Source organism: Oncorhynchus nerka, linkage group LG11 (assembly GCF_034236695.1).
Source record: "Oncorhynchus nerka isolate Pitt River linkage group LG11, Oner_Uvic_2.0, whole genome shotgun sequence".
Lineage (NCBI taxonomy): Eukaryota > Metazoa > Chordata > Actinopteri > Salmoniformes > Salmonidae > Oncorhynchus > Oncorhynchus nerka.
In genome coordinates this window covers 567275-639363 of record NC_088406.1, presented here as the reverse complement: position 1 = coordinate 639363, position 72089 = coordinate 567275, and the positions used below count along the sequence as shown (strand labels likewise).

Here is a 72089-nt window from a genome sequence, read left to right as displayed (position 1 = left end):
AGGAGGCCATCCTATCCCATCTGACCACCAAGGCAGCAGCAGGAGGCCATCCTATCCCATCTGACCACCAAGGCAGCAGCAGGAGGCCATCCTATCCCATCTGACCACCAAGGCAGCAGCAGGAGGCCATCCTATCCCATCTGACCACCAAGGCAGCAGCAGGAGGCCATCCTATCCCATCTGACCACCAAGGCAGCAGCAGGAGGCCATCCTATCCCATCTGACCACAAGGCAGCAGCAGGAGGCCATCCTATCCCATCTGACCACCAAGGCAGCAGCAGGAGGCCATCCCCTGTCCCATCTGACCACCAAGGCAGCAGCAGGAGGCCATCCTATCCCATCTGACCACCAAGGCAGCAGCAGGAGGCCATCCTATCCCATCTGACCACCAAGGCAGCAGCAGGAGGCCATCCTATCCCATCTGACCACCAAGGCAGCAGCAGGAGGCCATCCTATCCCATCTGACCACCAAGGCAGCAGCAGGAGGCCATCCTATCCCATCTGACCAAGGCAGCAGCAGGAGGCCATCCTATCCCATCTGACCACCAAGGCAGCAGCAGGAGGCCATCCTATCCCATCTGACCACCAAGGCAGCAGCAGGAGGCCATCCTATCCCATCTGACCACCAAGGCAGCAGCAGGAGGCCATCCTATCCCATCTGACCACCAAGGCAGCAGCAGGAGGCCATCCTATCCCATCTGACCACCAAGGCAGCAGCAGGAGGCCATCCTATCCCATCTGACCATCAAGGCAACAGCAGGAGGCCATCCTATCCCATCTGACCATCAAGGCAGCAGCAGGAGGCCATCCTATCCCATCTGACCATCAAGGCAGCAGCAGGAGGCCATCCTATCCCATCTGACCACCAAGGCAGCAGCAGGAGGCCATCCTATCCCATCTGACCACCAAGGCAGCAGCAGGAGGCCATCCTATCCCATCTGACCACCAAGGCAGCAGCAGGAGGCCATCCTATCCCATCTGACCACCAAGGCAGCAGCAGGAGGCCATCCTATCCCATCTGACCACCAAGGCAGCAGGGAGGCCATCCTATCCCATCTGACCATCAAGGCAGCAGCAGGAGGCCATCCTATCCCATCTGACCACAAGGCAGCAGCAGGAGGCCATCCTATCCCATCTGACCACCAAGGCAGCAGCAGGAGGCCATCCTATCCCATCTGACCACCAAGGCAGCAGCAGGAGGCCATCCTATCCCATCTGACCATCAAGGCAGCAGCAGGAGGCCATCCTATCCCATCTGACCACCAAGGCAGCAGCAGGAGGCCATCCTCCCATCTGACCACAAGGCAGCAGCAGGAGGCCATCCTATCCCATCTGACCATCAAGGCAGCAGCAGGAGGCCATCCTATCCCATCTGACCACCAAGGCAGCAGCAGGAGGCCATCCTATCCCATCTGACCACCAAGGCAGCAGCAGGAGGCCATCCTATCCCATCTGACCACCAAGGCAGCAGCAGGAGGCCATCCTATCCCATCTGACCACCAAGGCAGCAGCAGGAGGCCATCCTATCCCATCTGACCACCAAGGCAGCAGCAGGAGGCCATCCTATCCCATCTGACCACCAAGGCAACAGCAGGAGGCCATATCCCATCTGACCACCAAGGCAGCAGCAGGAGGCCATCCTATCCCATCTGACCACCAAGGCAGCAGCAGGAGGCCATCCTATCCCATCTGACCACCAAGGCAGCAGCAGGAGGCCATCCTATCCCATCTGACCACCAAGGCAGCAGCAGGAGGCCATCCTATCCCATCTGACCACCAAGGCAGCAGCAGGAGGCCATCCTATCCCATCTGACCACCAAGGCAGCAGCAGGAGGCCATCCTATCCCATCTGACCACCAAGGCAGCAGCAGGAGGCCATCCTATCCCATCTGACCACCAAGGCAGCAGCAGGAGGCCATCCTATCCCATCTGACCACCAAGGCAGCAGCAGGAGGCCATCCTATCCCATCTGACCACCAAGGCAGCAGCAGGAGGCCATGCTATCCCATCTGACCACCAAGGCAGCAGCAGGAGGCCATCCTATCCCATCTGACCACCAAGGCAGCAGCAGGAGACCATGCTATCCCATCTGACCATCAAGGCAGCAGCAGGAGACCGTGCTATCCCATCTGACCACCAAGGCAACAGCAGGAGGCCATCCTATCCCATCTGACCACCAAGGCAGCAGCAGGAGGCCATCCTATCCCATCTGACCACCAAGGCAGCAGCAGGAGGCCATCCTATCCCATCTGACCACCAAGGCAGCAGCAGGAGGCCATCCTATCCCATCTGACCACCAAGGCAGCAGCAGGAGGCCATCCTATCCCATCTGACCACCAAGGCAGCAGCAGGAGACCATCCTATCCCATCTGACCACCAAGGCAGCAGCAGGAGACCATCCTATCCCATCTGACCACCAAGGCAGCAGCAGGAGGCCATCCTATCCCATCTGACCACCAAGGCAGCAGCAGGCCATCCTATCCCATCTGACCACCAAGGCAGCAGCAGGAGGCCATCCTATCCCATCTGACCACCAAGGCAGCAGCAGGAGGCCATCCTATCCCATCTGACCACCAAGGCAGCAGCAGGAGGCCATCCTATCCCATCTGACCACCAAGGCAGCAGCAGGAGGCCATGCTATCCCATCTGACCACCAAGGCAGCAGCAGGAGGCCATCCTATCCCATCTGACCACCAAGGCAGCAGCAGGAGGCCATCCTATCCCATCTGACCACCAAGGCAGCAGCAGGAGGCCATCCTATCCCATCTGACCACCAAGGCAGCAGCAGGAGGCCATCCTATCCCATCTGACCACCAAGGCAGCAGCAGGAGGCCATCCTATCCCATCTGACCACCAAGGCAGCAGCAGGAGAGGCTATCCCATCTGACCATCTGGCAGCCATCAAGGCAGCAGCAGGAGGCCATCCTATCCCATCTGACCATCAAGGCAGCAGCAGGAGGCCATCCTATCCCATCTGACCACCAAGGCAGCAGCAGGAGGCCATCCTATCCCATCTGACCACCAAGGCAGCAGCAGGAGGCCATCCTATCCCATCTGACCACCAAGGCAGCAGCAGGAGGCCATCCTATCCCATCTGACCACCAAGGCAGCAGCAGGAGGCCATCCTATCCCATCTGACCACCAAGGCAGCAGCAGGAGGCCATCCTATCCCATCTGACCACCAAGGCAGCAGCAGGAGGCCATCCTATCCCATCTGACCACCAAGGCAGCAGCAGGAGGCCATCCTATCCCATCTGACCACCAAGGCAGCAGCAGGAGGCCATCCTATCCCATCTGACCACCAAGGCAGCAGCAGGAGGCCATCCTATCCCATCTGACCACCAAGGCAGCAGCAGGAGGCCATCCTATCCCATCTGACCACCAAGGCAGCAGCAGGAGGCCATCCTATCCCATCTGACCACCAAGGCAGCAGCAGGAGGCCATCCTATCCCATCTGACCACCAAGGCAGCAGCAGGAGGCCATCCTATCCCATCTGACCACCAAGGCAGCAGCAGGAGGCCATCCTATCCCATCTGACCACCAAGGCAGCAGCAGGAGGCCATCCTATCCCATCTGACCACCAAGGCAGCAGCAGGAGGCCATCCTATCCCATCTGACCATCAAGGCAGCAGCAGGAGGCCATCTATCCATCTGACCACAAGGCAGCAGCAGGAGGCCATCCTATCCCATCTGACCATCAAGGCAGCAGCAGGAGGCCATCCTATCCCATCTTACCACTAAAGCAGCAGCACCATCCCATCTTACCACTAAGGCAGCAGCAGGAGGCCATCCTATCCCATCTGACCACCAAGGCAGCAGCAGGAGGCCATCCTATCCCATCTGACCACCAAGGCAGCAGCAGGAGGCCATCCTATCCCATCTGACCACAAGGCAGCAGCAGGAGGCCATCCTATCCCATCTGACCACCAAGGCAGCAGCAGGAGGCCATCCTATCCCATCTGACCACCAAGGCAGCAGCAGGAGGCCATCCTATCCCATCTGACCACCAAGGCAGCAGCAGGAGGCCATCCTATCCCATCTGACCACCAAGGCAGCAGCAGGAGGCCATCCTATCCCATCTGACCACCAAGGCAGCAGCAGGAGGCCATCCTATCCCATCTGACCACCAAGGCAGCAGCAGGAGGCCATCCTATCCCATCTGACCACCAAGGCAGCAGCAGGAGGCCATCCTATCCCATCTGACCACCAAGGCAGCAGCAGGAGGCCATCCTATCCCATCTGACCACCAAGGCAGCAGCAGGAGGCCATCCTATCCCATCTGACCACCAAGGCAGCAGCAGGAGGCCATCCTATCCCATCTGACCACCAAGGCAGCAGCAGGAGGCCATCCTATCCCATCTGACCACCAAGGCAGCAGCAGGAGGCCATCCTATCCCATCTGACCACCAAGGCAGCAGCAGGAGGCCATCCTATCCCATCTGACCACCAAGGCAGCAGCAGGAGGCCATCCTATCCCATCTGACCACCAAGACAGCAGCAGGAGGCCATCCTATCCCATCTGACCACCAAGGCAGCAGCAGGAGGCCATCCTATCCCATCTGACCACCAAGGCAGCAGCAGGAGGCCATCCTATCCCATCTGACCACCAAGGCAGCAGCAGGAGGCCATCCTATCCCATCTGACCACCAAGGCAGCAGCAGGAGGCCATCCTATCCCATCTGACCACAAGGCAGCAGCAGGAGGCCATCCTATCCCATCTGACCACCAAGGCAGGCAGCAGGAGGCCATCCTACCCCAAGGCAGCAGCAGGAGGCCATCCTATCCCATCTGACCACCAAGGCAGCAGCAGGAGGCCATCCTATCCCATCTGACCAAAGGCAGCAGCAGGAGGCCATCCTATCCCATCTGACCACTAAGGCAGCAGCAGGAGGCCATCCTATCCCATCCATCCTACCACCAAGGCAGCAGCAGGAGGCCATCCTATCCCATCCCACCAAGGCAGCAGCAGGAGGCCATCCTATCCCATCTGACCACCAGGCAGCAGCAGGAGGCCATCCTATCCCATCTGACCACCAAGGCAGCAGCAGGAGGCCATCCTATCCCATCTGACCACCAAGGCAGCAGCAGGAGGCCATCCTATCCCATCTTACCACCAAGGCAGCAGCAGGAGGCCATCCTATCCCATCTGACCACCAAGGCAGCAGCAGGAGGCCATCCTATCCCATCTGACCACCAAGGCAGCAGCAGGAGGCCATCCTATCCCATCTGACCACCAAGGCAGCAGCAGGAGGCCATCCTATCCCATCTGACCACCAAGGCAGCAGCAGGAGGCCATCCTATCCCATCTGACCACCAAGGCACCATCCTATCCCATCTGACCACCAAGGCAGCAGCAGGAGGCCATCCTATCCCATCTGACCACCAAGGCAGCAGCAGGAGGCCATCCTATCCCATCTGACCACCAAGGCAGCAGCAGGAGGCCATCCTATCCCATCTTACCACTAAGGCAGCAGCAGGAGGCCATCCTATCCCATCTGACCACCAAGGCAGCAGCAGGAGGCCATCCTATCCCATCTGACCACCAAGACAGCAGCAGGAGGCCATCCTATCCCATCTGACCACCAAGGCTGCAGCAGGAGGCCATCCTATCCCATCTGACCAGGCAGCAGCAGGAGGCCATCCTATCCCATCTGACCACCAAGGCAGCAGCAGGAGGCCATCCTATCCCATCTGACCACCAAGGCAGCAGCAGGAGGCCATCCTATCCCATCTGACCACCAAGGCAGCAGCAGGAGGCCATCCATCCCATCTGACCACTAAGGCAGCAGCAGGAGGCCATCCTATCCCACCAAGGCAGCAGCAGGAGGCCATCCTATCCCATCTGACCACCAAGACAGCAGCAGGAGGCCATCCTATCCCATCTGGCACCACCAAGGCCATCAAGCAGCAGGAGGCCATCCTATCCCATCTGACCACTAAGGCAGCAGCAGGAGGCCATCCTATCCCATCTGACCAACAAGGCAGCAGCAGGAGGCCATCCTATCCCACCACCAAGGCAGCAGCAGGGAGGCCATCCTATCCCACCAAGGCAGCAGCAGGAGGCCATCCTATCTGACCACCAAGGCAGCAGCAGGAGGCCATCCTATCCCATCTGACCACCAAGGCAGCAGCAGGAGGCCATCCTATCCCACAAGGCAGCAGCAGGAGGCCATCCTATCCCACCAAGGCAGCAGCAGGAGGCCATCCTATCCCATCTGACCACCAAGGCAGCAGCAGGAGGCCATCCTATCTCATCTGACCACCAAGGCAGCAGCAGGAGGCCATCCTATCCCATCTGACCACCAAGGCAGCAGCAGGAGGCCATCCTATCCCATCTGACCACTAAGGCAGCAGCAGGAGGCCATCCTATCCCACCAAGGCAGCAGCAGGAGGCCATCCTATCCCACCAAGGCAGCAGCAGGAGGCCATCCTATCCCACCAAGGCAGCAGCAGGAGGCCATCCTATCCCACCAAGGCAGCAGCAGGAGGCCATCCTATCCCACCAAGGCAGCAGGCAGGCAGGCCATCCTATCCCATCTGACCATCAAGGCAGCAGCAGGAGGCCATCCTATCCCATCTGACCACCAAGGCAGCAGCAGGAGGCCATCCTATCCCATCTGACCATCAAGGCAGCAGCAGGAGGCCATCCTATCCCATCTTACCACTAAGGCAGCAGCAGGAGGCCATCCTATCCCATCTGACCACCAAGGCAGCAGCAGGAGGCCATCCTATCCCATCTTACCACCAAGGCAGCAGCAGGAGGCCATCCTGTCCCATCTGACCACCAAGGCAGCAGCAGGAGGCCATCCTATCCCATCTAACCATCAAGGCAGCAGCAGGAGGCCATCCTATCCCATCTTACCACTAAAGCAGCAGCAGGAGGCCATCCTATCCCATCTGACCACCAAGGCAGCAGCAGGAGGCCATCATATCCCATCTGACCACCAAGACAGCAGCAGGAGGCCATCCTATCCCATCTTACCACCAAGGCTGCAGCAGGAGGCCATCCTATCCCATCTGACCACCAAGGCAGCAGCAGGAGGCCATCCTATCCCATCTGACCAACAAGACAGCAGCAGGAGGCCATCCTATCCCATCTGACCACCAAGGCAGCAGCAGGAGGCCATCCTATCCCATCTGACCACCAAGGCAGCAGCAGGAGGCCATCCTATCCCATCTGACCACTAAGGCAGCAGCAGGAGGCCATCCTATCCCACCAAGGCAGCAGCAGGAGGCCATCCTATCCCATCTGACCACCAAGACAGCAGCAGGAGGCCATCCTATCCCATCTTACCACCAAGGCTGCAGCAGGAGGCCATCCTATCCCATCTGACCACCAAGGCAGCAGCAGGAGGCCATCCTATCCCATCTGACCAACAAGACAGCAGCAGGAGGCCATCCTATCCCATCTGACCACCAAGGCAGCAGCAGGAGGCCATCCTATCCCATCTGACCACCAAGGCAGCAGCAGGAGGCCATCCTATCCCATCTGACCACTAAGGCAGCAGCAGGAGGCCATCCTATCCCACCAAGGCAGCAGCAGGAGGCCATCCTATCCCACCAAGGCAGCAGCAGGAGGCCATCCTATCCCACCAAGGCAGCAGCAGGAGGCCATCCTATCCCACCAAGGCAGCAGCAGGAGGCCATCCTATCCCACCAAGGCAGCAGCAGGAGGCCATCCTATCCCATCTGACCATCAAGGCAGCAGCAGGAGGCCATCCTATCCCATCTGACCACCAAGGCAGCAGCAGGAGGCCATCCTATCCCATCTGACCACTAAGGCAGCAGCAGGAGGCCATCCTATCCCACCAAGGCAGCAGCAGGAGGCCATCCTATCCCACCAAGGCAGCAGCAGGAGGCCATCCTATCCCACCAAGGCAGCAGCAGGAGGCCATCCTATCCCACCAAGGCAGCAGCAGGAGGCCATCCTATCCCACCAAGGCAGCAGCAGGAGGCCATCCTATCCCATCTGACCATCAAGGCAGCAGCAGGAGGCCATCCTATCCCATCTGACCACCAAGGCAGCAGCAGGAGGCCATCCTATCCCATCTGACCATCAAGGCAGCAGCAGGAGGCCATCCTATCCCATCTTACCACTAAGGCAGCAGCAGGAGGCCATCCTATCCCATCTGACCACCAAGGCAGCAGCAGGAGGCCATCCTATCCCATCTTACCACCAAGGCAGCAGCAGGAGGCCATCCTGTCCCATCTTACCACCAAGGCAGCAGCAGGAGGCCATCCTATCCCATCTTACCACCAAGGCAGCAGCAGGAGGCCATCCTATCCCATCTGACCACCAAGGCAGCAGCAGGAGGCCATCCTATCCCATCTTACCACCAAGGCAGCAGCAGGAGGCCATCCTGTCCCATCTTACCACCAAGGCAGCAGCAGGAGGCCATCCTATCCCATCTTACCACCAAGGCAGCAGCAGGAGGCCATCCTATCCCATCTGACCACCAAGGCATCAGCAGGAGGCCATCCTATCCCATCTGACCACCAAGACAGCAGCAGGAGGCCATCCTATCCCATCTGACCACCAAGGCAGCAGCAGGAGGACATCCTATCCCATCTGACCACCAAGGCAGCAGCAGGAGGCCATCCTATCCCATCTGACCACTAAGGCAGCAGCAGGAGGCCATCCTATCCCACCAAGGCAGCAGCAGGAGGCCATCCTATCCCACCAAGGCAGCAGCAGGACGCCATCCTATCCCACCAAGGCAGCAGCAGGAGGCCATCCTATCCCACCAAGGCAGCAGCAGGAGGCCATCCTATCCCATCTGACCACCAAGACAGCAGCAGGAGGCCATCCTATCCCATCTTACCACCAAGGCTGCAGCAGGAGGCCATCCTATCCCATCTGACCACCAAGGCAGCAGCAGGAGGCCATCCTATCCCATCTGACCAACAAGACAGCAGCAGGAGGCCATCCTATCCCATCTGACCACCAAGGCAGCAGCAGGAGGCCATCCTATCCCATCTGACCACCAAGGCAGCAGCAGGAGGCCATCCTATCCCATCTGACCACTAAGGCAGCAGCAGGAGGCCATCCTATCCCAAGGCAGCAGCAGGAGGCCATCCTATCCCACCAAGCAGCAGGAGGCCATCCTATCCCACCAAGGCAGCAGCAGGAGGCCATCCTATCCCACCAAGGCAGCAGCAGGAGGCCATCCTATCCCACCAAGGCAGCAGCAGGAGGCCATCCTATCCCATCTGACCATCAAGGCAGCAGCAGGAGGCCATCCTATCCCATCTGACCACCAAGGCAGCAGCAGGAGGCTATCCTATCCCATCTGACCATCAAGCCAGCAGCAGGAGGCCATCCTATCCCATCTTACCACTAAGGCAGCAGCAGGAGGCCATCCTATCCCATCTGACCACCAAGGCAGCAGCAGGAGGCCATCCTATCCCATCTTACCACCAAGGCAGCAGCAGGAGGCCATCCTGTCCCATCTTACCACCAAGGCAGCAGCAGGAGGCCATCCTATCCCATCTTACCACCAAGGCAGCAGCAGGAGGCCATCCTATCCCATCTGACCACCAAGGCATCAGCAGGAGGCCATCCTATCCCATCTGACCACCAAGACAGCAGCAGGAGGCCATCCTATCCCATCTGACCACCAAGGCAGCAGCAGGAGGACATCCTATCCCATCTGACCACCAAGGCAGCAGCAGGAGGCCATCCTATCCCATCTGACCACTAAGGCAGCAGCAGGAGGCCATCCTATCCCACCAAGGCAGCAGCAGGAGGCCATCCTATCCCACCAAGGCAGCAGCAGGACGCCATCCTATCCCACCAAGGCAGCAGCAGGAGGACATCCTATCCCACCAAGGCAGCAGCAGGAGGCCATCCTATCCCATCTGACCACCAAGGCAGCAACAGGAGGCCATCCTATCCCATCTGACCATCAAGGCAGCAGCAGGAGGCCATCCTATCCCATCTTACCACTAAAGCAGCAGCAGGAGGCCATCCTTTCCCATCTTACCACCAAGGCAGCAGCAGGAGGCCATCCTATCCCATCTTACCACTAAAGCAGCAGCAGGAGGCCATCCTATCCCATCTGACCACCAAGGCAGCAGCAGGAGGCCATCCTATCCCATCTGACCACCAAGGCAGCAGCAGGAGACCGTGCTATCCCATCTGACCACCAAGGCAGCAGCAGGAGACCGTGCTATCCCATCTGACCACCAAGGCAGCAGCAGGAGGCCATCCTATCCCATCTGACCACCAAGGCAGCAGCAGGAGGCCATCCTATCCCATCTGACCACCAAGGCAGCAGCAGGAGGCCATCCTATCCCATCTGACCACCAAGGCAGCAGCAGGAGACCGTGCTATCCCATCTGACCACCAAGGCAGCAGCAGGAGACCGTGCTATCCCATCTGACCATCAAGGCAACAGCAGGAGACCGTGCTATCCCATCTGACCATCAAGGCAACAGCAGGAGGCCATCCTATCCCATCTGACCACCAAGGCAGCAGGAGGAGGCCATCCTATCCTATCTGACCATCAAGGCAACAGCAGGAGACCGTGCTATCCCATCTGACCATCAAGGCAACAGCAGGAGGCCATCCTATCCCATCTGACCACCAAGGCAGCAGCAGCAGGCCATCCTATCCCATCTGACCATCAAGGCAACAGCAGGAGGCCATCCTATCCCATCTGACCAACAAGGCAGCAGCAGGAGGCCATCCTATCCCATCTGACCACCAAGGCAGCAGCAGGAGGCCATCCTATCCCATCTGACCACCAAGACAGCAGCAGGAGGCCATCCTATCCCATCTGACCATCAAGGCAGCAGCAGGAGGCCATCCTATCCCATCTTACCACTAAAGCAGCAGCAGGAGGCCATCCTATCCCATCTTACCACCAAGGCAGCAGCAGGAGGCCATCCTATCCCATCTGACCACCAAGGCAGCAGCAGGAGGCCATCCTATCTCATCTGACCACCAAGGCAGCAGCAGGAGGCCATCCTATCCCATCTGACCACCAAGGCAGCAGCAGGAGGCCATCCTATCCCATCTGACCACCAAGACAGCAGCAGGAGGCAATCCTATCCCATCTGACCACCAAGGCAGCAGCAGGAGGCCATCCTATCCCATCTGACCATCAAGGCAGCAGCAGGAGGCCATCCTATCCCATCTTACCACTAAAGCAGCAGCAGGAGGCCATCCTATCCCATCTGACCACCAAGACAGCAGCAGGAGGCCATCCTATCCCATCTTACCACCAAGGCTGCAGCAGGAGGCCATCCTATCCCATCTGACCACCAAGGCAGCAGCAGGAGGCCATCCTATCCCATCTGACCACCAAGACAGCAGCAGGAGGCCATCCTATCCCATCTGACCACCAAGGCAGCAGCAGGAGGCCATCCTATCCCATCTGACCACCAAGGCAGCAGCAGGAGGCCATCCTATCCCATCTGACCACTAAGGCAGCAGCAGGAGGCCATCCTATCCCACCAAGGCAGCAGCAGGAGGCCATCCTATCCCACCAAGGCAGCAGCAGGAGGCCATCCTATCCCACCAAGGCAGCAGCAGGAGGCCATCCTATCCCATCTGACCATCAAGGCAGCGGCAGGAGGCCATCCTATCCCATCTGACCACCAAGGCAGCAGCAGGAGGCCATCCTATCCCATCTGACCATCAAGGCAGCAGCAGGAGGCCGTCCTATCCCATCTTACCACTAAGGCAGCAGCAGGAGGCCATCCTATCCCATCTGACCACCAAGGCAGCAGCAGGAGGCCATCCTATCCCATCTTACCACCAAGGCAGCAGCAGGAGGCCATCCTATCCCATCTTACCACCAAGGCAGCAGCAGGAGGCCATCCTATCCCATCTTACCACCAAGGCAGCAGCAGGAGGCCATCCTATCCCATCTGACCACCAAGGCATCAGCAGGAGGCCATCCTATCCCATCTGACCACCAAGACAGCAGCAGGAGGCCATCCTATCCCATCTGACCACCAAGGCAGCAGCAGGAGGCCATCCTATCCCACCAAGGCAGCAGCAGGAGGCCATCCTATCCCACCAAGGCAGCAGCAGGAGGCCATCCTATCCCACCAAGGCAGCAGCAGGAGGCCATCCTATCCCACCAAGGCAGCAGCAGGAGGCCATCCTATCCCACCAAGGCAGCAGCAGGAGGCCATCCTATCCCACCAAGGCAGCAGCAGGAGGCCATCCTATCCCACCAAGGCAGCAGCAGGAGGCCATCCTATCCCATTCCACATGTGATATCGACACCATAGTCGATCAACCAAAGGTCTGGTTGGTCTGTTAGTATATACTAGAAGTTGTATGAGAGTTTATTTAACTAGATAAGTTAAGAACAATTCCTTATTTACAATGATGGCCTTCCCCGGCCAAACCCAGACGATTCTGGGCCAATCGTACGCCTCCCTATGGGACTCCCGATCACGGTCGTTTGTGATGCAGCCTGGACCCGAAGCAGTGTCTGCAGTGACGCCTCTAGTACTGAGACGCAGTGTCTTAGACCCCTGCTCCACTCTGGAGCCCCCCACATAGTACTGAGATGCAATGTCTTAGACCCCTGCTCCACTCTGGAGCCCCCCATATATGCAGTGTCTTAGACCCCTGCTCCACTCTGGAGCCCCCCACATAGTACTGAGATGCAGTGTGTTAGACCCCTGCTCCACGCTGGAGCCCCCACCCATATAGCACTGAGATGCAGTGTCTTAGACCCCTGGTCCACTCTGGAGCCCCCCCATATAGCACTGAGATGCAGTGTCTTAGACCCCTGCTCCACTCTGGAGCCCCCCCCATATAGCACTGAGATGCAGTGTCTTATACCCCTGCTCCACTCTGGAGCCCCCACCCATATAGCACTGAGATGCAGTGTCTTAGACCCCTGCTCCACTCTGGAGCCCCCATATAATACTGAGATGCAGTGTCTTAGACCCCTGATCCACTCTGGAGCCCCCATAGTACTGAGATGCAGTACTGAGATGCAATGTCTTAGACCCCTGCTCCACTCTGGAGCCCCCACATAGTACTGAGATGCAGTGACTTAGACCCTGATCCACTCTGGAGCCCCCTCCCCCCATATAGCACTGAGATGCAGTGTCTTAGACCCCTGATCCACTCTGGAGCCCCACATAGTACTGAGATGCAATGTCTTAGATGCTCCACTCTGGAGCCCCCCCCCCATAGCACTGAGATGCAGTGACCCCTGATAGACCCTGAGATGCAGTGATCCACTCTGGAGCCCCCATATAGCAATCCTCTGCTCAGGAGTTGAATTAATGATCTGAAGGAATTCAATTTTCAAAGGTTTAAAATGTGTGAGATGGAGTCGTTTCTAAGCCAGATCCAAAAGCATCCCCATTGAGATACATTAGCAGATATTATCACAGCATTATATCACCATGGTGACGAGCCATAAGCAGACATTATCACAGCATTATATCACCATGGTGACGAGCCATAAGCAGACATTATCACAGCATTATATCACCATGGTGACGAGCCATAAGCAGACATTATCACAGCATTATATCACCATGGTGACGAGCCATAAGCAGACATTATCACAGCATTATATCACCATGGTGACGAGCCATAAGCAGACATTATCACAGCATTATATCACCATGGTGACACAGCATTATATCACCATGGTGACGAGCCATAAGCAGACATTATCACAGCATTATATCACCATGGTGACGAGCCATAAGCAGACATTATAACAGCATTATTTCACCATGGTTACGAGCCATAAGCAGACATTGTCACAGCATTATTTCACCATGGTTACGAGCCACGAGCAGACATCATCACAGCATTATTTCACCATGGTGACGAGCCATAAGCAGACATTGTTTCACCATGGTTACGAGCCATGAGCAGACATTACTTCACCATGGTGACGAGCCATGAGCAGACATTACTTCACCATGGTGACGAGCCATGAGCAGACATTATTTCACCATGGTGACGAGCCATTAGCAGACATTATTTCACCATGGTGACGAGCCATAAGCAGACATTACTTCACCATGGCGACGAGCCATGAGCAGATATTACCTCAGCATTATTTCACCATGGTGATGAGCCATAAGCAGACATTATTTCACCATGGCGACGAGCCATAAGCAGACATTACTTCACCATGGCGACGAGCCATGAGCAGATATTACCTCAGCATTATTTCACCATGGTGATGAGCCATAAGCAGACATTATTTCACCATGGCGACGAGCCATAAGCAGACATTACTTCACCATGATGACGAGCCATGAGCAGACATTATTTCACCATGGTGACGAGCCATGAGCAGACATTATTTCACCATGGTGACGAGCCATGAGCAGACATTATTTCACCATGGTGACGAGCCATGAGCAGACATTATTTCACCATGGTGACGAGCCATGAGCAGACATTATGTCACCATGGTGACGAGCCATGAGCAGATATTACCTCAGCATTATTTCACCATGGTGATGAGCCATGAGCAGACATTATTTCTCCATGGTGACGAGCCATGAGCAGATATTATTTCACCATGGTGACGAGCCATGAGCAGACATTATTTCACCATGGTGACGAGCCATGAGCAGACATTATTTCACCATGGTGACGAGCCATGAGCAGACATTATTTCACCATGGTGATGAGCCATGAGCAGATATTACCTCAGCATTATTTCACCATGGTGATGAGCCATGAGCAGACATTATTTCACCATGGTGACGAGCCATGAGCAGATATTACCTCAGCATTATTTCTCCATGGTGATGAGCCATGAGCAGACATTATCACAACATTATTTCACCATGGTGATGAGCCATGAGCAGACATTATCACAACATTATTTCACCATGGTGATGAGCCATGAGCAGACATTATTTCACCATGGTGATGAGCCATGAGCAGACATTATGTCACCATGGTGATGAGCCATGAGCAGATATTACCTCAGCATTATTTCTCCATGGTGATGAGCCATGAGCAGACATTATTTCTCCATGGTGACGAGCCAAGTGCAGACATTATTTCACCATGGTGATGAGCCATGAGCAGACATTATTTCACCATGGTGACGAGCCAAGTGCAGACATTATTTCCTCGACTTCGACGATGTCATTTACAAAATTGCTTCCAATACTCTACTCAGCAAACTGGATGCAGTCTATCACAGTGCCATCCGTTTTGTCACCAAAGAACAAATTCTTATTTACAATGACAGCCAACAGGGGAACAGTGGTGTCACGTAGAGTAGGCCAGAAGGCTCTACTGGAAAACCTAACCTCTATCACGTAGAGTAGGCCAGAAGGCCAGACTCCCTCACGACGCCAGGACAGCGGAGTCAATCACCACCTTCCGGAGACACCTGAAACCCCACCTCTTTAAGGAATACCTAGGATAGGATAAAGTAATCCTTCTCCCCCCCCCCCCCCCCCTTAAAAGACCTAGATGCACTATTGTAAAGTGGCTGTTCCACTGGATGTCATAAGGTGAAAGCACCAATTTGTAAGTCGCTCTGGATAAGAGCGTCTGCTAAATGACTTAAATGTAAATGTAAATGTAAGGCTCTACTGGAAAACCTAACCTCTATCACGTAGAGTAGGCCAGAAGGCTCTACTGGAAAACCTAACCTCTATCACGTAGAGTAGGCCAGAAGGCTCTACTGGAAAACCTAACCTCTATCATGTAGAGTAGGCCAGAAGGATGTACTGGAGAACCTAACCTCTATCATGTAGAGTAGGCCATTCACAGTACTGCCATCTAACATATACCTTATGGGACAGCTAAACACAATGCTGCCCCATTCACAGCTCAATCAAAAATGGCTTCTCCATGAACTGAAAGAGAGGCTCCTTTTATAGGGCTAGCCCCTCCACTCAGAACAATTAACACTCATTAATAAAGCAATTACCTCGTCAAACCTACATTTTCCATTTAACTAAACATACTAAAGTATATACATTGCAACATGTCTATTAAACAATATCACCACAACATTTACAAAATTACATCACTAGTGACAGTGTCTTTCGATATGGCCATTTACATTAATGAGCCATTTGGGACAGGCACTACAAAGTCAGCCTGATTCCCTTAGCTCAGGTCCTTATCCAACATACCTGGAAGCTACAGAGATGGAGAGAGAGAGAGAGGAACAGAACGCACGCACGCACTCACGCACGCACTCATCCACAACATAGATATGTATTATACATATTGCTTATATTACAAATGAACAATGACAAGTGTGAAATGTATGTACTAAGACAGAGAAGTTGTGTGTCGACCCACATTGCTACCTTACCTTATAACGGAGCAGGGAGGTGTGATGAATGCGTGCGTTAAAGTACCAAATGCTGCCCGCGGCCAGTGACTGACTTCTATGTCACAAGTAGGTTAACTGGTCTAGGAACAGTGGGTTAACTAGCCTAGGAACAGTAGGTTAACTAGCCTAGGAACAGTGGGTTAACTAGCCTAGGAACAGTGGGTTAACTAGCCTAGGAACAGTGGGTTAACTAGCCTAGGAACAGTGGGTTAACTAGCCTAGGAACAGTGGGTTAACTAGCCTAGGAACAGTGGGTTAACTAGCCTAGGAACAGTGGGTTAACTAGCCTAGGAACAGTGGGTTAACTAGCCTAGGAACAGTAGGTTAACTAGCCTAGGAACAGTGGGTTAACTGGTCTAGGAACAGTGGGTTAACTGGTCTAGGAACAGTGGGTTAACTAGCCTAGGAACAGTAGGTTAACTGGTCTAGGAACAGTGGGTTAACTGGTCTAGGAACAGTGGGTTAACTAGCCTAGGAACAGTGGGTTAACTAGCCTTGGAACAGTGGGTTAACTAGCCTAGGAACAGTAGGTTAACTGGTCTAGGAACAGTGGGTTAACTGGTCTAGGAACAGTGGGTTAACTGGTCTATGAACAGTGGGTTAACTAGCCTAGGAACAGTAGGTTAACTGGTCTAGGAACAGTGGGTTAACTAGCCTAGGAACAGTAGGTTAACTGGTCTAGGAACAGTGGGTTAACTAGCCTAGGAACAGTGGGTTAACTAGCCTAGGAACAGTGGGTTAACTAGCCTAGGAACAGTAGGTTAACTGGTCTAGGAACAGTGGGTTAACTGGTCTAGGAACAGTGGGTTAACTGGTCTAGGAACAGTGGGTTAACTAGCCTAGGAACAGTAGGTTAACTGGTCTAGGAACAGTGGGTTAACTAGCCTAGGAACAGTGGGTTAACTGGTCTAGGAACAGTGGGTTAACTAGCCTAGGAACAGTAGGTTAACTGGTCTAGGAACAGTAGGTTAACTGGTCTAGGAACAGTAGGTTAACTGCCTTGTTCAGGGGCAGAACAACTGATTTTTACCTTGTCAGCTCAGGGATCCGATACAGCAACCTTTCGGTTACTGGTCTAACCACTAAGCTACCTGCCTCCCCAGACCTCTGTCAGTACCTACCTCAATGTGCCTAATAATTCCCATACAGCAACCTTTCAGTTACTGGTCTAACCACTAAGCTACCTGCCTCCCCAGACCTTGTGAGGGAACTGGTTCCAATTGGAAACAGCATCTACTTATTTTTTTCAGATTGAAACACCTCTCAATGCACTAATTTACAACTTGATAAGAGCTCGGTAAACTAGTCATCTGTTTTGAATTGTTACCTTTATAAATCAGACAAATGTGAAACCAGTCGTATGGCAGCAAACTGAAGCCGAAAAGGTGATTAAATGCTGTGCCATTATGAGTCATCTTTTTATCTTTCAGGTATGGGCACTCTGGGATGTCATAATGATAGGCTACCCTGAATTTCTCTATTACCTATTTCTATCATGTTAAATATGAGTCACTGTCAGTAATGACCGTCTGGTTGCTGGTTTTTACATTTCTAACAGGAGTCAATAACCCCTAAAAGAGCAATGTTTTGGTTTTTATGACTATGATGGAAATTGTAAACCAATTCATCAGTGGTAATTCTTTCCCTCCCTTAAGCTCTCCCCTCCCCCATAACCGGAAACATTCCCTTTAAAGTGAGACTTTCGTCCCTTGGTCTGTCCCTCCACACAGCTCTAAGCATCAACGTCTCCTTCCTTCTTTCCCTCCCTTAAGCGCTCTCCCCTCCCCCATAACCAGAAACATTCCCTTTAAGTGACAGTTGTTTTTTGAACCGTTCCTCTCCCTTGCCGAACGGTTTGTCCTGTCTGAACTAGTTTAATTTGGCTTGCCTTATAATATGCTCATGTTCAAATGCAAATGTACTGCTAGTACCGTTCATTTGTTACGATCTACATTATCATTACATTGAACCTTTTATTCCAGTGGACTAAATCAGGGTCAGAGTGTTTCTTGGTAGTCTTAAACAAATCTAATTTTGAAACAATAGTATACACCTCACACAAATGGTTATGGGCTTTAAAGAAAGAAGACACCTGTACCATGTCAGATACAGAGTTGAAATGTATTCCATTTGGAGTTTACGTCCAAATATTACACTTTAAATACATCACAGAAGACTGAAAATATAACAAAACTGTTTGACATAGAAACAACAGATTTTCAGCATTTAAAACAAAAAAAGTTAATTCATTATGAAATTGTGAAAAATATGAAAAACATTCCACCCATGAGACCACTAGGTCATTTGACTGCATGAATTTGGGTCCATTTCGTTTACCTTCATTAGCTTCCTCTGTAAACGCAGTCACGGCCGTGTGGTTGTTGCTGAGGATCATTAGTAACAGTTGATAATATATATTTTTTAAATGACATGAAGGCAAAAAAAATGGTTATGTCGCAGAGAACAGTCCATAACAGATTGAATCTGACTGTAATGTGGACACTGGGAGTCGGGAAGCAAGTGGTTAGTGCAGCCAATAGAGGATGGTATAGCTAGCCTGCTGTTGTACACTATTCTCCATATTATAATTCTATGTATGCTACTCTTCTACCATTACCATGAGTTCAAGAACTGAATGTAAAAATGTTCTGAATGAATCAAGCCACTGTTTTCTTTCTTTCGTGTGTAAAGTCTCTCAATTATTTTTTTACGATCCAGAAATATAAGTAATCTACAAGACCTGAGTATCTTTACATCTACCATTTGGTGCTGAAACAGAGACAAACATGTATATATGTAGATGGCTTTAATGAATTGATCTCTAATATTCTGAACCACTTCCCTCAATGTATTCTAGAGAGTCTGACAACATTGTAATTAGAAGGTACAGCGTATTTAAGAGGGATGGCAGATAAATGTACTGAAAACTTTTACTGCTAACCTACAAAGCATTACATGGGCTTGCTCCTACCTATCTCTCTGATTTGGTCCTGCCTTACATACCTACACGTACGCTACGGTCACAAGACGCAGGCCTCCTAATAGTCCCTAGAATTTCTAAGCAAACAGCTGGAGGCAGGGCTTTCTCCTATAGAGCTTCATTTTTATGGAACGGTCTGAGATGTCAGAGACGCAAACTCGGTCTCAACCTTTAAGTCTTTACTGAAGACTCATCTCTTCAGTGGGTCATATGATTGAGTGTAGTCTGGCCCAAGAGTGGGAAGGTGAACGGAAAGGCTCTGGAGCAACGAACCGCCCTTGCTGTCTCTGCCTGGCCGGTTCCCCTCTTTCCACTGGGATTCTCTGCCTCTAACCCTTTTACAGGGGCTGAGTCACTGGCTTACTGGGGCTCTCTCATGCCGTCCCTGGAAGGGGTGCGTCACCTGAGTAGGTTGATTCACTGTTGTGGTCATCCTGTCTGGGTTGGCGCCCCCCCCTTGGGTTGTGCCGTGGCGGAGATCTTTGTGGGCTATACTCAGCCTTGTCTCAGGATGGTAAGTTGGTGGTTGAAGATATCCCTCTAGTGGTCTGGGGGCTGTGCTTTTGGCAAAGTGGGTGGGGTTATATCCTTCCTGTTTGGCCCTGTCCGGGGGTGTCCTCGGATGGGGCCACAGTGTCTCCTGACCCCTCCTGTCTCAGCCTCCAGTATTTATGCTGCAGTAGTTTATGTGTCAGGGGGGCTAGGGTCAGTTCGTTATATCTGGAGTACTTCTCCTGTCCTATTCGGTGTCCTGTGTGAATCTAAGTGTGCGTTCTCTAATTCTCTCCTTCTCTCTTTCTTTCTCTCTCTCGGAGGACCTGAGCCCTAGGACCATGCCCCAGGACAACCCGACATGATGACTCCTTGCTGTCCCCAGTCCACCTGGCCATGCTGCTGCTCCAGTTTCAACTGTTCTGCCTTACTATTATTCGACCATGCTGGTCATTTATGAACATTTGAACATCTTGGCCATGTTCTGTTATAATCTCCACCCGGCACAGCCAGAAGAGGACTGGCCACCCCACATAGCCTGGTTCCTCTCTAGGTTTCTTCCTAGGTTTTGGCCTTTCTATGGAATTTTTCCTAGCCACCGTGCTTCTACACCTGCATTGCTTGCTGTTTGGGGTTTTAGGCTGGGTTTCTGTACAGCACTTTGAGATATCAGCTGATGTACGAAGGGCTATATAAATACATTTGATTTGATTTGATTTACTGAATCAGCAAGTTAATGTGTTCAGTTTTTTGTTGTTGTGATCAATATTGTAGATGATGTCCCGATTACAGTCGTGGGTGAACAGGGAGTATGTGGAGGGGACTAAGCACGCACCCCTGAGCTAATGTAGTCCACTTGTCATTCCAATCTCCTTTGCATTAGCGTAGCCTCTTCTCTAGCCTGTCAACTATGTGTCTGTCTATCCCTGTTCTCTCCTCTCTGCACAGACCATACAAACGCTCCACACCGCGTGGCCGCGGCCACCCTAATCTGGTGGTCCCAGCGCGCACGACCCACGTGGAGTTCCAGGTCTCCGGTAGCCTCTGGAACTGCTGATCTGCGGCCAACAAGGCAGAGTTCATCTCAGCCTATGCCTCCCTCCAGTCCCTCGACTTCTTGGCACTGACGGAAACATGGATCACCACAGACAACACCGCTACTCCTACTGCTCTCTCTTCGTCCGCCCACGTGTTCTCGCACACCCCGAGAGCTTCTGGTCAGCGGGGTGGTGGCACCGGGATCCTCATCTCTCCCAAGTGGTCATTCTCTCTTTCTCCCCTTACCCATCTGTCTATCGCCTCCTTTGAATTCCATGCTGTCACAGTTACCAGCCCTTTCAAGCTTAACATCCTTATCATTTATCGCCCTCCAGGTTCCTCGGAGAGTTCATCAATGAGCTTGATGCCTTGATAAGCTCCTTTCCTGAGGACGGCTCACCTCTCACAGTTCTGGGCGACTTTAACCTCCCCACGTCTACCTTTGACTCATTCCTCTCTGCCTCCTTCTTTCCACTCCTCTCCTCTTTTGACCTCACCCTCTCACCTTCCCCCCTACTCACAAGGCAGGCAATACGCTCGACCTCATCTTTACTAGATGCTGTTCTTCCACTAACCTCATTGCAACTCCCTCCAAGTCTCCGACCACTACCTTGTATCCTTTTCCCTCTCGCTCTCATCCAACACTTCCCACACTGCCCCTACTCGGATGGTATCGCGCCGTCCCAACCTTCACTCTCTCTCCCCCGCTACTCTCTCCTCTTCCATCCTATCATCTCTTCCCTCTGCTCAAACCTTCTCCAACCTATCTCCTGATTCTGCCTCCTCAGCCCTCCTCTCCTCCCTTTCTGCATCCTTTGACTCTCTATGTCCCCTATCCTCCAGGCCGGCTCGGTCCTCCCCTCCCGCTCCGTGGCTCGGGACGACTCATTGCGAGCTCACAGAACAGGGCTCCGGGCAGCCGAGCGGAAATGGAGGAAAACTCGCCTCCCTGCGGACCTGGCATCCTTTCACTCCCTCCTCTCTACATTTTCCTCCTCTGTCTCTGCTGCTAAAGCCACTTTCTACCACTCTAAATTCCAAGCATCTGCCTCTAACCCTAGGAAGCTCTTTGCCACCTTCTTCTCCCTCCTGAATCCTCCTCCCCCTCCCCCTCCTCCCTCTCTGCAGATGACTTCGTCAACCATTTTGAAAAGAAGGTCGACGACATCCGATCCTCGTTTGCTAAGTCAAACGACACCGCTGGTTCTGCTCACACTGCCCTACCCTGTGCTCTGACCTCTTTCTCCCCTCTCTCTCAGATGACATCTCTCGTCTTGTGACGGCCGGCCGCCCAACAACCTGCCCGCTTGACCCTATCCCCTCCTCTCTTCTCCAGACCATTTCCGGTGACCTTCTCCCTTACCTCACCTCGCTCATCAACTCATCCCTGACCGCTGGCTACGTCCCTCCCGTCTTCAAGAGAGTGAGAGTTGCACCCCTTCTGAAAAAACCTACACTCGATCCCTCCGATGTCAACAACTACAGACCAGTATCCCTTCTTTCTTTTCTCTCCAAAACTCTTGAACGTGCCGTCCTTGGCCAGCTCTCACGCTATCTCTCTCAGAATGACCTTCTTGATCCAAATCAGTCAGGTTTCAAGACTAGTCATTCAACTGAGACTGCTCTTCTCTGTATCACGGAGGCACTCCGCACTGCTAAAGCTAACTCTCTCTCCTCTGCTCTCATCCTTCTAGACCTATCGGCTGCCTTCGATACTGTGAACTTGGCTCTGTCATAACCTCACATGGTCTCTCCTATCATTGCTATGCAGACGACACACAATTAATCTTCTCCTTTCCCCCCTCTGATGACCAGGTGGCGAATCGCATCTCTGCATGTCTGGCAGACATATCAGTGTGGATGACGGATCACCACCTCAAGCTGAACCTTGGTAAGACGGAGCTGCTCTTCCTCCCGGGGAAGGACTGCCCGTTCCATGATCTCGCCATCACGGTTGACAACTCCATCGTGTCCTCCTCCCAGAGCGCTAAGAACCTTGGCGTGATCCTGGACAACACCCTGTCGTTCTCAACTAACATCAAGGCGGTGGCCCGTTCCTGTAGGTTCATGCTCTACAACATCCGCAGAGTACGACCCTGCCTCACACAGGAAGCGGCGCAGGTCCTAATCCAGGCACTTGTCATCTCCCGTCTGGATTACTGCAACTCCCTGTTGGCTGGGCTCCCTGCCTGTGCCATTAAACCCCTACAACTCATCCAGAACGCCGCAGCCCGTCTGGTGTTCAACCTTCCCAAGTTCTCTCACGTCACCCCGCTCCTCCGCTCTCTCCACTGGCTTCCAGTTGAAGCTCGCATCCGCTACAAGAACATGGTGCTTGCCTACGGAGCTGTGAGGGGAACGGCACCTCAGTACCTCCAGGCTCTGATCAGGCCCTACACCCAAACAAGGGCACTGCGTTCATCCACCTCTGGCCTGCTCGCCTCCCTACCACTGAGGAAGTACAGTTCCCGCTCAGCCCAGTCAAAACTGTTCGCTGCTCTGGCCCCCCAATGGTGGAACAAACTCCCTCACGACGCCAGGACAGCGGAGTCAATCACCACCTTCCGGAGACACCTGAAACCCCACCTCTTTAAGGAATACCTAGGATAGGATAAAGTAATCCTTCTCACCCCCCCCCCCCCCTTAAAAGACTTAGATGCACTATGGTAAAGTGGCTGTTCCACTGGATGTCATAAGGTGAAAGCACCAATTTGTAAGTCGCTCTGGATAAGAGCGTCTGCTAAATGACTTAAATGTAATGTAATGTAAATGTCTAATCCTTAGCTTAGTGATGAGTTTTCCACTATGGTGTTGAACACTGAGCTGTAGTCAATTAATGGTGTGGCATTCAGTTAAAATTCATGTTGTGACAACAAATATGTGAGCCGTCAAACACAATCTTTGAATTTTCTTTGCGTAGGGATTTCTATGTGCATGGCAAGTCAACCCTGATTTCCTTAGTCAACCCTGATTTCCTTAGTCAACACTGATACCCTTAGTCAACACTGGTTTCATTAGTCAACACTGGTTTCCTTAGTCAACACTGGTACCCTTAGTCAACCCTGATTTCCTTAGTCAACCCTGATTTCCTTAGTCAACACTGATACCCTTAGTCAACACTGGTTTCCTTAGTCAACACTGGTTTCATTAGTCAACACTGATACCCTTAGTCAACACTGGTTTCATTAGTCAACACTGATACCATTAGTCAACACTGGTTTCATTAGTCAACACTGGTACCCTTAGTCAACACTGGTTTCATTAGTCAACACTGGTTTCATTAGTCAACACTGGTACCATTAGTCAACACTGGTTTCATTAGTCAACACTGGTACCCTTAGTCAACACTGGTACCCTTAGTCAACACTGATACCCTTAGTCAACACTGGTTTCATTAGTCAACACTGGTACCCTTAGTCAACACTGGTACCCTTAGTCAACACTGGTTTCATTAGTCAACACTGATACCCTTAGTCAACACTGATACCCTTAGTCAACACTGATACCCTTAGTCAACACTGATACCCTTAGTCAACACTGATACCATTAGTCAACACTGATACCCTTAGTCAACACTGGTACCCTTAGTCAACACTGATACCCTTAGTCAACACTGGTTTCCTTAGTCAACACTGGTACCCTTAGTCAACACTGGTTTCATTAGTCAACACTGGTACCCTTAATCAACACTGATACCCTTAGTCAACACTGATACCCTTAGTCAACACTGGTACCATTAGTCAACACTGATACCCTTAGTCAACACTGATACCCTTAGTCAACACTGATACCCTTAGTCAACACTGATACCATTAGTCAACACTGATACCCTTAGTCAACACTGGTTTCATTAGTCAACACTGATACCCTTAGTCAACACTGGTTTCATTAGTCAACACTGATACCCTTAGTCAACACTGGTTTCATTAGTCAACACTGGTTTCCTTAGTCAACACTGGTTTCATTAGTCAACACTGATACCCTTAGTCAACACTGGTTTCATTAGTCAACACTGGTTTCATTAGTCAACACTGGTACCCTTAGTCAACACTGATACCATTAGTCAACACTGATACCATTAGTCAACACTGGTTTCATTAGTCAACACTGATACCCTTAGTCAACACTGGTTTCATTAGTCAACACTGATACCCTTAGTCAACACTGGTTTCATTAGTCAACACTGGTTTCCTTAGTCAACACTGGTTTCATTAGTCAACACTGATACCCTTAGTCAACACTGGTTTCATTAGTCAACACTGATACCCTTAGTCAACACTGGTTTCATTAGTCAACACTGGTTTCCTTAGTCAACACTGGTTTCATTAGTCAACACTGGTTTCATTAGTCAACACTGATACCATTAGTCAACACTGATACCCTTAGTCAACACTGATACCCTTAGTCAACACTGATACCATTAGTCAACACTGATACCCTTAGTCAACACTGATACCCTTAGTCAACACTGATACCATTAGTCAACACTGGTTTCATTAGTCAACACTGATACCCTTAATCAACACTGATACCCTTAGTCATCACTGATACCCTTAGTCAACACTGATACCCTTAGTCAACACTGATACCCTTAGTCAACACTGATACCCTTAGTCAACACTGATACCCTTAGTCAACACTGATACCCTTAGTCAACACTGGTTTCATTAGTCAACACTGATACCATTAGTCAACACTGGTTTCCTTAGTCAACACTGGTTTCCTTAGTCAACACTGATACCCTTAGTCAACACTGATACCCTTAGTCAACACTGATACCATTAGTCAACACTGGTTTCATTAGTCAACACTGATACCCTTAGTCAACACTGATACCCTTAGTCAACACTGATACCCTTAGTCAACACTGGTACCCTTAGTCAACACTGATACCCTTAGTCAACACTGGTTTCATTAGTCAACACTGATACCCTTAGTCAACACTGATACCCTTAGTCAACACTGATACCATTAGTCAACACTGGTACCCTTAGTCAACACTGGTTTCCTTAGTCAACACTGGTTTCATTAGTCAACACTGATACCCTTAGTCAACACTGGTTTCATTAGTCAACACTGGTACCCTTAGTCAACACTGGTTTCATTAGTCAACACTGATACCATTAGTCAACACTGATACCCTTAGTCAACACTGATACCATTAGTCAACACTGATACCATTAGTCAACACTGATACCCTTAGTCAACACTGATACCCTTAGTCAACACTGATACCCTTAGTCAACACTGGTACCCTTAGTCAACACTGATACCATTAGTCAACACTGATACCATTAGTCAACACTGATACCCTTAGTCAACACTGATACCCTTAGTCAACACTGATACCCTTAGTCAACACTGATACCCTTAGTCAACACTGATACCCTTAGTCAACACTGATACCCTTAGTCAACACTGATACCATTAGTCAACACTGATACCCTTAGTCAACACTGATACCCTTAGTCAACACTGGTTTCCTTAGTCAACACTGGTTTCATTAGTCAACACTGATACCCTTAGTCAACACTGGTTTCCTTAGTCAACACTGATACCCTTAGTCAACACTGGTACCCTTAGTCAACACTGGTTTCCTTAATCAACACTGATACCCTTAGTCAACACTGGTACCATTAGTCAACACTGATACCATTAGTCAACACTGGTTTCCTTAATCAACACTGATACCATTAGTCAACACTGATACCCTTAGTCAACACTGGTACCCTTAGTCAACACTGGTACCCTTAGTCAACACTGATACCCTTAGTCAACACTGATACCATTAGTCAACACTGGTTTCCTTAATCAACACTGGTACCCTTAGTCAACACTGGTACCCTTAGTCAACACTGGTACCCTTAGTCAACACTGGTACCCTTAGTCAACACTGGTTTCATTAGTCAACACTGGTTTCATTAGTCAACACTGGTTTCCTTAGTCAACACTGATACCATTAGTCAACACTGGTTTCCTTAATCAACACTGATACCATTAGTCAACACTGATACCCTTAGTCAACACTGGTACCATTAGTCAACACTGATACCATTAGTCAACACTGGTTTCCTTAGTCAACACTGGTACCATTAGTCAACACTGATACCATTAGTCAACACTGGTTTCCTTAGTCAACACTGGTACCATTAGTCAACACTGATACCATTAGTCAACACTGGTTTCCTTAGTCAACACTGGTACCATTAGTCAACACTGATACCATTAGTCAACACTGGTTTCCTTAATCAACACTGATACCATTAGTCAACACTGGTTTCCTTAGTCAACACTGATACCCTTAGTCAACACTGATACCATTAGTCAACACTGGTTTCCTTAATCAACACTGATACCCTTAGTCAACACTGGTACCCTTAGTCAACACTGGTACCCTTAGTCAACACTGGTTTCATTAGTCAACACTGGTTTCATTAGTCAACACTGATACCATTAGTCAACACTGATACCCTTAGTCAACACTGGTACCCTTAGTCAACACTGATACCATTAGTCAACACCGATACCATTAGTCAACACTGATACCCTTAGTCAACACTGATACCCTTAATCAACACTGATACCATTAGTCAACCCTGATACCCTTAGTCAACACTGGTACCCTTAGTCAACACTGATACCATTAGTCAACACTGATACCCTTAGTCAACACCGATACCCTTAGTCAACACTGGTACCCTTAGTCAACACTGGTTTCCTTAGTCAACACTGGTACCCTTAGTCAACACTGGTACCCTTAGTCAACACTGGTACCCTTAGTCAACACTGGTACCCTTAGTCAACACTGGTACCCTTAGTCAACACTGGTACCCTTAGTCAACACTGGTACCCTTAGTCAACACTGGTACCCTTAGTCAACACTGGTACCCTTAGTCAACCCTGGTTTCCTTAGTCAACCCTGGTTTCCTTAGTCAACCCTGGTTTCCTTAGTCAACCCTGGTTTCCTTAGTCAACACCGATACCCTTAGTCAACACTGGTTTCCTTAATGAAGTTACAGAGAACATTGTCCCTGTCTGATACTGAATGGAGGATGGTTATTCTGATGTAACGCCAACCTCTATATGTTCTGCATGTTCAACCAGACAGTAATGTCTATATGTTCAACCAGACAGTAATGTCTATATGTTCAACCAGACAGTAATGTCTACATGTTCAACCAGACAGTAATGTCTATATGTTCAACCAGACAGTAATGTCTATATGTTCAACCAGACAGTAATGTCTACATGTTCAACCAGACAGTAATGTCTACATGTTCAACCAGACAGTAATGTCTACATGTTCAACCAGACAGTAATGTCTACATCTTCAACCAGACAGTAATGTCTACATGTTCAACCAGACAGTAATGTCTACATGTTCAACCAGACAGTAATGTCTATATGTTCAACCAGACAGTAATGTCTATATGTTCAACCAGACAGTAATGTCTATATGTTCAACCAGACAGTAATGTCTATATGTTCAACCAGACAGTAATGTCTATATGTCCAACCAGACAGTAATGTCTATATGTTCAACCAGACAGTAATGTCTATATGTTCAACCAGACAGTAATGTCTATATGTTCAACCAGACAGTAATGTCTATATGTTCAACCAGACAGTAATGTCTACATGTTCAACCAGACAGTAATGTCTACATGTTCAACCAGACAGTAATGTCTATATGTTCAACCAGACAGTAATGTCTATATGTTCAACCAGACAGTAATGTCTATATGTTCAACCAGACAGTAATGTATATATGTTCAACCAGACAGTAATGTCTACATGTTCAACCAGACAGTAATGTCTATATGTTCAACCAGACAGTAATGTCTATATGTTCAACCAGACAGTAATGTCTATATGTTCAACCAGACAGTAATGTCTATATGTTCAACCAGACAGTAATGTCTATATGTTCAACCAGACAGTAATGTCTATATGTTCAACCAGACAGTAATGTCTATATGTTCTGCATGTCAACCAGACAGTAATGTCTATATGTTCAACCAGACAGTAATGTCTATATGTTCAACCAGACAGTAATGTCTATATGTTCAACCAGACAGTAATGTCTATATGTTCAACCAGACAGTAATGTCTATATGTTCAACCAGACAGTAATGTCTATATGTTCAACCAGACAGTAATGTCTATATGTTCAACTAGACAGTAATGTCTATATGTTCTGCATGTTCAACCAGACAGTAATGTCTATATGTTCAACCAGACAGTAATGTCTATATGTTCAACCAGACAGTAATGTCTACATGTTCAACCAGACAGTAATGTCTACATGTTCAACCAGACAGTAATGTCTATATGTTCAACCAGACAGTAATGTCTACATGTTCAACCAGACAGTAATGTCAACCAGACAGTAATGTCAACCAGACAGTAATGTCTATATGTTCAACCAGACAGTAATGTCTATATGTTCAACCAGAAAGTAATGTCTATATGTTCAACCAGACAGTAATGTCTATATGTTCAACCAGACAGTAATGTCTATATGTTCAACTAGACAGTAATGTCTATATGTTCTGCATGTTCAACCAGACAGTAATGTCTATATGTTCAACCAGACAGTAATGTCTATATGTTCAACCAGACAGTAATGTCTATATGTTCAACCAGACAGTAATGTCTATATGTTCAACCAGACAGTAATGTCTATATGTTCAACCAGACAGTAATGTCTATATGTTCTGCATGTCAACCAGACAGTAATGTCTATATGTTCAACCAGACAGTAATGTCTATATGTTCAACCAGACAGTAATGTCTATATGTTCAACCAGACAGTAATGTCTATATGTTCAACCAGACAGTAATGTCTATATGTTCTGCATGTCAACCAGACAGTAATGTCTATATGTTCAACCAGACAGTAATGTCTATATGTTCAACCAGACAGTAATGTCTATATGTTCAACCAGACAGTAATGTCTATATGTTCAACCAGACAGTAATGTCTATATGTTCAACCAGACAGTAATGTCTACATGTTCAACCAGACAGTAATGTCTATATGTTCAACCAGACAGTAATGTCTATATGTTCAACCAGACAGTAATGTCTATATGTTCAACCAGACAGTAATGTCTACATGTTCAACCAGACAGTAATGTCTACATGTTCAACCAGACAGTAATGTCTATATGTTCAACCAGACAGTAATGTCTATATGTTCAACCAGACAGTAATGTCTATATGTTCAACCAGACAGTAATGTCTACATGTTCAACCAGACAGTAATGTCTATATGTTCAACCAGACAGTAATGTCTACATGTTCAACCAGACAGTAATGTCTATATGTTCAACCAGACAGTAATGTCTATATGTTCAACCAGACAGTAATGTCTATATGTTCAACCAGACAGTAATGTCTACATGTTCAACCAGACAGTAATGTCTATATGTTCAACCAGACAGTAATGTCTATATGTTCAACCAGACAGTAATGTCTATATGTTCAACCAGACAGTAATGTCTACATGTTCAACCAGACAGTAATGTCTACATGTTCAACCAGACAGTAATGTCTATATGTTCAACCAGACAGTAATGTCTATATGTTCAACCAGACAGTAATGTCTACATGTTCAACCAGACAGTAATGTCTATATGTTCAACCAGACAGTAATGTCTACATGTTCAACCAGACAGTAATGTCTATATGTTCAACCAGACAGTAATGTCTATATGTTCAACCAGACAGTAATGTCTATATGTTCAACCAGACAGTAATGTCTATATGTTCAACCAGACAGTAATGTCTATATGTTCAACCAGACAGTAATGTCTATATGTTCAACCAGACAGTAATGTCTATATGTTCAACCAGACAGTAATGTCTATATGTTCAACTAGACAGTAATGTCTATATGTTCTGCATGTTCAACCAGACAGTAATGTCTATATGTTCAACCAGACAGTAATGTCTATATGTTCAACCAGACAGTAATGTCTATATGTTCAACCAGACAGTAATGTCTATATGTTCAACCAGACAGTAATGTCTATATGTTCTGCATGTTCAACTAGACAGTAATGTCTATATGTTCTGCATGTCAACCAGACAGTAATGTCTATATGTTCTGCATGTTCAACTAGACAATAATGTCTATATGTTCTGCATGTTCAACTAGACAGTAATGTCTATATGTTCAACCAGACAGTGATGTATACATGTTCAGCATTCTGACATGCTCAGGTTTTTGAAAACCCCTGCCACCGTATTTGATTGCAAGTGCGCAATATATATTTAACCCCATCAGAAAATGTAATTTATTTGTCATGTTGCATATGATTCATCCTTTGGTTCATCCTTTGGTTCATCCTATGGTTCATCCTACGGTTCATCCTATGGTTCATCCTATAGTTCATCCTATGGTTCATCCTATGGTTCATCCTATGATTCATCCTTTGGTTCATCCTTTGGTTCATCCTATGGTTCATCCTATGGTTCATCCTATGGTTCATCCTATAGTTCATCCTATGGTTCATCCTATGGTTCATCCTTTGGTTCATCCTATGGTTCATCCTATGGTTCATCCTATGGTTCATCCTATGGTTCATCCTATGGTTCATCCTATAGTTCATCCTATGGTTCATCCTATGGTTCATCCTATGGTTCATCCTATAGTTCATCCTATGGTTCATCCTTTGGTTCATCCTTTGGTTCATCCTATGGTTCATCCTATGGTTCATCATTTGATTCATCCTATAGTTCATCCTATGGTTCATCCTATGGTTCATCCTTTGGTTCATCCTATGGTTCATCCTATGGTTCATCCTTTGGTTCATCCTTTGGTTCATCCTATGGTTCATCCTATGGTTCATCATTTGGTTCATCCTATAGTTCATCCTATGGTTCATCCTATGGTTCATCCTTTGGTTCATCCTATGGTTCATCCTATGGTTCATCCTATAGTTCATCCTATGGTTCATCCTATGGTTCATCCTATGGTTCATCCTATGGTTCATCCTATGGTTCATCCTATGGTTCATCCTATGGTTCATCCTTTGGTTCATCCTATGGTTCATCCTATGGTTCATCCTTTGGTTCATCCTTTGGTTCATCCTATGGTTCATCCTATGGTTCATCCTATGGCACACAAAACATCTGAGAAAAATGCTGAGTTCTGATAATAATAACATTATCTTCATGATTCCTGGTTCTCAGACCAGACATTACAAGCCCATGTCTGTGCCATCACTTTAAGAAAGACATGAAGGGGCCACCAAGTCTGAGATGAAATAATCACCCGTGGTTCCCTTCCCTTCCGAATGACAGGGTTCATCTGCAGTTGTATATCACCACCTTCTATGACAGGAGCTGACACTCCAGAACCAATTTATTCTGCTCTTATGGGAAATTCAATTTCGGGACTGTCTGAACACACAATAATCCACATCATGTGGTTAACAGATTATGCCCGAGACCTCTTCAGTCTGCTCCAAAATGAAAAATTAACTGCTGCCTCCATGCGTGTCGAATCTGCCTTGACAGTGCTCGGCAATTATTTCATTGTAATTAAATTCCTAAGACCGATAGTTGCTACCAAAGTGGTGTGGTTAGTCAGCAGTGGGCTGGATCTATCTCTCGGGGACTGGGACCAGGCAGCTGGCTGATGGATGGAACAAGCAAGCACATGCTTAAATGGTTGTCACCTTAATAAATGTATCAGACTGGGAAATCAATTATCATTGATCCCCAATTTATACAACTTGGCAGCAACATTTATTATGCCTCTGAGGGATTGAGGCTTTTTTAATGTATTTGTTATTTTGGTGGGGTAGATGACTGTAATAGATGGATTAGCAGATTGTAGCTTCCAACAAAGTAGCTGTCTGTATCATTTCCAGTCCCCCATATATTTGTATTTCATATTTTCCTTTATTATTGTCCCCTGACCCTACCATCCCTCCCCTAATTGAAGTAAACTAGAGAATAACAACACTTCTACTTCCAGCTTATACATACTATACATTTTAGGGACACAGTATATTTTACATTAGTTATCTTTTGTTTGTTTTTAGTCCCATCCTTCAGCTACAGTCAACCCTTCCCGTCTATCTCTGATCACCATCCAGTTTGATTTATATTTGCCATATATTATTAAGTGCGGTTTTCAGGGATTGGGACTTGATCAAATGGATAGTGGAGGGCAAGGTGGGATCTGGTGGGATAGTGGGTGGACGGTAGGGTGGGGGTATGGTGTTGAATGCCAAACTGAACAGCATTCTCACATAGCTGTTCCTTTTGTCCAGGTGGGAAAGGGCAGTGTGGAGTGAAATTGAGATTGCGTCATCTGTGGATATGTTGGGGCGTTGTGCGAATTGGAGTGGGTCAAGGTTTTCTGGCATGATGGTGTTGATGTGAGTCATGGTGGGGCAGTGTGGCGGGGGAAGGCTGGGGTCTGGTGGGACGGTGTGGAGAGGGGAGGCTGGGGTCTGGTGGGACGGTGTGGGAGAGGGGAGGCTGGGGTCTGGTGGGACGGTGTGGAGAGGGGAGGCTGGGGTCTGGTGGGACGGTGTGGAGAGGGGAGGCTGGGGTCTTGTGGGATAGTGTGGAGATGGGAGGCTGGGGTCTGGTGGGGCAGTGCGGAGAGGGGAGGCTGGGGTCTGGTGGGGCAGTGCGGAGAGGGGAGGCTGGGGTCTGGTGGTGCAGTGTGGCGGGGGAAGGCTGGGGTCTGGTGGGACGGTGTGGAGAGGGGAGGCTGGGGTCTTGTGGGATAGTGTGGAGAGGGGAGGCTGGAGTCTGGTGGGACAGTGCGGAGATGGGAGGCTGGAGTCTGGTGGGACAGTGCGGAGATGGGAGGCTGGAGTCTGGTGGGACAGTGCGGAGATGGGAGGCTGGAGTCTGGTGGGACAGTGCGGAGATGGGAGGCTGGAGTCTGGTGGGACAGTGCGGAGATGGGAGGCTGGAGTCTGGTGGGACAGTAGATGCTGGGGTCTGGTGGGACGGTGTGGGGAGGCTGGGGTCTGGTGGGACAGTAGATGCTGGGGTCTGGTGGGACAGTAGATGCTGGGGTCTGGTGGGACGGTGTGGGGAGGCTGGGGTCTGGTGGGACAGTGGAGACTGGGGTCTGGTTGGACAGTGGAGGCTGGTTGTCTGGTTGGACAGTGGAGGCTGGGGTCTGGTGGGACGGTGTGGAGAGGCTGGGGTCTGGTTGGACGGTGTAGAGAGGGGAGGCTGGGGTCTCTTTGGACGGTGTGGAGAGGGGGAGGCTGGGGTCTCTTTGGACGGTGTGGAGAGGGGAGGCTGGGGTCTCTTTGGACGGTGTGGAGAGGGGAGGTTGGGGTCTCTTTGTACGGTGTGGAGAGGTGAGGCTGGGGTCTCTTTGGACGTTGTGGAGAGGGGAGGCTGGGGTCTCTTTGGATGGTGTGGAGGGGGAGGCTGGGGTCTGGTGGACGGTGTGGAGAGGGGGAGGCTGGGGTCTGGTGGGACGGTGTGGAGAGGGGGTGGTTGGGGTCTGGTTGGACGGTGTGGAGAGGGGAGGCTGGGGTCTGGTGGGGTTCACATTAGGGGAAACTCGGGTCTGGTAAGGTGGGGGAGGTCTGTTTGGACAGATTAGGGTATGGTGCACCTAACATCAACCCAACAGCTAGGTCTGCATTGTCGCTCTGGATAAGAGCGTCTGCTAAATTACGTAAATGTAAATGTTACACAGTACAGTGTTACACATTCCATTGTTACACAGTACATTGTGATGTATACTAGACCCTATTGGTTTATGTTTGTAATTCAAGCATTTCAATGTTCTATTGGGTAAGTGGCATTTGGGCAATATGGAAATGAGACAGTGAAAGTGCAGACACGGTGAGACCAGTCCACTTGCTGAATCGGACCAACTCTGTCATTAGTGGAATGACAAGCTAATATTGGAAAACCTGCTGAAGGAAACTGTTGCCTAAGCAATGAAAGGGAAAGGGGGATACCTAGGCAGTTGTCCAACTGAATATATTCAGCTGAAATGTGTCTTAGGCGCCTGGGGAACAGTGGGTCCATTGCTGCTTTGAGGTTCACTCAAACGTCTCATAGAAAGGTGTTACTTTGAAATCCTAATCAGTCATTACCTCAGGAGGGGTTTAGGCAATAGGAATACTGCCAAGAAGCTTGTGTGGTGTTGGCCAAAACAATCTTTACACCTTCAACACAACGTAAACAACATGAGAGAAATTGCGTGACAGAAAAAAAAACGTACCTGCCGGCAACCAGATGAACTTGAGCCCAAAAACATTGAGTCTAAACATTTGCAAGCTTGGCGACAGGTGTAGCTCAGTTTGTAGAGCACGGCAGTTCCAATGCCAGGGTTGTGGGTTCAATTCCCACGGTGTACCAGTATCAAAATGCATGCACTAACCACTGCAAGTTGCACTGGATAAGACTGTCTGCTAAGTTATGGAAATGTCAAACCCAATAGAATTAGCTTTATCATAAACAGGAAACATTTAGACATCCTCTCAGGTGTGGAGATGACTGCCAACACTGCTTAATCTGCTAATGTGGAGACAACCTTTAGCAAGACAAAGACCCAGACAATAGTACTCCCTGACACTCCAGATTGTCGGAATGTGTAACAATGTTCTGTGTATCAATGTACTGTGTAACAATGTACTGTGTAACAATGTTCTGTGTAACAATAGAATGTGTAACAACGTTCTGTGTAACAATAGAATGTGTAACAACGTTCTGTGTAACAATAGAATGTGTAACAACGTTCTGTGTAACAATAGAATGTGTAACAACGTTCTGTGTAACAATAGAATGTGTAACAACGTTCTGTGTAACAATAGAATGTGTAACAACGTTCTGTGTAACAATAGAATGTGTAACAACGTTCTGTGTAACAATGTACTGTGTAACAATGTTCTGTGTAACAACGTTCTGTGTAACAACGTTCTGTGTAAGAATAGAATGTGTAAAACATTCTGTGTAACAATAGAATGTGTAAAACGTTCTGTGTAACAATAGAATGTGTAACAATGTACTGTGTAACAATGTACTGTGTAACAATGGAATGTGTAACAATGGAATGTGTAACAATGGAATGTGTAACAACGTTCTGTGTAACAATAGAATGTGTAACAACATTCTGTGTAACAATAGAATATGTAACAACGTTGTGTAACAATAGAATGTGTAAAATGTACTGTGTAACAATAGAATGTGTAACAACGTTCTGTGTAACAACGTTCTGTGTAAGAATAGAATGTGTAAAACATTCTGTGTAACAATAGAATGTGTAAAACGTTTTGTGTAACAATAGAATGTGTAACAATGTTCTGTGTAACAATGTTCTGTGTAACAATAGAATGTGTAACAATGTACTGTGTATCAATGTACTGTGTAACAATGTTCTGTGTAACAATGTAATGTGTAACAACGTTCTGTGTAACAATGGAATGTGTAACAATGGAATGTGTAACAATGGAATGTGTAACAACGTTCTGTGTAACAATAGAATGTGTAACAACGTTCTGTGTAACAATGTGTAACAACGTTCTGTTTAACAATAGAATGTGTAACAACGTACTGTGTAACAATAGAATGTGTAACAACGTTCTGTGTAACAATAGAATGTGTAACAACGTTCTGTGTAACAATAGAATGTGTAAAATGTTCTGTGTAACAATGTACTGTGTAACAATAGAATGTGTAACAACATTCTGTGTAACAATAGAATGTGTAACAATGTACTGTGTAACAATGTACTGTGTAACAATGTACTGTGTAACAATGGAATGTGTAACAATGGAATGTGTAACAACGTTCTGTGTAACAATAGAATGTGTAACAACGTTCTGTGTAACAATAGAATGTGTAACAATAGAATGTGTAACAACGTTCTGTGTAACAATAGAATGTGTAACAACGTTCTGTGTAACAATAGAATGTGTAACAACGTTCTGTGTAACAATAGAATGTGTAACAACGTTCTGTGTAAAAATAGAATGTGTAACAATAGAATGTGTAACAGCGTTCTGTGTAACATAAGATAATAGCAGCTAGGCAGGTATTAGAGAACATGTAAGTGTCTCGCACCTCATTATTGACTGACTCAAGCAGAATAGCGGGTAGCGTGACAGTCCATGTCAGAGCAAAAACTAAGGCATGAGTTCTAAGGAATTGTACGTAAAGCCCCAGAGACAGGATTGTGGCGAGGCACAGATCTGTGGAAGGGCACCAAAAAATGTCTGCAGCATTGAAGTTCCCAACAGCAAGGTGGCCTCCATCATTCTTAGATGAAAGAAGTCTCGAACGACCAAGAATCTTCCTAGAGCTGGCCACCCGACCAAACTGAGCAATCTGGGAAGAAGGGCCTTGGTTAGGGAGGTGACCAAGAACCAATGGTCACTCTGATAGAGCTACAGAGTTCCTCTGTGGAAATGGGAGAACCTTCCAGAAGGACATTCATCTCTGCAGCAATCGCCCAATCAGGCCGTTATGTTAGAGTGGCCAGGCAGAAGCCACTCCTCAGTAATAGGAAAGACAGCCTGCTTGGAGTTTACCAAAAGGCATCGAAAGACTCAAAGACCATGAGAAACAAGATTCTCTGGTCTGACAAAACCAAGATTGAACTTTTTGGCCTGAATGCCAAGAGTCACGCCTAGTGGAAACCTGGCACCATCCCTACGGTGAAGCATGGCAGTGGCAGCATCATGCCATGGGTATTTTTTTTCAGTGTCAGGGACTGGGAGACTAGTCAGAATCAAGGGAAAGATGAGTAAAGTACAGCGAGCTCCTTGATGAAAATCTGCTCAGGACCTCAGACTGGGGTGAAGTTTAACTTCCAACAGGACAACGACCCTAAGCACACAGCCAAGACAACGCAGTAGTGGCTTCGAGACTAGTCTGAATGTCCTTGAGTGGCCCGGCCAGAACCCGGACTTGAACCCGATCTAACATCTCCGGCGAGACCTGAATATAGCTGTGCAGCGACACTACCCATCCAACCTGACAGAGCTTGAGGATCTAGAATGGTAGAAAATATCTATATACAGGTGTGCGAAGCTTGTAGCGTCATACCCAAGAAGACTCGAGGCTGTAATTACTACCAAAGGTGGTTCAACAAATTAAACGGTCTGAATACTTATGTATATGTAAAACTTCAGTTTCACACTTTATATAAAATAGAAAACATTTTTAAAAACGTTTTTTGCTTTGTCATTACGGGGTATTGTGTGTAGATTGATGAGTAAAAAAAACGAACGTAACAAAATGTGGAAAAATTCAAGGGGTCTGAATACTTTTCTAAGGCACTGTATAGAGGGCATGTGATTCAAGGGGTCTGAATACTTTTCTAAGGCACTGTATAGAGGGCATGTGATTCAAGGGGTCTGAATACTTTTCTAAGGCACTGTATAGAGGGCATGTGGACTGAGGAGACATTTAACAAAAAAACACACAAAACAAAGTACGTGTTCGTACTTGACTTTTTAGGACTTTTAATAAACTCCAACTCAACAGCGTATTTACCCACAACATCTAACTGTGGATTATGTCATTATATATACATTGGAGAAAGACTGCCACTTAAGTACTGTTGCCAGTTTGTATTACCTTACACATTTAATTAAAGTATAGTGGCTGTGCTGAGTGAGTCCTCTGAGAGACTGAAATGGGATGATTGGAGGCCTCATTTACACCTCAGAGAAGTGTCTGATGCTTTCCCAGTCACCCAGATATAGCCCCTCTCCATTCACACCAATAACCACCATTAAACCTTAGTTGCAAAATAAGAATTTGATAACATAGTAAATATTTAGTGCAGGGTGAGAAACGTTTCATTTTTTCAACATTCAGGATGTTTGTGGGTGTACTGTAGTACTGTAGTTCTCTGACTAATCGTGGTTACACTGAACCACATGCTTCATGGCTTTCTCAATCAATAGAAATTAACACAGAGAGAGGCAAGGACACTAAAGCCATTCTCACCAATAACCACCCTTGAATCTTAGTTATTATAACACACATAGGAATAAAAGTTATTCAACATCCTAATCATTCCAGAACTGTTATTCCTTTAACTACAGGCTTGCAAATCAAATGTTTATTTATTAAATTATAAATGATAATTAAGTTCTTTTTTAAATGTATGTTATTTCACCTTTTATTTAACCAGGTAGGTCAGTTGAGAACAAGTTCTCATTTACAATTGGGGCCTGGCCAAGATAAAGCAAAGCAGTGAAACAAAAACAACAGTTACACATGGAATAAATAATTGTACCGTCAATAATACAAAAGACAATCTATATACAGTGTGTGCAAATGAGGTAGGATAAGGGAGGTAAGGCAATAAATAGGCCATAGTGGCGAAATAATTATCCAGAATGGTGTCGTCTGCGTAGAGGTGCATCAGAGATTCACCAGCAGCAAGAGCACGTATCTCCACCTCCCCTCCTTGCCCCCTCTTACCCACCCAGGCAAAGTTTATCCCAAACTCCCATCTCCCCCCCTTCTTCTCAGACAGATTTACACTTCTATTTAAATAAATATAAAATATGCAGAGCCTTCAGAAAGTATTCATTCTCCTTGATTTATTCCACGTTTGTTGAAATTACAGCCTGAATTGGATTCAATGTTTTTGTTTTCTCACCCATCTACGCACAATACCCCATAATGAAAACATTTTATGCACATTTCTGTATTCACACCCCTGAATACTTGCTAGAATCACCTTTGGAAGCGATTACAGCTGTCTTTCTGGGTATGACTCGAAGAGATTTGCAGTACAATATTTTATTTTGAAAATTCTTCACACTCTGTCAAGTTGGTTGTTGATCATTGCTACACAACCTTTTTCAAGTCTTGTCACTGAGGAACATTCAATGTCGTCATGGTAAGCAACTCCATTGTATATTTGTCCTTGTGTTTTAAGTTTTAGTCCTGCTGAAAGGTGAATTTGTCTCCCAATGTCTGTTGGAAAGCAAATCCTCTAGGATTTTGCCTGTTCCTAGCTCTATTCTGTTTATTATTTTTTTTTTTATCTCCCTAGTCCTTGCCGATGACAAGCATCCCCATAACATGATGAAGCCACCACCATGCTTGAAAATATAAAGAGTGGTACTCAGTGATGTGTTGTGTTGGATTTGCCCGGAACATAATGCTAAATATTCAGGACATAAAGTTAATTTCTTTGCCACATTTTTGCAGTTTGCTTATTGTAAACAGGATGCATGTTTTGGTATATTTGTATTCTGTACTTCCTTATTTTCACTCTGTCAATTAGGAATAACTACAATGTTGATCCGTCCTCAGTGTTCTCCTATCACAGCCATTAAACTCAGACTGTTTTAAAGTCACCATTGGCCTCATGGTGAAATCCCTGAACTGTTTCCTTCCTCTCCGGCAACTGAGTTAGGAAGGACACCTGTATCTTTGTAGTGACTGGGTGTATTGATACACCATCCAAAGTGTAATTAATAAAGCCAATGTCTCCATCTTCTTTTGGAAAACGTCTCTGGTCTTTGTGGCTGAATCTATGTTTGAAATTCACTGCTCAACTGAGGGACCTTACAGATAATTGTATGTTTGGGGTACAGAGATGAGGTAGTAATTCAAAAAATCATGTTAAAAACTATTATTTATCACAGAGTCCATGCAACTTATTATGTGACTTCTTATGCAAATTTTTACTCCTGAACGTATTTAGGGTTGCCATAACAACGGGGTTGAATACTTATTGACTCAAGACATTTCAGCTTTCCATTTTGAATTCATTTGTAAAATTTTCAAAAAAAACATAAGATCCAGTTTATCCCAACCTCCGTCTCTCCCCCTTCCTTCTTCTCAGACACATTTCCAACTCCTCTATACATCTACTTCCTTCTCCATCGTCCTTCATTCACACACATGTACCTTATGCCTCCACACACCCATTCTCTCCCACCCTTCCACACATATTTATATTCATCCTCTTTCAAATGAAATTAAATGTTTTTCAAAGGCCCTTTTTATATCAGCAGATGTCACAAAGTGCTGTACAGAAACTCAGCTTAAAACCCCAAACAGCAAGCAACGCAGATGGAGAGGCATGGTGGCTAGGAAAAACTTCCTAGAAAGGCAGGAACCAGGTGTCGTGTCTTTGGCTATGCCGGATTAAGTGATATGACATGCTATTCTATAAAATAGTTTAATATCACCTGATGGAGCTAATCATGTAAAGAGAGTCGGGCACCACGAAGGAATATAGAGCTGTTATCTTCCGAATAAACTCTTAAAGATCTAGTAATATTTTACATCAATAGCAGTCAATATCAATCGTCATCTTACTTCAGTCTCATAATCTGAAAGTTGTAAATTCTTGGTTATCTGCAAGAACCCTGGCTAACAAGTTGAATCAGCAATACAAAATTGGGTTTAATTATTTATTTACTAAATACCTAACTAATCACACAGAATTCACATACACAAAGAATGAATTATACCTGGATAATTCTTTACGTCATAGGAAAATGTCCCTAGCGGGCGGAACAGATATGACAACTTGTTTACACAAAGGAAAAGGGGCTGGGTTGAGTGAAAGAGCGGGAAGACAGGAACAAAGGCGAAGCTGTGCTATCGTAAATACAGTATCTTATGCATTCTAAATTACCGCCCATTTGGAAAAGGAAAATGTAATAAATATTTACTCTGAGCTGCGCTTCAGTAGGTTGGTGGTAGATGGAAGACAGTGTTGCCAAACCGAGTCCTCTGAAGAATGTCTCTGGTGGTCACTTGGATAAGTTGTAGTAACGTCGTTGTGTGGTAGATGGGATACTCTGTCTGTTCCTTCCTAACCTGCGTTTGCAGCTGCTGTTGCTAACTCAACGACTAGGAGGTATCACTTCTGTTGTGAATAAGAGTTCAAAGTTCATACCATTCGCAACCAAAGCTCATGCTGATGTTGGCTTCGTTCTGTAGTTTTATCTGAACCATTCTGACATAGGATTGTCATCCTACCTCATTGGAACAGATAGTTATGTTGTCATCAAGGCTTTATATAGGAAGGGAGAAAAGGGGTGTGTCATAGTTTACAACCTCTGTCTCTCGCCACTGAGTGAGCAGCAATATCTTATGAAAACCCACATCGCACATTTTAGAAGCTAAATTCACATTTCATCCCATCACAAATAATTTCATATTCAAACATTTAAATTGAACAACAATTCCATGTGAATCCGATAACTCTGATGTGTAGACGTTCCACTGTAGAGTTTGTCATCTTATCATTGATGAGAATGTCTCAGATGACAACCGAACTGACATCATATTCATTAAGTACCACTGCATATTCAATTGGTCGGATTACCAGAATATAGTTCATTTCCCCCCACATTCTGACGTTCCCAGAATCTCTATGTTAACCAAGGGGTTTGCAAATGTAACCTTAGTAGGGTAGAGAGAGGAAAAAGGGTGGAAGAGGTATTTATGACTGTCATAAACCAACCCCCCAGGCCAACGTCATGACACTAGGAAGAAACCTAAAGAGGCTCCAGGCTCTGAGGTGTGGCCAGTCCTCTTCTGGCTGTACTGGGTAGAGAGGAACCAGGCTCTGAGGGGTGGTCAGTCCTCTTCTGGCTGTACTCAGTAGAGAGGAACCAGGCTCCGAGGGGTGGTCAGTCCTCTTCTGGCTGTACTCAGTAGAGAGGAACCAGGCTCTGAGGGGTGGTCAGTCCTCTTCTGGCTGTACTGGGTAGAGAGGAACCAGGCTCTGAGGGGTGGTCAGTCCTCTTCCGGCTGTACTCAGTAGAGAGGAACCAGGCTCTGAGGGGTGGTCAGTCCTCTTCTGTCTGTACTCAGTAGAGAAGAACCAGGCTCTGAGGGGTGGTCAGTCCTCTTCTGGCTGTACTCAGTAGAGAGGAACCAGGCTCTGAGGGGTGGTCAGTCCTCTTCTGGCTGTACTCAGTAGAGAGGAACCAGGCTCTGAGGGGTGGTCAGTCCTCTTCTGGCTGTACTCAGTAGAGAGGAACCAGGCTCTGAGGGGTGGTCAGTCCTCTTCTGGCTCTACTCAGTAGAGAGGAACCAGGCTCTGAGGGGTGGCCAGTCCTCTTCTGGCTCTACTCAGTAGAGAGGAACCAGGCTCTGAGGGGTGGCCAGTCCTCTTCTGGCTGTACTCAGTAGAGAGGAACCAGGCTCTGAGGGGTGGTCAGTCCTCTTCTGGCTGTACTCAGTAGATGTTACTTTCTGTTCTGCACTTTTTGACTTCAGTTATTTTTTAAGTTGAAGCATTAGGACAGTTTTTATTTTTTATTTTAATTCCGTTTATATTTGTCTTTTTTAACATACTTTTCGTTTATCTTGTCATGTGTATTTTTTGTAAATTGGAGGAATATTTTGTAAATTGGAGGAATATTTCCATCTCAGTGTCTCTTGTTACCTACTTTGTCATCCATGACAGAGGGTTTGGAGTATCCATTAATGTTGTAGGAGGGTTTGGAGTATCCATTAATGTTGTAGGAGGGTTTGGAGTATCCATTAATGTTGTAGGAGGGTTTGGAGTATCCATTAATGTTGTAGGAGGGTTTGGAGTATCCATTAATGTTGTAGGAGGGTTTGGAGTATCCATTAATGTTGTAGGAGGGTTTGGAGTATCCATTAATGTTGTAGGAGGGTTTGGAGTATCCATTAATGTTGTAGGAGGGTTTGGAGTATCCATTAATGTTGTAGGAGGGTTTGGAGTATCCATTAATGTTGTAGGAGGGTTTGGAGTATCCATTAATGTTGTAGGAGGGTTTGGAGTATCCATTAATGTTGTAGGAGGGTTTGGAGTATCCATTAATGTTGTAGGAGGGTTTGGAGTATCCATTAATGTTGTAGGAGGGTTTGGAGTATCCATTAATGTTGTAGGAGGGTTTGGGGCAGCCATTAATGTTGTAGGAGGGTTTGGAGTATCCATTAATGTTGTAGGAGGGTTTGGAGTATCCATTAATGTTGTAGGAGGGTTTGGAGTATCCATTAATGTTGTAGGAGGGTTTGGAGTATCCATTAATGTTGTAGGAGGGTTTGGAGTATCCATTAATGTTGTAGGAGGGTTTGGAGTATCCATTAATGTTGTAGGAGGGTTTGGGGCAGCCATTAATGTTGTAGGAGGGTTTGGAGTATCCATTAATGTTGTAGGAGGGTTTGGAGTATCCATTAATGTTGTAGGAGGGTTTGGGGCAGCCATTAATGTTGGAGGGTTTGGGGCAGCAATTCATGTTGGAGGAGGGTTTGGGGTATCCGTTAATGTTTTAGGAGGGTTTGGGTTAGCCGTTAATGTTGTAGGAGGGTTTGGAGCAGCCATTAATGTTGAAGGAGGGTTTAGGGCAGACATTCATTTTGTAGGAGGGTTTGGGGCAGTGATGACCTAGCAGAATGTTGTAGGTGGGTTCAGGGGCAGTCAATTAGTCATTGTCAGCTATGTGAGGAAAGGGACAGTCTGCTTCCCAAATTGCACTCTATTTTCTATATTGTGCACTACTTTTGAGCATGACCCATAGAGAACAGTGTTCCATTTGGGACACAGAGACAGACAGATTCTCCTGTTTCTCATTACCAGCCAGTCTAAGTGGTGTCAGGAGGAAGTGGATCTTGACACTGGAAGAAAATGGTACTTGTCTCCCTCGGGTCCTTTCTCTGCACTTTCCAGGTTTGCATCCCAAATGGCACCCTATTCCTTATATAGTGTACTACTTTGGACCAGAGCCAGTAGGGAATAGGGTGCCACTTTGGGACATAAACAAACAATGTCTTCCTCATCAGGGCTGTCAGCCCCTAAATAACAATTTATGCCTGAGCCAGGTTACTAACATCACCAGACAGAGATAATCCTACAATCTGGAATAAGTGGCTTTTTCACCTGGTTTATTAAATCTTCCAATTTAAGGCCGAGTTTAATCGGATTGAACACGCTGTCGACAATATGCCTTTTAAAGGCAACATCCTTGTGTTCGCGAAGATCATATTCACGGTAAATGCAACACGTGACAGATCAATTGGTTAGTGATCTTTAAATGTCAAGCACACTACAACGCACCATCGGGTTGAATCACAGCCTAAGATTAATTTGCTCCTCCATTTTGTTTGAGAGGATGAGTCTTTATGATATATGCTCTGGCTATCGCTGTAGATAATTTACCTCATCCACATAGATAAGAAGCTCATCAATGCTCTTTTCAGAACAGTATTGTCACGCCCTGGTCTAAGTATTTTGTGTTTTTCTTTATGTATTGGGTCAGGCCAGGGTGTGGCATGGAGTTTTTGTATTGTGGTGTGTTTTGTCTGGGAGTTTTGGTGTGTATGTTAGTGGGATTGTAGCTTAGTAGGGTGTTCTAGGAAAGTCTATGGATGTCTGGAGTGGTTCTCAATCAGAGGCAGGTGGTTATCGTTGTCTCTGATTGGGAACCATATTTAGGCAGCCATATTATTTGGTTGTATTGTGGGTGATTGTCCTTAGTGTCTTGATATTGTGTTAGTTTGCACCAGTTTAGGCTGTTTCGGTTTTCATTACGTTTATTGTTTTGTAGAGATTGTATTTAGATTCGTGTTACGTTTGTTTATTAAAACATGGATCGTAATATACACGCGACTCTCCTTCACCATTAGAAAACCGTTACAAGTATTTTGGTAGACATCATCCTGACCTTATGTACAAAACATTAGGAACACTGTTCTTTCCATGACATGCTGTAGACTGACCAGGTGAATCCAGGTGAAGGCTCTAATCCCTTATTGATGTCACCTGTTAAATCCACTTTAATCAGCGTAGATGAAGGGGAGGAGACATGTAGATGAAGGGGAGGAGACATGTAGATGAAGGGGAGGAGACGGGTTAAAGAAGGGTTTTTAAGCCTCGAGACAATTGAGACATGGATTGTGTCTGTGTGTCGTTCAGATGATGAATGGGCAAGACAAAAAGATTTAAGTGGCTTTGAACGGGGGTACGGTAGTAGGTGCACCGGTTTGTGTCAAGAACTGCAATGCTGCTGGGTTTTTCACACTCAACAGTTTCCCATGTCTATCAAGAATGGTCCACCACCCTGAGGACATCCAGACAACTTGACACAACTGTGGGAAGCATTGGAGTCCACATACATGGGCCAGCATCCCTGTGGAACGCTTTCAACACCTTGTAGAGTCAACATGGGCCAGCATCCCTGTGGAACGCTTTCAACATCTTGTAGAGTCAACATGGGCCAGCATCCCTGTGGAACACTTTCAACATCTTGTAGAGTCAACATGGGCCAGCATCCCTGTGGAACGCTTTCAACATCTTGTAGAGTCAACATGGGCCAGCATCCCTGTGGAACGCTTTCAACATCTTGTAGAGTCAACATGGGCCAGCATCCCTGTGGAAACGCTTTCAACACCTTGTAGAGTCAACATGGGCCAGCATCCCTGTGGAAACGCTTTCAACACCTTGTAGAGTCAACATGGGTGTTACGAATCCCTTTTGGCCCGACAGTCTAGGGGGGATGGTAATGAGACCCGTAACATAACTCATGCAATTTATAATAGTGAGAACAAAATAACCAGGACAACTGAAATCTACCTTCAAACTCAGGGTTTATTGTAAAACACACGGTAATGGGGGGGAGCAGGAAAAGGGGCTGAGCTGGACCCAAGGAAAGAAACAATAAGTATTCAAAAACACCCCTAAGCTAGACTAGCCTACTTTAACAACAGCTAACTAACTAACCAAAAATACAGTGGGTGGTCCGCCCAGTTCTAACTAGTGTATTTAACAAAGTCTACCTACGGGTAGTGTATGCCCATGGGCGACTTGTCTTGGTTTCCCCTTTTCCCACCAGCAACACACAAACACCATAACCAAAAACAATACTCACAGGTGATGACAAAGTGCTATGGAGGTGCTTTAAACAAAAGAGAGGTTAAGACACAAAGCGAGAGTGAAACACAGAGACCCACAGACATGGCATTAACAGAGAGATTGAGCTAGAGATTGCTCCAGAGCAAACAACTGACAGGGTTTTTAAACCATGGGGAAGGAACTGTGATAGGGTAGGAAACAGGAGGAGGTGTGTCTTCTGATTGATGATTGGATTGGTGACTGATTGGGGAGTGATGATTTTCACCTGTGAGGGGAGAAGGAGAGAAAAGAACACAGGATACACACACACACACACACACACACACAGGATACACACACACACACACACACACACACACACATACACACACACACACACAGGATACTGGTAACAATGGGCCAGCATCCCTATGGAATGCTTTCAACATCTTGTAGAGTCAACATGGGCCAGCATCCCTGTGGAAACGCTTTCAACATCTTGTAGAGTCAACATGGGCCAGCATCCCTGTGGAACGCTTTCAACATCTTGTAGAGTCAACATGGGCCAGCATCCCTGTGGAACACTTTCAACATCTTGTAGAGTCAACATGGGCCAGCATCCCTGTGGAACGCTTTCAACATCTTGTAGAGTCAACATGGGCCAGCATCCCTGTGGAACGCTTTCAACATCTTGTAGAGTCAACATGGGCCAGCATCCCTGTGGAACGCTTTCAACATCTTGTAGAGTCAACATGGGCCAGCATCCCTGTGGAACACTTTCAACATCTTGTAGAGTCAACATGGGCCAGCATCCCTGTGGAACGCTTTCAACACCTTGTAGAGTCAACATGGGCCAGCATCCCTGTGGAACGCTTTCAACACCTTGTAGAGTCAACATGGGCCAGCATCCCTGTGGAACGCTTTAGACACCTTGTAGAGTCAACATGGGCCAGCATCCCTGTGGAAACGCTTTCAACACCTTGTAGAGTCAACATGGGCCAGCATCCCTGTGGAACGCTTTCGACACCTTGTAGAGTCAACATGGGCCAGCATCCCTGTGGAACGCTTTCGACATCTTGTAGAGTCAACATGGGCCAGCATCCCTGTGGAACACTTTCAACATCTTGTAGAGTCAACATGGGCCAGCATCCCTGTGGAATGCTTTCAACATCTTGTAGAGTCAACATGGGCCAGCATCCCTGTGGAACGCTTTCGACACCTTGTAGAGTCCATGACCCGACGAGGGAAAAAGTGGGTGAGACTCAATATTAGGAAGGTGTTCCACTAAGAAAATATAATGGTTCATAAATGCAAATATAATGCTCTTACAGGCTATGTACCAGTTAGTCTGCCTGTTTCACTTCAGGAAAACGCCACCTTGACAATTGGTAAAGCAACAAGATATCACAATTTGCACTCTTACAGAATGAATATGAGCAACCACAGTACATTAAATATTACAGAATGAATATGACCAACCACAGTAAATTACAGATTCACAGTGTTGGTTTGTATTTTCTAATATAATCACACAAGCCAGCCAGAATTCCTGTCCAATGTGTTATAGAATATTGAAGGGAAAAAAAATGTCCACATTTATAATAACCAGGTAATCAATGATGATTGTTATTTTTGTGAATGGATGGTTGACAGGCATAGTCACAACCCTTCATCAACCATTAATGGGACTGTTCCCTACCCTGACATTGCTTGACTTTGTTCACCCTCATTAAAGTAATGGGAGTGTGTGAAAAAGCATCCATCTCATTTGCACTAGGTTAGCATTTCTGAAAAAGACATTGTAACCCAAGTAACATAAGATAAGCCTTGGCAGAGAGAGATACAGCAGTCACCCTCTCTCTCTCACACACACACACACACACACACACACACACACACACACACACACACACACACACACACACGCAGGTAGGTAGGCAGTGGGCAGGTAGGTAGGCAGCGGGCAGGCAGGTAGGTAGGCAGTGGGCAGGTAGGTAGGTAGGTAGGTAGGTAGGTAGGTAGGTAGGTAGGTAGGTAGGTAGGTAGGCAGGGCAGGCAGGTAGGCAGGCAAGCAGTAAGATAGAAAATGTTGTCTTCAGTTCGTGCCAGCCTCTGACAGACATTACAGTGGCCCGCATCTACATTACATTAACTGGAGCAGGCATGAATACATTTCAATAACTCACATGCTCACTCAGGCTCACGTGACTGTAGAGGTAACAAATGGCACCCTACTCAGCAGACTACCAAGTAGTGCACTACAGAACAGGGTGTCATTTGTAACGCATACATTTAATAGCGTATCGTGTTCCTCAAATCAAAAGTTATTCGTCACTTGCTTGGTAAAAACAACGGGTGTAGACTAACAGTGAAATACTTATACACTACCTATACTTATCCCAGTGATACAGGAAATAACAGAAAAGTAAAGCAGACATTTATGTGCGAGGTCATTGAGGTAGACATGTACAGTGCATTCAGAAAGTATTCAGGCCCCTTGACTTTTTCCACATTTTGTTACGTTACAGAAAATAAAATTGCGTCTCATCAATCGACACACAGCATAACGACAAAGTAAAAACAGGTTTTAATACATTTCTACAAATGTAAAAAAAAAGAAGAAGTTTTTATAGCCCTTCGTATATCAGCTGATATCTCAAAGTGCTGTACAGAAACCCAGCCTAAAACCCCAAACAGCAAGCAATGCAGGTGTTGAAGCACATTGGCTAGGACAAACTCCCTAGAAAGGAAAAAACCTAGGAAGAAACCTAGAGAGGATCCAGGCTATGAGGAGTGGCCAGTCAGGTGGAGATTATAACAGAACATGGCCAAGATTTTCAAATGTTCATAAATGACCAGCATGGTCGAATAATAATAAGGCAGAACAGTTGAAACTGGAGCAGCAGCATGGCCAGGTGGACTGGGGACAGCAAGGCGTCATCATGTCAGGTAGTCCTGGGGCATGGTCCTAGGGCTCAGGTCCTCCGAGAGAGAGAAAGAAAGAGAGAAGGAGAGAATTAGAGAACGCACACTTAGATTCACACAGGACACCGAATAGGACAGGAGAAGTACTCCAGATATAACAAACTGACCCCAGCCCCCCGACACATAAACTACAGCAGCATAAATACTGGAGGCTGAGACAGGAGGGGTCAGGAGACACTGTGGCCCCATCCGAGGACACCCCCGGACAGGGCCAAACAGGAAGGATATAACCCCACCCACTTTGCCAAAGCACAGCCCCCACACCACTAGAGGGATATCTTCAACCACCAACTTACCATCCTGAGACAAGGCTGAGTATAGCCCACAAAGACCTCCGCCACGGCACAACCCAAGGGGGGGGGGGGGGACAACCCAGACAGGATGACCACAACAGTGAATCAACCCACTCAGGTGACGCACCCCTTCCAGGGATGGCATGAGAGAGCCCCAGTAAGCCAGTGACTCAGCCCCTGTAATAGGTGTGAGCGGACCAAGTAATCGGGCGTCACTCTAAAGCGGGAAGGTGTAATAAACGAGTCAGGAGTAGGTTTTCTTGATTGAACACAGTTCTCTATTGAGGGCATTTGGTCAACACAAACAGTCCAACATAATCAATGAAAATCTTCCAGGGAAAAACATACATCTTCTTCTCCGGATGAAACCGGAACACAATAGGCTTATCTTTAAACTACAACAAAAAGTCACGGGATTGTCACCGTCTTAGTGGTTCTTCCTGGATAGCTCCTCTCCATCTTCCAGAGATGGCCATCTTCCAGAGATAGTTTTCCCCCTCCTCTGCTGGTTCCATTCTCTCTCTTATAGGGGAAGGAGAGTATGTCATTAGTACCGTCAGCTGTGCTTAATTGCCTCTGGTTACCTTGTCTCCCATGCCTTGTTGGGCAACTATCCATGAGCCCAGCCTGCCCTCTGGTTACCTTGTCTCCCATGCCTTGTTGGGCTACTATCCATGAGCCCAGCCTGCCCTCTGGTTACCTTGTCTCCCATGCCTTGTTGGGCTGCTATCCATGAGCCCAGCCTGTCCTCTGGTTACCTTGTCTCCCATGCCTTGTTGGGCAACTATCCATGAGCCCAGCCTGCCCTCTGGTTACCTTGTCTCCCATGCCTTGTTGGGCTACTATCCATGAGCCCAGCCTGCCCTCTGGTGGTCCTTCCACATAGGGTTAGAGGCAGAGAATCCCAGTGGAAAGAGGGGAACCGGCCAGGCAGAGACAGCAAGGGCGGTTCGTTGCTCCAGAGCCTTTCCGTTCACCTTCCCACTCCTGGGCCAGACTACACTCAGTCATATGACCCACTGAAGAGATGATTCTTCAGTAAAGACTTAAAGGTTGAGACCGAGTTTGCGTCTCTGACATGGGTAGGCAGACTGTTCCATAAAAATGGAGCTCTATAGGACAAAGCCCTGCCTCCAGCTGTTTGCTTAGAAATTCTAGGGACAATTAGGAGGCCTGCGTCTTGTGACCGTAGCGTACGTGTAGGTATATACGGCAGGACCAAATCAGAGAGATAGGTAGGAGCAAGCCCATGTAATGCTTTGTAGGTTAGCAGTAAAACCTTGAAATCAGCCCTTGATTTGACAGGAAGCCAGTGTAGAGAGGCTAGCACTGGAGTAATATGATCAAATTTTTTGGTTCTAGTCAGGATTCTAGCAGCCGTATTTAGGACTAACTGAAGTTTATTTAGTGCTTTATCCGGGTAGCCAGAAAGTAGAGCATTGCAGTAGTCTAACCTAGAAGTGACAAAAGCATGGATACATTTTTCTGCATCATTTTTGGACAGAAAGTTTCTGATTTTTGCAATGTTACGTAGATGGAAAAAAGCTGTCCTCGAAATGGTCTTGATATGTTCTTCAAAAGAGAGATCAGGGTCCAGAGTAACGCCGAGGTCCTTCACAGTTTTATTTGAGACGACTGTACAACCATGAAGATTAATTGTCAGATTCAACAGAAGATCTCTTTGTTTCTTGGGACCTAGAACAAGCATCTCTGTTTTGTCCGAGTTTAATAGTAGAAAGTTTGCAGCCATCCACTTCCTTATGTCTGAAACACATGCTTCTAGCGAGGGCAATTTTGGGGCTTCACCATGTTTCATTGAAATGTACAGCTGTGTGTCATCCGCATAGCAGTGAAAGTTTACATTATGTTTTCGAATAACATCCCCAAGAGGTAAAATATATAGTGAAAACAATAGTGGTCCTAAAACGGAACCTTGAGGAACACCGAAATTTACAGTTGATTTGTCAGAGGACAAACCATTCACAGAGACAAACTGATATCTTTCCGACAGATAAGATCTAAACCAGGCCAGAACTTGTCCGTGTAGACCAATTTGGGTTTCCAATCTCTCCAAAAGAATGTGGTGATCGATGGTATCAAAAGCAGCACTAAGGTCTAGGAGCACGAGGACAGATGCAGAGCCTCGGTCCGATGCCATTAAAATGTAATTTACCACCTTCACAAGTGCCGTCTCAGTGCTATGATGAGGTCTAAAACCAGACTGAAGCATTTCGTATACATTGTTTGTCTTCAGGAAGGCAGTGAGTTGCTGCGCAACAGCCTTCTCTAAAATTCTTGAGAGGAATGGAAGATTCGGTATAGGCCGATAGTTTTTTATATTTTCTGGGTCAAGGTTTGGCTTTTTCAAGAGAGGCTTTATTACTGCCACTTTTAGTGAGTTTGGTACACATCCGGTGGATAGAGAGCCGTTTATTATGTTCAACATCGGAGGGCCAAGCACAGGAAGCAGCTCTTTCAGTAGTTAGTTGGAATAGGGTCCAGTATGCAGCTTGAAGGTTTAGAGGCCATGATTATTTTCATCATTGTGTCAAGAGATATAGTACTAAAACACTTGAGCGTCTCTCTTGATCCTAGGTCCTGGCAGAGTTGTGCAGACTCAGGACAACTGAGGTTTGGAGGAATACGCAGATTTAAAGAGGAGTCCGTAATTTGCTTTCTAATAATCATAATCTTTTCCTCAAAGAAGTTCATGAATGTATCACTGCTAAAGTGAAAGTCATCCTCTCTTGGGGAATGCTACTTTTTAGTTAGCTTTGCGATAGTATCAAAAAGGAATTTCAGATTGTTCTTATTTTCCTCAATTAAGTTAGAAAAATAGGATGATCCAGCAGCAGTAAGGGCTCTTCGGTACTGCACGGTACCGTCCTTCCAAGCTAGTCGGAAGACTTCCAGTTTGGTGTGGCGCCATTTCCGTTCCAATTTTCTGGAAGCTTGCTTCAGAGCTAGGGTATTTTCTGTGTACCAGGGAGCTAGTTTCTAATGAGAAATGTTTTTAGTGGTGCCACTACACATACCTATATACACATACCTATATAGACATACCTATATACACATACACATACCTATATACACATACACATACCTATATAGACATACATACCTATATAGACATACACATACCTATATAGACATACCTATATTGACATACAATCATATATATATATAGACATACATACATATATATAGACATACATACATATATATAGACATACATATATATATAGACATACATACATACATATATATAGACATACATATATATATATATATAGACATACATATATATAGACATACATACCTATATACACATACACATACCTATATAGACATACACATACCTATATAGACATACCTATATATACATACACATACCTATATAGACATACCTATATAGACATACACATACCTATATACACATACCTATATAGACATACACATACCTATATAGACATACACATACCTATATAGACATACCTATATATACATACACATACCTATATAGACATACCTATATAGTCATACACATACCTATATAGACATACATACTTTCGGCCCGTCATTGGACACTGTGCTATCTAACCTCCAAACGAGCTTCAATGCCATACAGCACTCCTTCCGTGGCCTCCAACTGCTCTTAAACGCGAGTAAAACCAAATGCATGCTTTTCAACCGATCGCTGCCTGCACCCGCATGCCCGACTAGCATCACCACCCTGGATGGTTCCGACCTTGAATATGTGGACATCTATAAGTACCTAGGTGTCTGGCTAGACTGCAAACTCTCCTTCCAGACTCACATCAAACATCTCCAATCGAAAATCAAATCAAGAGTCGGCTTTCTATTCCGCAACAAAGCCTCCTTCACTCACGCCGCCAAGCTTACCCTAGTAAAACTGACTATCCTACCGATCCTCGACTTCGGCGATGTCATCTACAAAATGGCTTCCAACACTCTTCTCAGCAAACTGGATGCAGTCTATCATAGTGCCATCCGTTTTGTCACCAAAGCACCTTATACCACCCACCACTGCGACTTGTATGCTCTAGTCGGCTGGCTCTCGCTACATATTCGTCGCCAGACCCACTGGCTCCAGGTCATCTACAAGTCCATGCTAGGTAAAGCTCCGCCTTATCTCAGTTCACTGGTCACGATGGCAACACCCATCCGTAGCACGCGCTCCAGCAGGTGTATCTCACTGATCATCCCTAAAGCCAACACCTCATTTGGCCGCCTTTCGTTCCAGTACTCTGCTGCCTGTGACTGGAACGAACTGCAAAAATCGCTGAAGTTGGAGACTTTTATCTCCCTCACCAACTTCAAACATCAGCTATCCGAGCAGCTAACCGATCGCTGCAGCTGTACATAGTCTATTGGTAAATAGCCCACCCATTTTCACCTACCTCATTCCCATACTGTTTTTATACTGTTTTTTTATTTTTTTATTTACTTTTCTGCTCTTTTGCACACCAATATCTCTACCTGTACATGACCATCTGATCATTTATCACTCCAGTGTTAATCTGCAAAATTGTATTATTCGCCTACCTCCTCATGCCTTTTGCACACATTGTATATAGACTGCCCATTTTTTTCTACTGTGTTATTGACTTGTTAATTGTTTACTCCATGTGTAACTCTGTGTTGTCTGTTCACACTGCTATGCTTTATCTTGGCCAGGTCGCAGTTGCAAATGAGAACTTGTTCTCAACTAGCCTACCTGGTTAAATAAAGGTGAAATAAAAAAAATATATAAAAAAAATACACATACCTATATACACATACCTATATAGACATACACATACCTATATACACATACCTATATAGACATACACATACCTATATACACATACATATATAGACATACCTATATACACATACCTATATAGACATACACATACCTATATACACATACCTATATACACATACACATACCTATATAGACATACACATACCTATATAGACATACACATACCTATATAGACATACATACCTTCTTGATCCAAATCAGTCAGGTTTCAAGACTAGTCATTCAACTGAGACTGCTCTTCTCTGTATCACGGAGGCGCTCCGCACTGCTAAAGCTAACTCTCTCTCCTCTGCTCTCATCCTTCTAGACCTATCGGCTGCCTTCGATACTGTGAACCATCAGATCCTCCTCTCCACCCTCTCCGAGTTGGGCATCTCCGGCGCGGCCCACGCTTGGATTGCGTCCTACCTGACAGGTCGCTCCTACCAGGTGGCGTGGCGAGAATCCGTCTCCTCACCACGTGCTCTCACCACTGGTGTCCCCCAGGGCTCTGTTCTAGGCCCTCTCCTATTCTCGCTATACACCAAGTCACTTGGCTCTGTCATAACCTCACATGGTCTCTCCTATCATTGCTATGCAGACGACACACAATTAATCTTCTCCTTTCCCCCTTCTGATGACCAGGTGGCGAATTGCATCTCTGCATGTCTGGCAGACATATCAGTGTGGATGACGGATCACCACCTCAAGCTGAACCTCGGCAAGACGGAGCTGCTCTTCCTCCCGGGGAAGGACTGCCCGTTCCATGATCTCGCCATCACGGTTGACAACTCCACTGTGTCCTCCTCCCAGAGCGCTAAGAACCTTGGCGTGATCCTGGACAACACCCTGTCGTTCTCAACTAACATCAAGGCGGTGGCCCGTTCATGTAGGTTCATGCTCTACAACATCCGCAGAGTACGACCCTGCCTCACACAGGAAGCGGCGCAGGTCCTAATCCAGGAACTTGTCATCTCCCGTCTGGATTACTGCAACTCGCTGTTGGCTGGGCTCCCTGCCTGTGCCATTAAACCCCTACAACTCATCCAGAACGCCGCAGCCCGTCTGGTGTTCAACCTTCCCAAGTTCTCTCACATCACCCCGCTCCTCCGCTCTCTCCACTGGCTTCCAGTTGAAGCTCGCATCCGCTAGAAGACCATGGTGCTTGCCTACGGAGCTGTGAGGGGAAAGGCCCCTCAGTACCTCCAGGCTCTGATCAGGCCCTACACCCAAACAAGGGCACTGCGTTCATCCACCTCTGGCCTGCTCGCCTCCCTACCACTGAGGAAGTACAGTTCCCGCTCAGCCCAGTCAAAACTGTTCGCTGTTCTGGCCCTCCAATGGTGGAACAAACTCCCTCACGACGCCAGGACAGCGGAGTCAATCACCACCTTCCGGAGACACCTGAAACCCCACCTCTTTAAGGAATACCTAGGATAGGATAAAGTAATCCTTCTCACCCCCCTTAAAAGATTTAGATGCACTATTGTAAAGTGGCTGCTCCACTGGATGTCATAAGGTGAATGCACCAATTTGTAAGTCGCTCTGGATAAGAGCGTCTGCTAAATGACTTAAATGTAAATGTAAATGTAATACACATACCTATATACACATACCTATATAGACATACACATACCTATATACACATACACATACCTATATAGACATACACATACCTATATACACATACCTATATAGACATACCTATATACACATATCTATATAGACATACACATACCTATATAGACATACACATACCTATATAGACATACCTATATACACATACCTATATAGACATACACATACCTATATAGACATACACATACCTATATAGACATACACATACCTATATAGACATACACATATCTATACCTATATAGACATACACATACCTATATAGACATACACATACCTATATAGACATACACATACCTATATAGACATACACATACCTATATAGACATACACATACCTATATAGACATACACATACCTATATAGACATACACATACCTATATACACATACCTATATAGACATACACATACCTATATAGACATACACATACCTATATAGACATACACATACCTATATAGTCATACACATACCTATATAGACATACACATACCTATATAGACATACACATACCTATATAGACATACACATACCTATATACACATACCTATATAGACATACACATACCTATATAGACATACACATACCTATATAGTCATACACATACCTATATAGACATACACATACCTATATACACATACCTATATAGACATACACATACCTATATACACATACCTATATAGTCATACACATACCTATATACACATACCTATATAGACATACACATACCTATATAGACATACACATACCTATATAGACATACACATACCTATATAGACATACACATACCTATATAGACATACACATACCTATATAGACATACACATACCTATATAGTCATACACATACCTATATAGACATACACATACCTATATAGTCATACACATACCTATATAGACATACATACATACCTATATAGACATACACATACCTATATACACATACCTATATAGACATACCACATACCTATATACACATACCTATATAGACATACACATACCTATATACACCTATATAGACATACACATACCTATATAGACATACACATACCTATATAGACATACACATACCTATATAGACATACACATACCTATATAGACATACACATACCTATATAGACATACACATACCTATATACACATACCTATATAGACATACACATATCTATATACACATACCTATATAGACATACACATACCTATATAGACATACACATACCTATATAGACATACACATACCTATATAGACATACACATACCTATATAGATACACATACACATACACATACCTATATAGACATACACATATATAGTCTATATATATACATACACATACCATACCTATATAGATACACATACCTATATAGACATACACATACCTATATAGACATACACATACCTATATAGTCATACACATACCTATAGACATAGACATACACATACCTATATAGTCATACATACCTATATAGACATACACATACCTATATAGTCATACACATACCTATATAGTCATACACATACCTATATAGACATACACATACCTATATAGACATACACATACCTATATAGACATACACATACCTATATAGTCATACACATACCTATATAGACATACACATACCTATATAGTCATACACATACCTATATAGACATACACATACCTATATAGTCATACACATACCTATATAGACATACACATACCTATATACACATACCTATATAGACATACACATACCTATATAGTCATACACATACCTATATAGACATACACATACCTATATAGTCATACACATACCTATATAGACATACACATACCTATATAGACATACACATACCTATATAGATACACATACCTATATAGACATACACATACCTATATAGTCATACACATACCTATATAGACATACACATACCTATATAGACATACACATACCTATATAGACATACACATACCTATATAGACATACACATACCTATATAGTCATACACATACCTATATAGACATACACATACCTATATAGTCATACATATATAGTCACATACCTATATAGTCATACATACCTATATAGTCATACACATACCTATATAGTCATACACATACCTATATAGTCATACACATACCTATATAGTCATACACATACCTATATAGTCATACACATACCTATATAGTCATACACATACCTATATAGTCATACACATACCTATATAGACATACACATACCTATATAGTCATACACATATCTATACCTATATAGACATACACATACCTATATAGACATACACATACCTATATAGACATACACATACCTATATAGACATACACATACCTATATAGTCATACACATACCTATATAGTCATACACATACCTATATACACATACCTATATAGACATACACATACCTATATAGACATACACATACCTATATAGTCATACACATACCTATATAGTCATACACATACCTATATAGTCATACACATACCTATATAGACATACACATACCTATATAGTCATACACATACCTATATAGTCATACACATACCTATATAGACATACACATACCTATATAGTCATACACATACCTATATAGTCATACACATACCTATATAGACATACACATACCTATATAGTCATACACATACCTATATAGACATACTGTTTAAAATAACATACCTTTATAATTATTCCCGCAAACCCCAGATCCCTCAATTGGAGTAAACTAATAAACACTTCTGCTTTTACCTTCAATTTTAAAATAAAATAAATGAATGAAATGAAAATAAAAAACACTGAGAAAAACTGAATTCTGAATCAGGATATATGTAGGTCATCAGCATGTGTTATTGTCCAACAAACCAACAGTCCGATGTTTGGGGAAAAAATGTGGAGGCGAAAATAGACTTTCGTGTTCCGTTGGAAAACATCTTGCTATGCTGTGACCCTGCTAAACATGACCCAGGAAGGAGTCAAGTATCCGTTATGCATTGTTTTGCACATCATTGCCACTCGCAAAACCTCAAAGTGAAACTTGAAAAACCTTTCCTACACTTCTGCTCCACAAAGCTGAAGAAAGAGAAGAGGGATGTATGAGGCTAATGTAGCTCACAGACAAGGCCCCCTGGGTTGATATTCTAGCTGTGCAATCAGAGCCAGCAGGAAACAGGAGCGGCATCTTCACCGTGCTCAAGGAGAAAATTACAATGTCACACTTCAGAGACTTGGTTGTGTCTCAGTTTGACTATAAAGATAAATTATATTTGAAAAGAGATGTTTGTTTTTGTTCAATCACGTTCCTCCATGTCAATATTAACGTCATGTTGCTCACTATGCATTGGAGTTTCTGCAGTTGATGCCTGACTTCAGACTTTGTGAGGAACTGCCAACTGACTTTCTAACCTTGAAAGTTGAAGACGTTGTGAAAGATAGTTGGTTTTATATATGTTGAAACATGACCGAGTTTATTGAATATATCTTTAGTTTGGTCACAAAATTGGGGTTCAGACTGTGTGATCTCCGCAGCCGATGTGAGTAAAACCTTTAAACAGGTCAACATTCACAAGGCCGCTGGGCCAGACGGATTACCAGGACGTGTACTCCGAGCATGTGCTGACCAACTGGCAAGTGTCTTCACTGACATTTTCAGCCTCTCTCTGTCTGACTCTGTAATATCAACATGTTTTCAAGCAGACCACCATAGTCCATGTGCCCAAGGAATCGAAGGTAACTTGCGTAAATGATTACCGACCCGTACCACTCACTCCTGTAGCCATGAAATGCTTTGAAAGGATGGTCATGGCTCACGTCAACACCATTATCCCAGAAAACCTAGACCCACTCCAATTTGCATACCGCACCAACAGATCCACAGATGATGCAATCTCTATTGCACTCCACACTGCCCTTTCCCACCTGGACAAAAGGAACACCTAGGTGAGAATGCCATTCATTGACAGCTCAGCGTTCAACACCATAGTACCATTAAAGCTCATCACTAAGCTAAGGACCCTGGGACTAAACACCTCCCTCTGCAACTGGATCCTAGACTTCCTGATGGGCCGCCCCCAGGTGGTAAGGGTAGATAACAACACATCTGCCACGCTGATCCTTAACACGGGGGCCCCTCAGTGGAGTGTACTCAGTGCCCTACTGTACTCCCTGTTCACTCATGACTGCACGGCCAGGCACGACTCCAACACCATCATTAAGTTTGCAGATGACACAACAGTGGTAGGCCTGATTCCCAACAACGACGAGACGGCCTATAGGGAGGAGGTCAGAGACCTGTCAGTGAGGTGCCAGGACAATAACCTCTTCCCTGAACGTGATCAAGACAAAGGAGATGATTTTGGACTACATGAAAAGGAGAACCGAGCACACACCCATTCTCATCGACTGCGCTGTAGTAGAGCAGGTTGAGAGCTTCAAGTTCCTTGGTGTCCACATCACCAACAAACTAACATGGTCCAAGCACACCAAGACAGTAGTGAAGAGGACACGACAAAACCTATTCCCCCTCAGGAGACTGAAAAGATTTGGTATGGTTCCTCAGATCCTGAAAAGGTTCTACAGCTGCATCATCGAGAGCATCCTGACTGGTTACATCACTGCCTGGTATTGCAACTGCTAAGCCTTCAACCGCAAGGCACTTCAGAGGGTAGTGCAAACGGCCCAGTACATCACTGGGGCCAAGCTTCCTGCCATCCAGGACCTCTATACCAGGCGGTGTCAGAGAAAGCCCCTAAAAATGGTAAAAGACTCAAGCCACCCTCCTCATAGACTGGTCTCTCTGCTACTGCATTCTAAGTCCAAGAGGCTTCTAAACAGCTTATTCCCCAAGCCATAAGACTCCTGAAAAGCTAATCAAATGGCTACCCAGACTATTTGCATTGCTCCCCCCCCCCCCCCCCCTGCGATGCTGCTACCCTCTATTTTCTATGCATAGTCACTTTATTAACTCAACCTACATGTACATATTACCTCAATTACCTCGACACAGATGACCCCACACATTGACTCTGTACCAGTACCCCCTGTATATAGCTTCCACTCTGTACCGGTACACCCTGTATATAGCCACCACATTGACTCTGTACCGATACCCCCTGTATATAGCTTCCACTCTGTACCGGTACCCCCTGTATATAGCCTCCACATTGACTCTGTACCAGTACCCCCTGTATATAGCCTCCACATTGACTCTGTACCGTACCCCCTGTATATAGCCTCCACATTGACTCTGTACCAGTACCCCCTGTATATAGCCTCCACATTGACTCTGTACCGGTACCCCCTGTATATAGCCTCCACATTGACTCTGTACCGTACCCCCTGTATATAGCCTCCACATTGACTCTGTACCGGTACCCCTGTATATAGCCTCCACATTGACTCTGTACCAGTACCCCCTGTATATAGCTTGTCTGTATATAGCCTCCACATTGACTCTGTACCGGTACCCCTGTATATAGTCTCCTCATTGACTCTGTACCGGTACCCCCTGTATATAGTCTCCACATTGACTCTGTACCGGTACCCCCTGTATATAGCCTCCACATTGACTCTGTACCGGTACCCCCTGTATATAGTCTCCACATTGACTCTGTACCGTAATACCCTGTATATAGCCTCCACATTGACTCTGTACCGTAACACCCTGTATATAGCCTCCACATTGACTCTGTACCGGTACCCCCTGTATATAGCCTCCACATTGACTCTGTACCCCCTGGTACCCCCTGTATATAGCCTCCACATTGACTCTGTACCAGTACTGTACCTCCACCCCCTGTATATAGCCTCCACATTGACTCTGTACCGGTACCCCCTGTATATAGTCTCCACATTGACTCTGTACCGGTACCCCCTGTATATAGCCTCCACATTGACTCTGTACCGGTACCCCCTGTATATAGTCTCCACATTGACTCTGTACCGGTACCCCCTGTATATAGTCTCCACATTGACTCTTTACCGTAATACCCTGTATATAGCCTCCACATTGACTCTGTACCGGTACCCCCTGTATATAGCCTCCACATTGACTCTGTACCGGTACCCCCTGTATATAGTCTCCACATTGACTCAGTACCGGTACCCCCTGTATATAGTCTCCACATTGACTCTGTACCGTAATACCCTGTATATAGCCTCCACATTGACTCTGTACCGGTACCCCCTGTATATAGTCTCCACATTGACTCTGTACCGTAATACCCTGTATATAGCCTCCACATTGACTCTGTACCTGTACCCCCTGTATATAGCCTCCACATTGACTCTGTACCGTAACACCCTGTATATAGTCTCCACATTGACTCTGTACCGGTACCCCCTGTATATAGTCTCCACATTGACTCTGTACCGGTACCCCCTGTATATAGCCTCCACATTGACTCTGTACCGTAACACCCTGTATATAGTCTCCACATTGACTCTGTACCGTAATACCCTGTATATAGCCTCCACATTGACTCTGTACTGGTACACCCTGTATATAGTCTCCACATTGACTCTGTACCGGTACCCCCTGTATATAGTCTCCACATTGACTCTGTACCGGTACCCCCTGTATATAGTCTCCACATTGACTCTGTACCGGTACCCCCTGTATATAGCCTCCACATTGACTCTGTACCAGGTACCCCCTGTATATAGTCTCCACATTGACTCTGTACCAGTACCCCCTGTATATAGTCTCCACATTGACTCTGTACCGGTACCCCCTGTATATAGTCTCCACATTGACTCTGTACCGGTACCCCCTGTATATAGTCTCCACATTGACTCTGCACGGTACCCCCTGTATATAGCCTCCACATTGACTCTGTACTCTGTACCGTACCCCCTGTATATAGTCTCCACATTGACTCTGTACCAGTACCCCCTGTATATAGCCTCCACATTGACTCTGTACCGTAATACCCTGTATATAGCCTCCACATTGACTCTGTACCAGTACCCCCTGTATATAGCCTCCACATTGACTCTGTACCGTAACACCCTGTATATAGTCTCCACATTGACTCTGTACTGGTACCCCCTGTATATAGCCTCCACATTGACTCTGTACTGGTACCTCCACATGTCTGTGCATAATATATAGCCTCCACACACTGACTCTGTATATAGCCAGACTCTGTACCCCCTGTATATAGTCTCCACATTGACTCTGTACCAGTACCCCCTGTATATAGTCTCCACATTGACTCTGTACCCCTGTATATAGCCTCCACCTCTGTATATAGCCTCCACACTGACTCTGTACTGGTACCCTGTATATAGCCTCCACATTGACTCTGTACTGGTACCCCCTGTATATAGCCTCCACATTGACTCTGTACCGTAATACCCTGTATATAGCCTCCACATTGACTCTGTACTGGTACCCCCTGTATTTCGCCTCGCTATTGTTATTTACTGCTGCTCTTTAATTATTTGTTATTCCTATCTTTTTTGGGGTGGGTATTTTAAAAACTGCATTGTTGGTTAAGGGCTTGTAAGTAAGAATTTCACTAAGGTCTCCACCTGTTGTATTCGGCTCATGTGACCAATACAATTAGATTTGATTTGATTTGAGAGAGACAGAGACTCTTTATTGAAGCTGGAGGTGCTTTCAAATGAACTGCAGAAAAACTTCAGAGGGATTTCTATTTTATTTTAGGCAAGTCAGTTAAGAACAAATTCTTATTTTCAATGACGGCCTAATCAAATCAAATCAAATGTTATTTGTCACATACACATGGTTAGCAGATGTTAATGCGAGTGTAGCGAAATGCTTGTGCTTCTAGTTCCGACAATGCAGTAATAACCAACAAGTAATCTAACTAACAATTCCAAAACTACTGTCTTATACACAGTGTAAGGGGATAAAGAATATGTACATAAAGATATATGAATGAGTGATGGTACAGAGCAGCATAGGCAAGATACAGTAGATGGTATCGAGTACAGTATATACATATGAGATGAGTATGTAAACAAAGTGGCATAGTTAAAGTGGCTAGTGATACATGTATTACAGAAGGATGCAGTAGATGATATAGAATACAGTATATACGTATACATATGAGATGAATAATGTAGGGTATGTAAACATTATATTAGGTAGCATTGTTTAAAGTGGCTAGTGATATATTTTACACTGGTTGTTGTCCTTGATGATCTTTATGGCCTTCCTGTGACATCGGGTGGTGTAGGTGTCCTGGAGGGCAGGTAGTTTGCCCCCGGTGATGCGTTGTGCAGACTTCACTACCCTCTGGAGAGCCTTACGGTTGAGGGCGGAGCAGTTGCCGTACCAGCCGGTGATACAGCCCGACAGGATGCTCTCGATTGTGCATCTGTAGAAGTTTGTGAGTGCTTTTGGTGACAAGCCGAATTTCTTCAGCCTCCTGAGGTTGAAGAGGCGCTGCTGCGCCTTCTTCACGATGCTGTCTGTGTAGGTGGACCATTTCAGTTTGTCTGTGATGTGTACGCAGAGGAACTTAAAACTTACTACCCTCTCCACTACTGTTCCATCGATGTGGATAGGGGGGTGTTCCCTCTGCTGTTTCCTGAAGTCCACAATCATCTCCTTAGTTTTGTTGACGTTGAGTGTGAGGTTATTTTCCTGACACCACACTCTGAGGGCCCTCACCTCCTCCCTGTAGGCCGTCTCGTCGTTGTTGGTAATCAAGCCTACCACTGTTGTGTCGTCCGCAAACTTGGGGAACAGTGGGTTAACTGCCTTGTTCAGGGGACAGAACAACAGATTTGTACCTTGTCAGCTCAGGGATTCGATCTTGCAACTCTTGCAACTTTTCGGTTACTAGTCCAACGCTCTAACCACTAGGCTACACTGGATAAGGGTCCATGACCTTAGTTAGTCCCAGTCTGTTTCTGTCTTTCCATTAAAATCCTCCCAATGTTTTGTTATTTTCAGAACAAGCTATGCCTTGATTGACATTACCAAACACAATCACATATTCAGGGGTTGCTGTCTGTGTTGGAGACAGCATGCATCCCAACTACTGCTGATTGCAGACAGATGTGGAGTTAAGGTGACTTAGTTTACCATCATGTTCCTCATACATATTCATATAAACCTGACTTTGAAGATAATCAGGAGTAATGTAGGTAGGTCACTGTTAAAATATTAATATGTTGAGCACAAAGACTAAAGGGCAATGAGTCCAAATGAAAACGTTTTAGTGAGAAGTGAATAGTATGTGTTGCTACTTCATAACTCAGCAGATAGTTGTAGTCTGTCTGTGTCATGACTCAGCAGATAGTTGTAGCGTGTCTGTTTCATGACTCAGCAGATAGTTGGTCTGTCTGTTTAATGACTCAGCAGATAGTTGTAGTGTGTCTGTTTCATGACTCAGCAGATAGTTGGTCTGTCTGTTTCATGACTCAGCAGATAGTTGGTCTGTCTGTGTCATGACTCAGCAGATAGTTGTAGTGTGTGTTTCATGACTCAGCAGATAGTTGGTCTGTCTGCTTCATGACTCAGCAGATAGTTGTAGTCTGTCTGCTTCATGACTCAGCAGATAGTTGTAGTCTGTCTGCTTCATGACTCAGCAGATAGTTGTAGTCTGTCTGCTTCATGACTCAGCAGATAGTTGTAGTCTGTCTGCTTCATGACTCAGCAGATAGTTGTTGGTCTGTTTAAGGACCTAGCAGATAGTTGTCTGTCTGTTTAAGGACCTAGCAGATAGTTGTCGGTCTGTTTAAGGACCTAGCAGATAGTTGTCTGTCTGTTAAGGACCTAGCAGATAGTTGTAGTCTGTCTGTTTAAGGACCTAGCAGATAGTTGTAGTGTAACGCTCGTCTGAAGAAGAGGACCAAAGCGCAGCGTGGTACGTGTTCATGATAATTTATTCAAACTGAACACTGAAGCAAAATAAAAAAGTAGAACAAAACGAAACAGTTCTGTCTGGTGCAAACACAAAGCAGAAAACAACTACCCACAAATACAGGTGGGAAAAAGGCTACTTAAGTATGATTCTCAATCAGAGACAACGATAGACAGCTGCCGGCCAAACACAAAGAAATAGAAAATATAGAAATAAAGAAACTAGAATGCCCACCCTAGTCACACCCTGGCCTAACCAAAATAGAGAATACAAGCCTCTCTATGGCCAGGGCGTGACATGTAGCCTGTCTGTTTAATGACTCAGCAGATAGTTGTCTGTCTGTTTAATGACTCAGCAGATAGTTGTCTGTCTGTTTAATGACTCAGCAGATAGTTGTTGTCTGTCTGTTTAATGACTCAGCAGATAGTTGTCTGTCTGTTTAATGACTCAGCAGATAGTTGTCTGTCTGTTTAATGACTCAGCAGATAGTTGTCTGTCTGTTTAATGACTCAGCAGATAGTTGTCTGTCTGTTTAATGACTCAGCAGATAGTTGTTGTCTGTCTGTTTAATGACTCGGCAGATAGTTGTTGTCTGTCTGTTTACTACCTCTACAGATAGATACAGTCTGTGTAGTGAGCTGTTTCTACCTCTACATACACAGTACCTGTCAAAATTTTGGGACAAAAAAACAAACATTATCCCCATAATGGCCATCCCCGCCCCTCTATTAAACCCCTATATCCATTATCCCCATAATGGCCATCCCCACCCCTCTATTCAACCCCTATATCCATTATCGGCCATCCCCACCCCTCTATTAAACCCCTATACCCATTATCCCCATAATGGCCATCCCCACCCCTCTATTCAACCCCTATATCCATTATCCCCATAATGGCCATCCCCACCCCTCTATTCAACCCCTATATCCATTATCCCCATAATGGCCATCCTCACTCCTCTATTCAACCCCTATATCCATTATCCCCATAATGGCCATCATCACCCCTCTATTCAACCCCTATACTCATTATCCCCTTAACAACACTGTCATCTCAGATTTTCAAAAATATGCTTCTCAACCATAGCAAAACAACATTTGTGTAACAGCATTGATAGTTAGCATAGTATTTAGCGTTAGCATTCAGCAGGCAACATTTTCACAAAAACCAGAAAACCATTCAAATAAAATAATTTACCTTTGAAGAACTTCTGATGTTTTCAATGAGGAGACTCTCAGTTAGATAGCAAATGTTCAGTTTTTCCTGAAAGATTATTTGTGCAGGAGAAATCGGTCCGTTTTCTGCGTCATGTTTGGCTTCCAAAAAAAAAAGAAAATTCATTCATCCAAATGCCAAACTTTCTTCCACTTTAACTCCATAATATCGACTGAAACATGGTAAACGTTGTTTTTGAATCAATCCTCAAGGTGTTTTTCACATATCTCTTCATGATATATCATTCCTGGGAGTCTCCTCTCTGTCTCAATCACATGGATGAATGCGAGCAGCTTGGAGATTACGCAACAATTTCAACAAAGGACACCGGGCGGACACGTGGTAAATGTAGTCTCTTATGGCCAATCTTCCAATGTTATGCCTACAAATACGTCACAAATGCTGCAGACAACTTGGAGAAACGATAGAAAGGTTTCGCCTCTAGCATCAGTTCTGGGGCACGCACATGAATATATGAATTGACATTCATTCATTCATTTTGGTAAAACATATTTGAAATCACATGCTGCTGTAAACAGCCAGTTAGCTTTAACAGGACACATGTCCTACCATTTGAAATGATGGTGTAGGGTACAATGCCCTGCTGAAATATATGAGTTTACAGAGATGATCTGTATTTACAGTACACTGTTGCAATGGCTTGCAGCATGCTGCACCAACACTTGATTACATCAAAATCATTCATTCATACTATGTAATCGATGGAAACACACACTCAGAGCTGTTGGTGCTTAAAATCTTCTCTGGGCTGCAATCTCGTTAACGGGAGGATATGACAACAGCCAGTGAAAGTGCAGGGCTCCAAATTCAAAACAGAAATAATTAAAATTCCTCAAACATACATGTATCTTATACCGATTTTAATAGTAATCTTGTTGTTAATCCCACCACAGTGTCCAATTTCAAATAGTCTTTACAGCGATAGCACCACAAACGATTATGACCACCAACTCACAGAAAAACCCAGCCATTTTTCCAGCCAAAGCGAGGAGTCACAAAAAATCACAAGTAGAGATCAAATGAATCACTAACCTTTTGATGATCTTCATCAGATGACACTCATAGGACTTCATGTTACACAATACATGTATGTTTTGTTTGATAAAGTTCATGTTTATATAAAAAAATCTGAGTTTACATTGGCGCATACGTTCACTAGTTCCCAAAACATCCAGTGATTTTGCATAGCCACATCAATTCAACAGAAATACTCATCATAAATGTAGATGAAAATACAAGTTATACACATGGAAGTATAGATATACTTCTCCTTAATGCAACAGATGTCAGATTTGTTTTAAACTTTACGGAAAAAGCAAACCATGCAATAATCTGAGACGGCGCTCAGAAAATAAATACAATTATCCGCCACGTTGGAGTCAACAGAAATCAGGAATCACATTATAAATATTCCCTTACCTTTGATGATCTTCATCAGAATGAACCCCCAGGAATCCCAGTTCCACAATAAATGCTTTATTTGTTTGATAATGTCCATTATTAATGTCCAAGTAGCTACTGTTGTTAGCACGTTTAGTACACAAATCCAAACACTCATGCAGGTCCATCCGAACGTTGGACGAAAACCTCAAGAAGTTATATTACATGTCGAAGAAACTTGTCAAACTAAGTTTAGAATAAATTTTTAAGGTGTTGTTATCATAAATCTTCAATAACGTTCCAACCGGAGAATTCCTTTGTGTGTAGAGAAGCCATGGAATGCAGATCGTTATCACGTGACCAGCCCTTGGCTCTCTGCCAGACTCCTGGCTCATTCAGCTCCCATTCAGCCCCACAACACAGTAGAAGCCTCATTCACGTTTCTAAAAACGGTTGACATCTAGTGGAAGCCCTAGGAAGTGCAACTTCATCCATATCCCACTGTGAATTCAATAGGGGCTGGGTTTGAAAATCGACCAACCTCAGATTTCTCACTTCCTGTTTGGATTTCTTCTCAGGATTTTGCCTGCCATATGAGTTCTGTTATACTCACAGAAATCATTCAAACAGTTTTAGAAACTTCAGAGTGTTTTCTATCCAATACTAATAATACTATGCATATATTAGTAGCTGGGACTGAGGAGCAGGCCGTTTACTCTGGGCACCTCTGGGCACCTTTCATCCAAGCTACTCAATACTGCCCCCTGCAGCCATAAGAAGTTCATGCATTTATTTATTAAGATCTCTATTTATTTATTTTAGCAGTCCCATTGAGACCAAGGATTATTTTGCAAACATTTAAGTCACAGCAGCATAGTAAATACTCCAAGAAAATAAACCAAACACATTCCTTAGGAAAGAGGTCCGCAACCAACTGTCTGAGTTACTGATGATGTCGCCGTAGTCTAGGACCGGAAGAAACAGAGGAGAGGAAACATGGGAACAAATGCGCTCAAATGACACATTCCTTCTCCACTAGCGCGTCATCAGGCAAATTACATTGACCTGGATGAGTTCAGAAGGTGAGGGGTTAGGGGGTCAACATCAGGAGACCAGGCTTCTCAAAAGGGAGGTGGTGGTGACCTTCTCCCTCTTCTGCGGGAGAGAGACCGAGAGAAAGAGGCAGGGGAGGTGGCCTTCTCCCTCTGCTGTGGGAGAGAGAGACCGAGACAAAGAGGCAGGGGAGGTGGCCTTCTCCCTCTCCTGTGGGAGAGAGAGACCGAGAGAAAGAGGCAGGGGAGGTGTATGATTTCAGAAAACATAGCAGGCAAGGCATCGTCTGAGCTCTCAGCAATAGGACATCTATCTTCATCTGAGTTCTCATCTTCATCAGTCGTCAAAAATATCCCCTTCTCCCAGAATCAGCTTGTGGTAGCTGTTCCTGCTGTTGACTTGGTTTTGTGCCCACTGCCTAAAAGTCACATATAAAGCAGTAAATTATTTACAATTCCATTACACAAAATAGTGTGGAGGGTATCTGTAAAGCTAGACAAAATGTTCGGTCCAAAAATAGTATAAACCTCAACTTCCTCTGATCTTGCAGCTGTAGGGACAGTGCCTCCAGGGATCCTGCTGCTCTTTGTAGGCTCCCCTAGTGCCTCCTCTCCTGCACCAGGACCTTCGCTCCCCTAGTGCCTCCTCTCCTGCACCAGGACCTTCGCTCCCCTAGTGCCTCCTCTCCTGCACCAGGACCTTCGCTCCCCTAGTGCCTCCTCTCCTGCACCAGGACCTTCTCTCCCCTAGTGCCTCCTCTCCTGCACCAGGACCTTCACTCCCCTAGTGCCTCCTCTCCTGCACCAGGACCTTCTCTCCCCTAGTGCCTCCTCTCCTGCACCAGGACCTTCGCTCCCCTAGTGCCTCCTCTCCTGCACCAGGACCTTCGCTCCCCTAGTGCCTCCTCTCCTGCACCAGGACCTTCGCTCCCCTAGTGCCTCCTCTCCTGCACCAGGACCTTCGCAGTGCCTCCTCTCCTGCACCAGGACCTTCGCTCCCCTAGTGCCTCCTCTCCTCACTCCCCTAGTGCCTCCTCTCCTGCACCAGGACCTTCGCTCCCCTAGTGCCTCCTCTCCTGCACCAGGACCTTCGCTCCCCTAGTGCCTCCTCTCCTGCACCAGGACCTTCGCTCCCCTAGTGCCTCCTCTCCTCCTGCACCTCCTCTCCTGCAGGACCTTCGCTCCCCTAGTGCCTCCTCTCCTGCACCAGGACCTTCGCTCCCCTAGTGCCTCCTCTCCTGCACCAGGACCTTCTCTCCCCTAGTGCCTCCTCTCCTGCACCAGGACCTTCGCTCCCCTAGTGCCTCCTCTCCTGCACCAGGACCTTCGCTCCCCTAGTGCCTCCTCTCCTGCACCAGGACCTTCTCTCCCCTAGTGCCTCCTCTCCTGCACCAGGACCTTCGCTCCCCTAGTGCCTCCTCTCTGCACCAGGACCTTCCTCCCCTAGTGCCTCCTCTCCTGTTCTCTCCCCTAGCCCTCCTCTCCTGCACCAGGACCTTCGCTCCCCTAGTGCCTCCTCTCCTGCACCAGGACCTTCTCCCCTCCCCCTAGTGCCTGCCTCTCCCTGCACCAGGACCTTCTCTCCCCTAGTGCCTCTCTCCTGCACCAGGACCTTCGCTCCCCTAGTGCCTCCTCTCCTGCACCAGGACCTTCGTGCCTCCTCTCCTGCAGGACCTGCCTCCTCTCCTGCACCAGGACCTTCGCTCCCCTAGTGCCTCCTCTCCTGCACCAGGACCTTCGCTCCCCTAGTGCAGTCTGCTCACCATCAGTCTGTCGAAGATTATTTTTTATTTTTTTGTAAATCAAAAAGGTAATGTAACCTATTTAACTAGGCAACGAAGTTAAGAACAAATTCTTATGTACAATGACGCCCTACACCGGCAACGCTGGGCCAACGACTCCCAATCATGACCAGTTGTGAACCACCCTATGGGACTCCCAATCATGGCCAGTTGTGCACCACCCTATGGGACTCCCAATCATGGCTAGTTGTGCACCACCCTATGGGACTCCCAATCATGGCTAGTTGTGCACCCAATCACCCTGTGCACCACCCTGGGACTCCCAATCATGGCCAGTTGTGCACCACCCTATGGGACTCCCAATCATGGACCAGTTGTGCACCACCCTATGGGACTCCCAATCAATCATGGCCAGTTGTGCACCACCCTATGGGACTCCCAATCATGGCCAGTTGTGCACCACCCTATGGGACTCCCAATCATGGCCAGTTGTGCACCACCCTATGGGACTCCCAAT

The 72089-nt window shown here is 46.2% G+C and overlaps 1 protein-coding gene across 1 annotated transcript; it reads right to left on the bottom strand.

Annotated features, from left to right (window-relative positions):
- Positions 1-33221: 33221 nt before the first annotated feature.
- LOC115126668 (adhesive plaque matrix protein-like) lies at positions 33222-44022 on the bottom strand. Its single transcript, XM_065024950.1, has 2 exons — positions 43207-44022; positions 33222-34340 (listed from the first exon to the last, which is right to left on the bottom strand). The coding sequence occupies exons 1-2, from the start codon at positions 44020-44022 to the stop codon at positions 33222-33224; spliced, it is 1935 nt and encodes a 644-aa protein (XP_064881022.1).
- Positions 44023-72089: the final 28067 nt, after the last annotated feature.

Bases quoted from the DNA above. Each gene is read 5' to 3' on its own strand.
- LOC115126668 (XM_065024950.1), bottom strand. From the start codon at position 44,022: ATGAATTGCTGCCCCAAACCCTCCAACATTAATGGCTGCCCCAAACCC. The intron at 34,341-43,206 runs GTAGGTAACAAG...ACCAGACCCCAG, and splicing joins CCTCTGTCATGGATGACAAA to CCTCCCCTCTCCACACCGTC.